Below are 72,089 nucleotides of genomic sequence, written 5' to 3'. Positions count from 1 at the left end.
TTTAAAGGGCTCAATATCGAATCCGGCTGAGTATCAGAAGCAAGGATTAGCACCTAAGTGCTGTGGAGATGCCACGTGGGAAGTATATTTCGGAGGAGGAAGATTTCGTAACTCCATTGTAATTACATTTTAGTAAAGTTTTGATACAGGGAGCTTCGATGTTGATTGACACTTCTGCATGGAGTCAAAAGAACCAAGGGCGTAGAACCTAAGTGTTATGAGGATTAGGGAAAATTTTGAGGACGAAAATTTGTCTTCAAGTTTAGAAACCTTGGCGAGCCTTACTAGTCCCCAAGTTGCAAATTATAAAATGTATGTTGATATCTTTGTAAAAACATGCAAATTTCTATTAGTTTTATATATAGTATTTATATAATTTTGGCAACTTTTAAAGAGAGAATCTTATAATATAAAATTTGGGTGAATTATTTTTAAGAAAAATCAGAATTGGTGATTTTTTTTTTAGAAAAACCATGGAAAATTAACCCACTTGCAAATATTAGCCCCTAAAATTTTCCATGATGAAGATGCCACGTGGGCATATTAGATGTTGGATATTTCATAACTCCTCCCTTATTGAATTTTGATAAAGTCAGGGATATCAGGGAACTCCAATGTTCATTGGTGTTTGGTCGTGGAGCCCAGAGAACCAAGGGCATAGAGAAAACACAAGGAGAAAGGACCCCAGTAGGATACTGAAGGTATTAGCACCTACTTTCTATGCCACCTATCGCAACACCTAGTCCTATGGTGAAAAAAAATTAGAGGCTAAAGGCCAATATCATAATTTCAGGATTTCATAATATCCTGCCTTAACAAGGTTACAATATGTGGGGCTCTCGTATTACAACATAGAGGTGTATCAAGGATGAATGAGTTGGAAGTTAAGTAAATTTGCATAGTAATATTGGTGTCACGGGAGTAATGGAAATTGTCGAGATTGCTGAGGAAAGGCAGTAAGGACTAGGATTGCACAAATTCTTTAATGGAGTAATGGAAACTAGAATGATCACTAAGTCAGGGAAGCAAGGACCATGATTGTGCGGGATGTTTTAAAGGAGTCTGTCATGAGTTGAGACAAGCCATCCCTGATTTTTCTTCCATGCTACGACAAACTGAATGAAGATTAGAGCCTCAGGTACATGATATTTTCTCTTAAAAAGACCAAGAGACTTGTTGGAGTGTGTACGATTGACTCAGGATTTATGTCTCAACATGGGAAACTCATGTGCCCATGCTCATGGTTAATGTAGCAACAATGAGTGATAGAACATATCCCATTCACAGTGGTTAATGAGTTTGCAGTGACCATGTATCAGACGTAATGGAAGGAAGGAGTGCTAATTTTAGAAGTACACTTAGGAAGCATGAATGGAAAAAGGATGGCTGACAAAGACAACATCAATCACTATGTTTCAGTCAAACAAAACCCAGGATTGTGGTTGAGAAATGTGGGGGAAATCAACACTGTTTCTAGTGACATCTGTGGAGAGGTCTGTGGGTGTGTGTGCATTGTTGAGGAGAGGCCAAGTCGACCAGTGTTGTAGAGAGAGGTTGAGAGTGCGTATGTAGAGGAAAGAGACCCTGAGAGAGCATGTGTTGTTGTGTGAGAGGATGAGAGAGAGCATGTGGAATACAAGGGGTCGAGTGTTGAATATATGTTGTTGAGAGAAGAGGGCTGAGAATAGTATGACATTGTGGTGTGGACAAATTGCTGAGAGAGTTGTCATGAATGACTATCTTTTGGCAGAATAGTGGGTTGTTGCATAGTGAGTGGAGGACAAAGTGCACTGTGGGATGAGTAGAGAAAAGGTTGATGAGGAGAACACAGATCATATCAGGCAGAGTAGCTACCATATATAGAGAACATTAGTTCCTTATTGAGTGTGGTTTTGAGCTTGCATACAGGAATTTGGTGCTTCGATCTCTGGTGGGTGTCTGAAGAAAGATTGGGGGTTGGTTCCTCCTGTAACTTTGTGCTTGCATAAATCCAAGGAGCTGCAAGTTGGTTCTTGCAACAAATATGTGAATTTGGTGCTTCACATGGTACTTCTGGTAAGAAAATCACATATCTACAAAAGGAGGGAGTTGGTGCTTCGTTCTAGTGGGTGCTTGCAAACAATCAAAGGGAGTTTATTCTTCATATGAGTGGTGGATCACAAAGAGAGTGATGTAATAGTGTAGGTGCTCTTATTTTTACATCAAGAACAAAAACAAGGTTTGGTGGTTTTTCTCCTGAAAGGTTTTCCACATTAAAACCTTTGTGTCATATATGTGTTGCTCATGATGTGTATTCTTGTGTTTATTCATATGGTTGTTTTTATGGATTGTTAATGATTTCTCTCATTTAAGGAATGCCAAGTTTGAATGAGTAAAGGAAAATATGCATAAAATTTTAAATTAGCCTTAATACTAATTCACTCCCCACCCCCCCGCCCAAGTATTATCATTGTTTACAACATTTTTAAATCAACATGTTTATCCACCACAACTACCAAAATTGCATGTTCAAGAAGATCCATACCACTATGAAAATGGTACATCTTCCACTAGTGAATCCACTAGTGATTCATCATCTTCAAAATACAATCAGAAAAAAAGAAGCATCAGTGAAATATATGAGCAGGAGCATGAGTTTGATCAACAAAATATGTTTTCATTTCTTTCATCTCGATCAACCCATTTTGAATAAGTAGTTAAATAAAAACATTGGTTTGATGAAATTAACCAATAAATTTTTGTTATATAGAAGAACTAAACTTAGGAATTAGTTGATCTCCTAAGAGACAAAACCAAAATTGGTGTAAAATGGGTATATAAGACTAATCTGAATGAAAAAGGAGAAATTAATAAACATAAGGCAATATTGGTTTCCAAAGGATTCTTATAACAGTGTGGTGTTGAATATGGTGAAGCCTTTGCTCGAGTAGCAAGGTTAGACACTATCAGAACTATTTTATCCACAACATCTCAACACAAATGGAAATTTTATCAACTTGATGTAAAATATGCTTTCTTAAATGGTATATGGAAAGAAGAATTTTATGTGGAGCGTCCTCTCGGTTTTGAAATTCTAGGACATGACCATAAGGTGTATAGGTTGAAGAAAGTTTTGTATGGCTTGAAACAAGATCCAAGAGCTTGGTACAGTCACATTGACACCTATCTTATCAAAAGTGTTTTTTACAGAAGCAACGATGAGCCAGTGTTGTATACCAAAAATCATGAAGGAAAAACATTCGTTGTATGCCTTTACATCGATGATCTTATTTATATAGGAAATATGATGCTAGAAAACTTCAAAGCAGAAATTTAAACAAAGTTCGATATGACTAGTCTAGGGGTCATTAAATACTTCTTAGGCATTGAAATTCAACAATATGCTAATGGAATTTTTGTTGGTCAACAAAAATATGCAATTGACCTCCTCCAAAAGTTCAGAATGACCAACTGAAAAATAGTTGATAACCAACTGATCAAGGCACCAAGTTGAGCAAACAGGATGTAGCACCGGCAAGAGATTCCACATTGTATAGAATTCTAGTTGGTAGTGTTACGAGAATAAGTACCCTAGGGCTTTGGGTTGAAACCCCAACAGAGCAAGAGAAAACTATAGTAAGAAACACTCATACAACTCAGGAAACATGCTTATATAAACAAACTATGTGATAGTGATCATACCCGAATGTCCTTCGTTTGGGTAGTTCTAGCAGGGTTCAGACCCTCTGCAACTCCTGATGATCTTTGAATCTGCAAACCAACCAATTCGAACATACATGGTAGTATATAGATCAAGCATTTTAATGAAATCAACTTTATATCATAAAATAAAAATGATTAGTTATACATCAAAATAACATTCATACATGAATTACAACAATATTTGATGCATAAACAAAGTTAATCTCAGGAACAAGACAACGTTTCTTTTTATTGTAGAAAGCTATAACTAACACGGAAATAATTCACCTGAGCTTTCTTCTTCCGACTCCAATTGGAATTGTCCTCCAGATCTGTCTAGTCCCAGTCTTCAACAACCTCCTTCCATAACGAATGCCATGATATCTCAAGCAAGTGGGAGAATATCAACACTCAAGGAAATAAGGGTTTCCTGAAACTTGGGGAAGTGATTGAGGCACAGGGATACTTCAGACTCAGTCAAGGATAATCTAGTATAGTAATTCTATCTCTTCTCCTCCTTAAGGCCTTCCCATACAAGTCTATTTATACTTCTCCCAATTGGTTTTTTAGCTGGGAAACAGTTGGGCCACAAGAACTAGGAGGTAATCAGTAGGTAAAACCCGTGAACTCCGCCCATAGTTAAGGAAATTTTTTTTTTAAAGTGTTTTAACACATATATGCAGGTTGGGTATTGACTAACCCATGTGTACACACTTTTATATTAGGGCAAAGTAGTGTACAGGGAATAAAACACTATTTTTAAAATATATGGACCAAGTCTGCAAGGAGGGGTTTCCCAAGGCCATAAACCAAGTATCACAAATACCAAGGGTGGTATTTGGAGCTATAACAGATGCCCCCTAATATATGAGGTCAGAAGGGGTACATGATGGCTGAAATGTATTAAGTATATGGAAGGGAATCTTGTTGAGACTAAGAAGGACTTCACCAGAATTTAGCCTGCCAAGCCATGAAAAAGAGATCAGAAAGAAACTGCTGTCTAAGGTGGGTATACCCATGCTTAGAGAAAGTAAAGCATGTCCACATATGAAGTACAAGAGGATCCACTATGTATACAAGTATAAAGAACTGAAAGTACATAATGGATCATCTGATCGTGATCGAAAAAGTACATGTCTGAATATCACATATAAGATTATCAATGAATATGAAAGATGAAGTTGATCCCAATAGTACCAAATGAATATGATGGAATAAGATGATGCTACACTGCAACTTAGATGCCAGCATATAAGATGTCGATGTGAAGGATTGCAACATATAAGGTGGATGGTGTAGACTAGCAGTAACAGAAGCAACTGACAAGTGAACCAAAACATGCTGATGCAAACCAAGGTCTTCATCGACCGTCGTGGTATATTTCTATACAGTGGGAATAAATGATCTAAGGTCAACCATGTGAGAAATCATTTGATTACCAGTCATTTATGTATGCCGTTAACAAACGCGAGACTACTCACTGCTAATGATAATGAGAGTCAAGGTACCCAGTACAATCTAACACGTGCGAATGAAGGAGTTGAAGTCGAACACTTGGAAGAATCTATCAATCAGGGGACAGTGATGGTTTCCCACTATCGATAGTGAAGGAAACTGCCAATGATGATTGCAAACCCCAAGGTATTGCCAAATGGACTCTAGATCTTTGTCCCAGAGCAATGAGTCATAGTCGACAGGAAAATATCCGCTAGAAGGAAGGCATTAAGGCAACCTTCATCAATAGAGCACGAGTGTAACCCTTAGGCCAATAACGTGGAAGGAATCAGAAAAAAAAAGATGTAGTAACCCAACCAAAGCACATTTCCAGCGTACACAAGATGTAGCTAGCGCATGATAGAAACCCTCTGAACCAACCAATAATGAAAGCTGACACAGAGGTGAGGAATCCACCAATAGGGTCAAATGGAAACCAAGGCATTGCACGAATCCCAATGTGTGATAATGAAAGTTGATGTCGAACACAAGGGAAACCACTCAGTCAAAGACCCATGATACTAATCAATGCTGAGCACAAGGTGACCTATCAATAATGAAAATAGGGCCAGGGTGCGGCTCTAGGCCTACCCTCAGAGCAATATGTCGTCGTCGATAAGGACAAGACCCGCTAGTAAGAAGTCAATGGAGACCTTCTCAAACCGGCATGAGAAAATGACTAATATAACTGATTTGATGACAAATATGACAGTGATGGCCGACTGAAAAATAGGTCAAGAGACGCCGTAGAGAGGCCGACTTAGGCTTACTTCCCTTGAACAAAAGCACGACTCAATGATGACTATATGATAGCATATGATAACTCTGTATAAGTCTGTCATGCAGGAGGCACGAGCAAACTCTCCATATGATTGGAAAAGGTAACCAATCGGAGGAGAACTGACTTAATAACAAGGTTAAGGCATACCTAAGTCAAACTAAATCCTCCCGAAAAATGGAGGAGAGACTTTTTTTTGAGTACTTTGTTCAAGGGTGACACAACTGACTCTAGCTGCCAAAAATATATGGAAATGTTGTCCCGTTCTTGCTCTTTTTGGAATATATAATTTTTTTTTGTCTTTTCTTTAAGCTAGAAAAAGAATAAAAGAATGCTATAGCACAATGGAAAGAACGAGTGTCAGAGAAACAGATGATCTAGTCCCTGGGATGGGAACAATCCTATGCTCAATGTAGGAAGGAGAAATTGGTCAAGGACACTTAAAGGGATGTTCCTTCCATGGGTCAAAGGATGTGTCAAGTTGTAGAAGCTAAATGATTGCATGCTTGATTTTGTCGAAGACATGGTCAAATAAGTGGCTTAAACACGAGTCCAAGTGAAGTTGACTCAAGGCCAAAAGGTGCAAATAGTCAAAATGCAATGCAGCAGTACAACTCAACACAAAAGAGCCTCTAGGGTATAAGGCCAGAAATAAGCGTAGAAGCAAGGAGAATGTGTCTTCAATGCACAAGTAATGACGGGACTAAAGAGGACTCTCGAGCCTACTCAATATAATAGCATGGGCAACCAATGTCAGTGAGGTTCTAACTATGATGCCCATGTAAAGGATGGCTCTACCATCGCATCATGATTTAAAAAATTGGTGAGTGAAAATGGTTTGCTAACCAAGACATGATGGGGTCAACCCTATGGCTAATGTATCATTGAACAGAGGCTAGTATGCAAGATGCAATGGAAAAAATGGTTTCCCTAACCTATATACCAGTAAGTGAACGATACCTGCCATGATGGGTCAGCGATCATGGGACCAAAATAGGATCTTGAAGAAGTGTCAAAAATATCATGAAGCAATAACCCATTCTCGACAATACAAGCCCACAAGTCAAAAAATTCATGAGATGAAAAATCAAGTTTTGAGATTTTTTTTTGAAATTTCAAAGCTATATATTGACTTTTAGACTCACAAATTTTTCATTTGCATTTGGAAAAAGGTTGTGGATCAAAAAAGGAGCAAACTTGCCTCCGAAGGATTCGACCATTCAAATCGCACCAAAGTTACCAGGTAACCCTCAAACCATACTTGCAATGTTTTGTGATACCTTTTAGAAGTTTTAATTAAGATTTGACCATGGGAATTCATGTCAAAAAATCCAACTCTGCGTACATGCGGGTTGGCTGTGACCAACCCGTGTATACAACAGCCCTACACGCGACTGTGTGTAAAGGGAACCTGCGTGTATGTGCATTGAAATTCAAACACAAAATCTAATGGTTGAAACTCGTTTCTTTTTAGGATGACCATCACATGGAGAGAGAGAGAGAGCATACCACAATTGACAATGAGGAATTGAATGACCAAACTGCACTAGATGCATTGAGAGGGTGCGGCTTGTTGAAATTATTCAAAATGTTGAACATGAAAGCCAGGACACGGAATAGTCTTTCAGTAGAAGACTATGTACATATATACTGTCCTTAGCATCTGGAAAAGATTGGAAGTCAGATCCCAATCAAACACGTGGAGAGTTTATCTCTGAGGATTCTACTGTTTACCATTACGAGGGTAAGTGGATCAACTTCACTACATCAGGCTTCACGGGTGTCCATGAGCCTAGCAGTGGAATGCCTAACCACTGTGTTCGATTGGTGCACACCTCTTCTAGCCAACATGAAGAGCCAGCTGACCTCTATTCAGAAGGGTCAAACAAAGAATTTTTGATATGGGACGATTTTATGCTCCTTCTTCTTCGAGAAGGCACCTGGGCTACGTCCCAAGGCATCAGTCTCTATCAGCAGCCTGCGAGATCCACAAATGGGTAGATGGGTCGACTTGATGAAACGCCTTGGAGGCGGGGGCATGCCGAGGATGACTTTCAATGATGAGTTTTTTGCCTGGTGGGACCAACAGATCATCGCAGTCGATGACTACCCATATGCTGGCATGGATTTCCAAGGAGATCCAGACTTGGTGTTGCCACCGAACGCAACATGGGGAGACATAGGTAACAATTTTTTAAGTTTTTATAAATTTTTAAGATTTTTTTCTTTTCTAAATATGAAATGGACTTAGAAATATTTTTGATGGGATAAAATACTGACAAAACGATCATGTTCCAGATGTGGGTCCAGTGGGACCATATGGATTCCCATCGCACAGGCATCGCAGAAGAGGCAGCAACTGAGATATAGAGGGTCCTATATGCAGTCCAAAGAAACTTGGTGAGATTGACTTACCAGGTGTTGGCTGATAAAAGGTGTCTTTTAAAACTCCTAATTACCCCACATTAATCATCAACCCGGGCAAGTCCTTTTATTCCAAGAGTGTACACAATATGTGCATGCTATGAATCCAGAGAGTAATGTTTCTTAAAATGAAGTATAAAACTTTGATACAAGAGTAAACAGATGCATTTATAAAACTCAACTTGCAATTATTAAAGGAAATATGACATCTACGCTTCAAGACTCAATCCTCTACTAAAATCGTAATCAAATCTCACATAAGCAATTCAATTAACAATAGCATCAGCCGAGAGCATAGTAGCAATAACCAATCACTTCTTAGCTGATTCAATCTAGATCATACTAAATCTCTACGAAGCAATCCAAATGGAAATGATATCAATCTGAGAGTTCAATAGCAATAATCAAACTCTTACAGCTGATTAAATCGATACGATTCACTATCTAAATAATTTAATCTGCAATAAATCGAATCAAGATACAGTGCTTTTAAATATATAGAGAAAATATACTACTTCAATACAGGAAAGCGGTAAATAGTGAATAGGATAAACTCACAGAAAACGGGAAAATTATCAAACCAATCAAGCTTGAGAGAATCAGAAATATATAACACAAGGAAGCAGTTTAATCCACCAGAGGTCGGGCCCTGAGCCACCAGCGAACACTGCTGAGCTACTTTAGAGAATACGAATGAACAACAACTTCAATTATATATTAATCATTGAACTTAAGTAGCATTACAACACAGTCGCGTTCTCCAACAGCATGAGTCTGTAAATTAAAATTACAATTTGAAATAACAGAGATTGATCCCCTTTCCTCCTATAATCATTTTCTTTTATAGTCAGAAAGAGGTAAAAGATAAATGTGATCCCTCAGGATCTCCCAATCCTGAGGGATTCGCAACTGAATTCTATCTTCAGACACCCTTCCTATTTCGCGCTGATCCTCCTGATTCGTCCTCTGACCTGTCCGCAACCGATGCGCTCCATTCTCCCTTTGTTGGGTTATGTTGTTCCGTCACTAGGGAACAACAATTGTTCCTTTCATCATTTTTCTACATAAAGAGGAGTAAAAGTTAGTTATGATAGCTAAATCTTAACTGCGAGTAGTTCATCCGTTTCTTATCATAATCCATTGATATGTTAGCGTATTAAGATATGAAAGAGATGAGAAAAGACAAAAAAGGTGATGGATTTAAGAGTAAATACATACTCATTTCGTAACTCAACATACTCCCCTGCTTACCCTCTTTCATGTTCTCATGAAAAGTAAGAAGTTCTTATGCAATGCCGTTAAAGAGTAGGCTGGAGAGGGAGCATCCAAAATTGGTCTAAAACCATGATGTTGAGCCAGGAGCACAAAGGCGATCCCTTGCTTTCCTTCAGGCAACTCGTAGATAGCCTGATAACCTTTAGGAGGATACCAAATGATGGGCTCTGAAACCGACATCCTAAGCAATAAGGTCCTTCTCTCAAAATAAGATTGTTATAAGTGACCAAACGGGCTACAACTGCTTTAAAATTTCTATAATTAAATGGCTCCCTATCCTGCACACTACTAGTGGAGACCGTCCACCTGAGCTTGGATGCAGCCAGAGAGCTTTCTTGAATGGAGAGGAAATATGATACTCCTTTCTATACAATCTTCTTATGAATGGGCCCTAAAATTTTGATCACTCCTTCGCGTGTCATCAGACTCTTATGCTGGGTAAACAATTGTAAGGGGTGCTTACGTTCACTTCTTACCCAAAGATCCAATCCATGTTCCTATGTTTGGAATTCATTATAAGCTTTAAACCATTTGAGTTGGTTAACTGCAAATGAAATAAAGGCTTTGAATTAAACATCCCCTACAAAAGGGTTCGGGTTCTTTTCCACCTCGTTTTCTAATACAAAATTGTGTAGGTAAAACTCATAAAGAAGCCTTTGGAACTTTACACCATGTTGCTTGCAGTAATTTATAAAATCCTCAATTGTTCTTAATTCAATTGGTTTACCATCTCTCATGGCTTTAATTTTCCACAACAGGTACCGTTCTAACAAAAACAAGGCATAAATGGTGGTCGGAGCCCTGCATGCTAGTACATCCGTATACAGTGAGCAGATGGTGTTTGTCTGAACTATGACTCTGTCTAGTTTGACCTTGATCTTCTCTATTTTTTTTTTTTCCTTTCTGCATCTGTCAAAAGTCTCGCTGTCTGTTGCATTCATTTCCTGAAGTTGTCTCTACTTCTTCTTCTTGGTCTATTTTTTTTTGGTCTAGAACTTCCTGGCTATTTTCCACTGGGAACGTGTCACGAGATTGGTTCTCTAATTCCTTAATGGCCTCTACTTCTATTTCCACTTCACAGCTTGCATCTTTTGAGGGAGATAGAATTCTGGTATAGCCAGAATTCCGAGGATATTGGGTTTCTCCTAAGTTAAGATTGAACAGTCCTTCAGGCTGCATGTAGACATTCATGTTGGCTAGGACCTGGGCCATCTTGAAATCGTGCAACAGATCGTCTTGGGGGTTCATATTTCATGTTGGGGAGGTCCCAATTCATTTCTTTGTTAATCTTCAGAATGCCCTGTTCCTTCCTCAGGTTCTCATTCAGGGTTATCTTGTCCTTCTAACTCTAGCTGCAAGTATTGTTCACTTACTGGGCTGGATAATTCTATGGGTTCACTATCACTGCCTTGAGGATTTTCAGACGCTCCCTGTTTTGAGCTCAACCTTGTGGATCGTCTACATTTGTGAGGTATGCTTCCTCAAAGGGAAGTCCTCTTTATTTTTGGAACAGGGTTAGGTGTTGGCAAGGCTACACCTCTTTTGAGGGCCAATATTAGATCATCCCAGGTTGATTGTTGTTGAGCAACGTTATAGCTAACTATTAACCTGATCAGACAATGGTGGCTAACTACTGTTTCTATGTGTTGGGACCATCTCAGCCTCTCGGAAGTGTCATGCAGTAATGAATTCAATAGTGCACACAAATTAACAGAGCATTTTCGTTTTAAAACTACTGAAAGTTTGAGTTGTCGCGGCCTTACCACGTCTTTATGCCCATTGCAGGTAATATAGTTCTGGATAATTCGTGCCAATTCTTCCCATGGCTCTAAGAGAAGATGGCCGAATTCCTTTTCCCTTCTTGATTAGCTCCTGTACTTCGTCCCTAAAAGCCTCCATAGCATCATGAAGCTTGAATCACTTGCCAGCCCATACTGGTCCTTCTGCCGACAACCCAGACACTTCTACTATCACAACATCTGTTACATTAATTTGTCTACCTCTTACCACAGATTGTTTATTCTGTAGATGCCATAAAAATTCGATGGTGATTTCCTCATTGGGGGGTTTAAATATTGTAAAATATGCTATCCATCCCGCCCGAGCTAGAATTTCCCTGGCTTCATTAGAGACGACCAATGTTAAAGGTTCTCAGTGCACTGTTCTTCCTCCCATAATGCTTGAATTTTGCAAATGATTAGTATAGCGGGGAAATCACAACAACGAATAGAGCTGAGTGATGGAACAACAATGGTGGTAATGGCTCTATCAAGTGATTCTTTATAAACATAAATACCGTTATCGAGGACTGTTATAATGCCACATCCTCTGTGATCATGGGATGTCGTATTGTTCTACAAAATCAAATAAAAATATGACAGCACATGCATAAGTATACTAGAGGTCCTCGCCCCCTCTCCAAATGATAGGTAGCCTACAACCAAATGAATGAAAGGATGACGTGATGGTGGTGAGGCACACAATTGATGGATTGGGTAATGAAAGTGGCAAGGTACGTATATTAATGAAAGGATCATAAAGGATATTGGAGTAATGAAAACAATACATGTAACGAGAATTATCAATAAGTGATAAGATGCCATGGGGTGATGCGATAAAGAAAAAGGATAGCATATGCAGGAAATAATAATTTATCGTCGTTATTCTAGTTAAAACTGTTGTGATTGATTTTAAAAGATTAACTCATGCATAAAGGTTCAAGGTAAGTTAGGGACATAATCTCTCCGTAGAAAAAATAAAAACATAAGAAGAAGGTATTATAATAATTATTGATGTAGAAAATAAAACTTCAATACCATCAGCAGAGCTTCTGTTGCCTACAGGTGTCCATAGTCTCGACAGAGTTGATTTCTAACCCTTGGGAACTATGGTCCTCTATGTATAATTGGGGAAGTGCACTATGATGTCCATTGTGGAGATCAATGTGCTAACATGGTAACCAAATGAACACATTTCCATTCACTGGGAAGTAGCAAAAGTGGTCAGGTCGGCTCGATGAGACCTCCTATTCCAAGTACTTTCTTTCTTGATGCATCCATTGGATCATATCCCTGGTGTGGTGTCCATAGTGGGAATGTCACTTCGCTCCTTTCTTATGATCATGGTAGGCTGGCTCGTGATGAGACCCCCTATCCTCCATCTGTGGAAAGCAATCATAAAATTGTTAGTGAATATATATATATATATATATATATATATATATATATATATATATATATATATATATATATATATATATATATACATTTTTTTTTAAACACTCCCCATTTTATATATAGACGGTGGCTCAACACACCTTAAGAGTAGGGATGGCGGAAGAAGTTTGAACATATCAATAGAAAAAAAAATATACCCATCATCTTATTGATAATAAACAGAGAGAGTTATACGGGACAGGGGAGAACCAACATGTTACATATAATCAATAAGTTTGATTTATAGTGCAAATGAGGACAATGAAGTGATATAGATAATGATGTCCTTTCTTTTTTGGTCATCACAAAGAAATCTTGTTAAAGATGATAATATTCAAGATATTTCCTTGTTCCAGTAGATTCCATACTTTTTGTCCTTAAATATGTATTGTACTTTTATGCCATGAAGAGGATCATAATAAGTGGACTGAGATGGTCTAGGGATGATCATGCAAGGGGGAGAAAGGGTGTTCTAAAAAATACTCACAAGGTGTTGTTCCCTGAAGGGAACAGCAAAAGAAAACCCACAAAAAAAGTGTTTTTCCCTATAGGTAAAAATAGGTGTTCCTTGTAGGGAGCAACAAAGAAAAACACACAAAAAAGGTTTTGTTCCTTATAGGGAACAAAAAAAAATTACACGCAAAAGTGTTGTTCCTTATAGGGAACAACAAAAAAAATACACGCAAAAAAGTGATGTTCCCTATAGGGAACAGTAGCTCTTCCCTGTAGGGAACAACAAAAAAATGTACGCAAAAAGTGTTGTTCCCTATAGGGAATAACAACAAATAAAAATGCACACAAAAAGCGTTGTTCCCTATAGGAAACAACAGTTGTTCCCCGTAGGGAACAACAAAGGAAATAAACACAAAAAAGTGTTGTTCCCTAGAGGGAATAGAAAAAATTCACACACAAAGTGTTGTTCCCTATAGGGAACGACAGTTGTTCCCCGTAGGGGACAACAAAGAAAGTTGTTGTTCCCTATAGGGAACAACAAATAAAAATAGGAAAAAAAAACTGACAAACAATCATCTCTACTGCTCTAAGCAAATACAATCAAATAGAAAGAAAACAAAAAAGAAATTTTATGTACAAGTTTCAAAAATAAATTCTTCATTGGACTGGTGCTGTCGAAGAGTTTCCCTCTTCAGCGAGAATTTGTATTGTGGAATCTTCACATATCTGTTGGCAAAAGGATTCCCTTGTAAGTGGTTTGTGGTAGAGGCGTACTCGATGCCCATTTGCTTTAAAAGAGTAGCCAGACCCATCAATGGTGGCTAATGTAAGGGTGCCATTATCGTGCACCTCCTTTATCTTGTAGGGACCTAACCATTTGGTCTGGAGTTTGCCCGGGAAATCCTGGAACCTAGAATCGTACAGAAGTGCCCAGTCACCTTCATGGAATATCTTTTTCTTGATGAGGGCATCATGCCATTTTTCTCTTTGTTGTTGAACCAGTGCAATATGTTGAAGAGCTGATAGCCAAATTTCATCCAATTCATTGATTTGATGTAGTCTGTTAACCTGTGCTTCTTTCAAATCCAGCCCTACTTCTTGGGCTATCCTCAATGTCAGAATTTCAAACTCTATGGGGAAGATAGGTTCCTTGCCAAACACTAGCTGATATGGGGAGTATCATGTGGTATTCCTCCAAGTCGTGCGATATGCCCACAAGGCTTTTGGCAATCGGGTAGCCCAATCATGTCTATGCGAGGTGATTGTCTTTGTTATAATGGCCTCGATTACTTTGTTGCTACTTTCTACCTAGCCGTTTTCCTGCGGGTGGTATGGATATGTGATTCTATGCATAATGTGATGATTTTTTAATCTAGCAACAATCTTATGACCTACAAATTGTGGCCCTCAATCCGTAATTATTTCTTCGGGCAAGCCATATCGCACAAAAATTGGGAAAAGAAAATGGATTACTGTGTCCTATGTTGCCCTTGGTAATGCTTCTGCCTCCACGCATTTAGTCACATATCTCGTTGCAGCCTGTATTTATGTCTTCTAATTAGATGATGGGCTTATTGGGCCAATGAAATCTAACGCCCAGTGTTCAAAAGGTTCGATGACTAACTATGGATGTAGGGGCATCTCATCAGACTGGCCAGGGCGGCCCATTCTTTGGTAGCTATCGCATGCCTGGACAAATTTCTTGGTGTCCTTAAAAATGGTGGGCCAATAATAGCCCATCTATAAAACTTTATGTCCAGTCATGTGGTTTGCAAAGTGTCCACCGCAAGGTCCATCGTGGCAGGCTTTTAGGATATCGTAGATTTCATCTTCCCTGACACACCTGCAGATATGCATATCAGCTCCTGTGTGAAAGAGGTATCCTCCAATCCAGGAGAACCGAGTGTTGTGTTGCACTATTAATTTTCTTTCTCTAGGCATCAGGTGCTTGGGTAATTTTCCCACTGCTAGGTAATTTGCGACATCCATGTACCACGGTGTTTTCACGGTCACAACAAATAGGTGCTCATCGGGGAACTGGTCTTCTACTGCCACTGCGTCCTCTGTTCTTCGCACACGTGAGAGGAAGTCTACCACTAGATTTTCCTTTCCTATTCAATCCTTGATTGTTATGTCAAATTCCTGCAAAAGGATTAGCCATCATGTCACTCTTCCATTCGTAATAGGTTTATTAGCTAAATATTTGATAGCAAAGTGATCAGTATACAAAACCATAGGGTATCCTATTATATAGTGTCTGAATTTGTTAATAGCATAGATTATAGCTAGAAACTCTTTCTCAGTCACGGTGTAATTCAACTTAGTAGGAGTTAAATTTTTGTTGATGTAGTATATTGCATAGGGTTTCCTATCTTCTTCTTGGCGGAGAACTGCTCCAATGGCCGTATCTGATGCATTAGATGAAATCTGGAATGGTAAATCTCAGTTCGAGCCCCGTAATACTGGATCTGTTGATACTAGTGGTTTCAATTCTTCAAAGGAAATGTCACATTTGTCAGTCCATATAAAATCAATATTTCCTGTCAAAGCATATAATGGTGCATCAATTTGGGATAAGTTCTTTATAAATCTTCGAAAATATCCAGAAAATCCAAAAAAACTACGTACCTCGGTTTGAGTGCAGGGGTAGCTTTTAAGAGGATTATCTGAATTTTTACTTGATCTACTTGAATTCCAGTTGTTGAGATGTAATGACCCAGGATCAAGCCTTCGGTCATCATCATGTGGCATTTCTCGTAGCTTAAGTAGAGCCTAGTAGCAATGCATCTTTCTAGGACTTTCTCCATTGTCTGTAATGCCGGCTTGAGGTCATCTCCATAGGGTGTAAAATCGTCCATGTACACCTTGAGTCCATCATTTATCAAGTCTGCAAGGATGCTGAGTATGGCTCTTTGGAATGTGGTAGGTGCATTGCACAGTCCGAAAGGTAATACCCTATAAGCAAATGTCCCCCAGGGGCAGGTGAAGGTAGTCTTATCTTTGTCTTTAGGGGCAATTTGTATTTGGTTGTAGCCACTGAAGAAATCTAGGAAAGAGAATACTTTTTTTCCTGCAAATGTGTCTAGAACCTGGTCGATGAACGGAAGGGGAAAATGATCTTTTTGCATTGCTTTATCAAGCTCTTTGTAATCGACACATATACACCACTTCCCATTCTTTTTAGGAACCACAACTAATGGAGAAACCCATTTGCTATCAGATATAGGATAGATGAAATTTACATCTAAACCAAGTGATAAATTGCTTACAAGAACAAAGCCATTGATACCATACAAACTGATTTGGTTCCAAATATAAAGTTGCCATACGTACCTTTTGTGTGTTTTGCACATTATTGAGATCGAAGAATTGCTCCATCTGTAATATCCATGTGGCGGGATCGTTGCCATCAAACTTCCTCATATTGATTTTTGGAATATGGTGGGTCTTCGATCCAACATTAGAGTCTATGGAATCATGATTAACATTTCTTTTGTTCACATCATAAGTTTCCTTTACAACCTTTTCACCATTAGTAAGTATTTCTTGTAGAAAATTTGTCAAATCTGTCTTCAAATCTGCCATGCCTGTCATCAAATCTGTCCTCAAATCTGTCTTCAGATCATCCATCTTAGCTTCCATGCCCTTTATCTTAGATTCCACGCCATTTATCTTAGCATCTGTTAGCTTTTGTGAGCGTGACATTTGTTGCACTTGTTCTTGTAATTTTGATATATCATGTAGCATTTCTTCCTCTTCTTCATGAGTCATGCTAGAGCTTTCAGGTTCCTTACTAGGTGTTTGCATTTTCTTTCCTCGGGGCATAAGTTACCGATAATAATGCTTTACTATGCCCTTTGAATTCCTTCAAACCAAGCTTATGCAAAAATTCAAAAAAAACTACACACCTTTTTTTTACTTTGTAGAAGCCTGATATTGAATCTGATGTATCTCTGTAATTTCGAATCATCCAGTTCTGAAATTGTGACCTGTAGTAGCTTTGTATGTCCTCTTTCCAATGCCACTAGTCTGATCCAAATTGGATTCTCCAAGAAAGAGTTATGCACAATCTCCCGCAGTGACCTGATTATAGACTATTCAGTAGAGCGAAGTTGTATAAAGTGCCACGTGTCACTTCTTCAACCTTTGACTCTGAAAAATATATAAACTAAAGCTACAGTCCGTCCTATTTCTGTACCTTCTTACAAAATTTCAATCCGATGCTCAGAAAGAAAGTTATGACGATTTTCCCCAGGTCACCTATTTTGAGTGTAATTCAGGAGTCTGCAAAAAGACCAACTTCCTCAGATCATATCTCCGAAAATATCACGCGAAAAGCCCTTAAATTCGGACCCAAGGTTCAGCGCGATTTCTTCTCAAATGGATTTTTTTTGCGACTTCTGAAACATCACAGAAAAAAGTTATAGCGAAAATGCCACGATGACCTGTTTGGAGCAGCGAAACCCTAGAATCCAAAGCTCTGATACCAAATGTTATGAAACCAACTCAAGAAAAGATAGAAAAGAAAGATCAACGCCTTAGAATTCAACCTCTTCGAGGGGGAAACCTCCTTTACATTACATAAATGAACAATTCTTGAATGATTCAAATGACAAAACCTCCTTTCTATATATAGAAGTCTAAGGAGTCACAATATAATCCAGCCGACCTAACAATAATAATATAAAGCCACAAAAATAACAATAGAGGGTTTCTATGGGGCACAGAAATAACAATATGGGGGTAATAGGGGCACAACAATATAAATAAGGGGTATAACTACAATAGTAATGGGGTTATCACTAGTATTATAGGGACCCAACACGTTCCCTGCCGGTATGTCGTGGCAGCTTCACTAATGAGGTATTCAACAGAATTCCTTCCACTATGTGGTTCCCAAGTGCTCAGACCTTTGGCCTTTGTGGGCTCCCTCCCACATCTACTGCGACCTCTTCCTCTTGCTGGGTGAGCCATCTCCGCTCTATTCCAAACATGTTCAAAGGAAAGAGGTGTTAACCTATGGCTTTGATTCTTATTGTTGGTGTTCTCCTTAATCCTTATCTTAGCCTAATTACTCTTGGAGCAGGTCATAGGTTGGGTGACAACCTAGTTAGAAGACAAGGCCAATCTCCTTATCCTGTTGTGCTTCTCCCTTCTCCCTTCCCAGTGCCGCTCATACCCTGAATGGTTGGCGGTCCCCTCTCTCGGCCATGCAAGAATCCTCGTGCTCAAGTAAGCCTTCCCATTCCCCTTTGCCCAGTCAACCTGCGCCGCTCCTCTGCTTTTATTATAATCTACCCATCCCCAGTACACAACCTCTCCCATTCTGCCCCAGTTAACATGCGAGGTCACAATGTAACTCTCAGGAGGGGCTTCACGGCCACTGGGCAGGTCAATACTCGGATGCCTTATAACCAAGACATAAAACAAGAAAAGAACCATGTAATGCCTACAACGTTTTCCCCAACAAGTCCCACAGTTCCCCTTCCCAAGTTTCTCCCGATCCCTCCAGCAAGAAACAAACCATGTCGCCATTGCAAGAGGGTTGCAGGGTCGAGATACATACCTGTTCTCGCTTCGCAAATGTTGTCGATGGTACCAGCGCCTTCCTGCTACAGCCCCAAACTCTGCAAACAACAATACAATTACCACTCCCCTATCTTACCTTAACTGATGCACCTCCCTCCTCTTCCTTGCCATGCCTACCACCTTTCCCACCACCCTTGCATGTATTCATGTGAAGGGCCACCGCACCCATTTTCTTGAGCATGTAGGGAGCGGTGGTTGGTACATTTCCTTTACTCCTCATAACTATTTTTTGTCCCTGCCATCCTCTAGCACACACCCCAATCGAGGTTATAAACATTGTATATTGATTTCTCTACATGTCTGTCATTTAATTGTGGAATTTAGAGATAAGTGAACATATGAGGAATTGAATTAGGATATTATTTTAGACTTTAGTGAGGGTGAATATATAAAGAAATGGATGATTAAATTGGTATAAAAATTAAATAAACAATTATATTTGATTGTAGTGTCATTCATTATAAATTGGTATGATAATTTAAAAAATATTTTTTTTTATTTAACTGTATTTATAAAGAATATTAAAATTATGTAAAAAATAAATTATTTTTAAAATCTATAAAATAATAAATAAATTATTTTATAATATAATTAGAATAATGATTTTAATTTTTAAATAAGTTTAATTTTTTTTTATGAATTAATACAAAATTAATTCACACGTTTGAAGGTTCATGTGTGAATCCGCCTTCGGAATATTTGCATGAAGCCCTTATTCACATAGACATGAACCAGTGCCTTAATTGGGATGTTTAAATATTCGTATCTTTCCATAAGAATTGACCTTTTACTTTATTTTAAAAGTCTCAAAGCTAAAGGAAAGGGGAAGTATGAAAATTAAAATATAATTCATATACAAACAAATCAGTACACTCTTTTAGGTTTATTTATTTATTTATGTAAATTTAAAATTAATAGAAAAATAAAACATGTATATTCGTGTCTTTCTATAAGGAAATCATTTTTTGTTTTTTTTTACTGTCTCAATAACAAGGAAAGAAAAGGGAGACGAATTATCAAAACCAAACTATAATTCATATACAAACAAATCAGTACTTACATTTACATTTATTATCTTTTTAAAATTTAAAATTAATAAAAAAATAAAACATGTAAATTTGTGACATCAAGATTTCTCCGTTCAATAATGCTGAATTTTTTAAAAGCAAATTGTATATTTTCTAAATCTGAAGGTGGCAAAACCTATCAAACTCAGGTGTCAAACCAACAGTGAGGACAGCCATCTCTGGCTGCTATCCGCGAATGTCGGTTTGACTCATCACCGTTATCAAGGAAAACCACGCCACCTGTAATAACCCGCTGGTGGTCCGTAAGGGAGCAGGCTTTCACTCCTGCCAGATGCCTCTGGGTCTTGGGCCGTTAACCTGTTTCCTTACGTCCGAGGAAGACGAGCTCTTAGCCAAGCAGAAGCAGTTTTACGGCATACTCCAGGCCGAACAAATTGTATATTTTCTACACAAACAAATCAGCACTTAGACTTACATTTATTGTCTTTTTAATGTTTAAAATTAGAAAAAAAAATAAAACATGTAAATTTGTGATATACAGATTTCTACATTCAATGATGCTGAATTTTCTAAAAGCAAATTGTGTAACTTCTACGCTCAATCAATCATCATGATAAATTTTCTAAAAGAAAATTATATAAAATGTTTTTATTATTTTATATTTTCATAAAGAAAGAAAAACAAGGTATTAACATTAAATTATTATTTATATGCGATAAATCAATGTTTAAGCCACATTCTTGAACATTTGTGTAGGTTTATGAGCAATTTATTTTTTTAAGTGAGTATCAAAAATAAATAAATAAAAATAAATTATAATTTTATTAATATTTTTAAAAATAAATTATATAAAATATTTTTAAATTATGTAGAATATTTTTGTTAGGAGTATTATTTCTTTTACAATAAAATATTTATAAAAAATAATCAACAACCAACTTTAATTCATATGCAAGCAAATAAGTATTTTAATTTAGACTTTTAAAAATTCTTATTTTTCCTATAGAATTCCTCATATACAAACAAATCAGCATCTTAATTTACATTTTAAAGATCCTTTACAAAATTCATCTTTTACTTTTCTAGATATTTTAATTTACACTTTTAAGGATTCGTATTTTTTTCTATAAAATTCATCATATACAAACAAATCAACATCTTAATTTACATTTTAAAGATCCTCTACAAAATTCATCAATTTTTTTCTATAAAATTCATCATATACAAACAAATCAACGTCTTCAAGATATATTCCTTGCATTCTTATCCTGTACCTTAATATAAAAGTAAATACGACTTAGCATGGTCCACAGCATGTATATACCACAATCTTACCACAATCTTCTCCGTTATATATTTGTAACATGTGACCTTGCAGTCATCCTTTATAGCGTAAACATACACTATAACATTCTTGTCAACGCACAATGTCTATACATCAAGCATTCACCTACTTTATAAATATATATGCCTTTGTTTCTATATCTCACTATTTGTATGACTCAACGATACACATATATTATATATGCAATACATTGTTAACACTATTCATGTGGTATTTTACAAATTTAACACGCCATATTTTTTATGATTGAATTATCAATTTATTTTAACCCCCTCGTCCTTTTCCCATGGTCCTGATCCTTTGATCCAATTGTCAGCAACTAAGATTCATTAGTCTTCATTTCTCTTTCCTACATGGAGCTAGCCTTGTTGGTATTATCAACACCGTTGATATCCTCTCAGTTTGGACAATGGTGATTGCACAGTAGGAGGTTCACGTAAACACCCCACCCAAACCCTGTCGTCACAACCTTATTTCCAATAGTAGAAAAGAGGCATGGCTCCTTCGGCCTATAACCCCTAGTGTAACTTCTTAAATACTAAAGGTCAATAGGCCATTCCTTTCCCAATAAATCTATTCCACTTCATCCCAAAGAAGTAATCATAGGTTTCACGCAATGATTATGAGGTATATTCACCACCTTGGTGTTTTCGAGTTCAATTTGGTTATTGCACACAAACATTGCTCCTCATTTTCTTTACATTCTTGCCTCCCATTCGGTACGTAACATACTCACCAAGGTTGACGTAGTGCCTTCAAACCACACAAGTAGTGTTCCATAATTACTCCTATAACCCTTTTGCAACTACCATGGTGGTTACTCGAGGGTTTTGCACGAGTTAAAGTGTGACTTCAAGGTCTCTTTCGTCCAGCTAGTTACTGAGCAATTCTTCTTTCTTTTTATGGTTTTCATTTTGTTTTAGACACAATATCCCTTGTTAACTTTTGACATTCTTTTGCAGGGAGTGCAACCACCCCATCCCACATTTACCTATTTTTACAAGATCTCTAGGGTAAAAATAAAGTGTTTGTTATTATGATATGACCCAACTTCTAAGTTCTAGTTATGGAAGTGGGGTATACTAACCAAAAACATACTGATACTCTTCAAGAACATAAGATCACCTAGGTGTTTGAAAACAACCACTAGTGATTAAAATTAAGTTGTAACTTTCTCTTTCTTGAATTTACAACCCAACTATAGGCTTGACACACTGTGCATGCAGTTGGAAGGCTCCAACTACATGCATGAGCCTTCCTCCACACGGTTTCAACCAAAATTCTCCAATTCAGATGGTGCAATTATGAGATGAGTGCCACTTTTTTAGGGTTGGCCTATAGGCCCCTATCCAGAACAACCCATAACTTCCCAAAACTGATTCTAAGATGTTAGAAAGTTTATACAAAAAATAATAAGGATAGTTATTTCCCAAACATGGTAGTCACATGATAAACATTTTTTCAAACATATGGTAAATATAGTAGCTACAAGTCATGAATGAATACCTGATCATGATCTTCTTAACTTCATTAGAGAATCACCAAGAAGGTTCAATGCACTCTCAAGATAACTACAACAACACTTTTTATCCCATGCATACATTAACCATTGCATAATTAATCAAATCATGAACGAGATCCATAACAAGAGCACTCATTCAACCATTCCTATAACCAGCATATAAGTAGAATAAATCCATGACAACTCAGCCATAAGATCAACACAATACCCAATACAAGTGTTGATTAATCACAATAGTAAATTAATCATATTAAAATATGCATATGCCAGTGAAGTGAGGGACTTCCATGTATCACTCAACCATAGATTTGGCTGAACCAAATTACTCTTTCATCTAATCACCCCCATGCCATATTCCAAGCATGGATGTGGGATCATGTGGGTTAAATGAAAATAGAACAAACTAGGGCTTCTAGAGGCCAAACCACCTCAACCCTCATCCATAGTGATTTCACCTAAACTAGTCGAGAAATCACTAATACCAAAACTAACTTGGATGCCGCTAACTTCCTTCACCAGCTCCAAAGGAATTTACCTATCTCCACCCATTCATCAATAGTTCTAGGAGAAAGCCCATCTCCATCCTTGACCCTTGTGAATTTTTCCAAGATCACCTCAAACAGGATCTAAGTCTACCAACCATCAAAAGCTTAATTAAAATAGAGAACCCACTACGTCATGGCTATCTAGGAAATGACAAGGAACGGTTGAAACCAATGTCAATCCCAAAAAATTCCATGCCAATGACAATAAAATAAACAAGTAACTACATGCATGTACCATGCATCCAAATCTAAACAATGAAATCATGCATGCAACTTATGATCTGCAATGTCTTCATACTATAGCTTCTCTTCCAACTTTTCCTTGTGGTCCCTTACTTTCCTTTTCTTTTAATTTTCTTGCTTCCTTTCTTGTGTCTAAGTGATCCCTCTCTCTTCTCCCAGAGCCTTGTTCTTGAAAATGATCAAAAGCTATCAACCTTTTCTCCAATGACTTTTTATCATTGATGTCTCATTTTTCTTTCATATTCCTTCATTTTCTCTCTAATTTCCCTTGCATTCATATTTGTGTCTCTTCACCTTCCTTTTCTCTTATTTTCCTTTATTTCCTTAATTAAATTCCATTTATTGCCTCTTTTCCCTTGCTAATGCCTTTTCAAATATCCATATCAATTAATAAACCATAAGTGATGCCCATTATAATGTTTTCCCACCATACAACTTGGAATACATGTCTCATGACCTTGGTCTTATTTGATTTAAATGGAAAATTAACTAGGGGTTGTTACAAGCCCACCCCCCTTGGGGGAACACCGTCCTTGGTGTTCTATGAAACTTATGACTAGCAAAACATACTGCTTATGGAGCTTCATAACACAACTCAATGCAGTATTTACAATATACCAAACTACTAAAAGCATGACCACCATACTTCTTATTGGAGATTTATAACACGACGCATTGTAGTATCTACAACATACACACACACATATATATAACCAAAAAACATATACCGAAAACATTTTCTCAACCAAAAAATAAGGAAGGATACAAATTCCACTTATGATTAGCCATATCCATGTAGCTTCATTGGGCTCAAAGTACTTCCACTGCACTTTAACTTACTCTATGGATTGGTTCTAGAGCATAAGTTGTTTCTGTTGTAGAATGCATTGTGGCTCTGGCTGGAACTCTCCCTATATTTCCACCTATAATATAGACCAATTAATTGCATGACCAACATCGTGGACATATATCTTAAGCAATGAAACATGGAAAAAATCATGGAATTTCACTGTTGGCGGCACTGCAAATTCGTACGCAACTAGTCCAATCATCTCAAGGATGTCAAAAGGCTCAGAACAATAAGGTTCCAACTTAGCACACGATCCAATCCTTAAGGAGTTCCTCTTAGGATTTATGTGGAGGTACATATGCTCCCCAATCTAAAACTCCTTGAATTCTCTATGTTGATTTGCATAACTATTTTGTTTGTCCTGCACTGCCTTTAAATTCCTTTTAATAACTTTCGTCTCCTACAACATCTTAGCCAACATATCTAGTCTAATCAACACCCTGTTCACTGGATCATTCTAGCTGATAGGAATATTACAACTCTTCCCATAAAGAGCCTCAAATGGACTCATCTTCAAGGATTCCTAATACAATTTTTATATGCAAACTCTACCAGTGGAATATACTCCTGCCACTTCCTCTAATGATGCATGAAATACATCCTCAACATATCCTCAAGAATCATGTTAACTCTCTTTGTTTATCCATATGTCTGTGGATGATAGGTTATATTGAAAGCTAATTTTGTCCCCAAGCCTGCAAACTATTCCTTCCAAAAAATGGAAGTGAACTTGGAATCTCTATCTGATACAATATTCTTGGGAACACCATGCAATATCACTATCTCCTTAATGAATATCTGAGCCACTTCACTAGATGAATTAGTATACTTCACTGTAATGAAGTGAGCTACCTTACTCAACCTATAAACCACAACGATGGAATCATGTTGCCTCGATGTCCTCAGAAATATTGTAATGAAGTCCATGGAAATGACCTCCTATTTCCATTATGGAATTAGAATAAGCTACAACAAACTAGTTGGATGCTTACATTCCACTTTCACCTGTTGACAGTGCAAACATCTTTCCAAAAGCTTAGCCACCTCTTTCTTCACATTCGACAAATAATAAAACTTCCTAACAATTTTAAAAGTCTTCTAGTATCTCGGGTGGCCTAAATATGGCTTAACATGAAAATCTCTCAAGATAAGCTTCTTCAACTCACTTCTATCTAGCACATAAAACATGTTCCTCAATATCACCTAGCCATCTTCCATGAGGTCATACTCCTCATCATGTTCACCTTCACCCTATTATTGCAATTTTTGCTTCATTTACTGTTGCCTCTCATCATGCTTCCCCGCATGCAAGATCCGCTCCTATAAATATGTCCCATATGAGCTCATAGCTAAAACATGATTTACCTACACCCTTCTACTAAGAGCATCCACAACTTTGTTATCCTTACCCTTAATATATCTAATCTCAAAATCAAACTCACTGAGGGTTGCCAACCATCTAGCTTGTCTGACATTCAAATTAGGTTGGTCAAAGAAGTATGTCAACCCACTATGATAACTCATTAGAACAAACCTCCTACCAATGAGATAATGTCTCCACATCTTCAATGCATGAATGATAGTTTCCAACTCAAGGTCATGAGTCACATAGTCTAGCTCATTCTCATTCAACTTCCTTTATTGATAGGAGACTACCTATCCTTATTGCATCAGGAATCCACCAAGTCCTTCCTTGCAAGAATCTATACAAACTACAAACTCCTTATCAGGATCTGCAATCTTCAAAATTGGAGCATTTGTAAGAAAATACTTCAATTGAACAAAACTATTTATACAATCCTCAATCCATTCAAACTTCTTTCCTATTATATACAATGATGTAATATGATAACCAATATTTGAGAAGTCCCTAATGAATATCCTGTAATAACCTACTAGTCCCAAGAATGATCATACCTCATCCATATTCCTTGGAGTTGGCCACTCCATGATAACATTAATATTTTCTAGGTCCACTATTATCCCTTCCTTGGAGACGACTTGTCCAAAGTAATGAATCTAATACTGAAAGAAAATGAACTTGCTAAGTACAATTGACACTCTCTCAACAATATCAACACTCCTACCAAGTTTTCTGCATGCTCCTCCTCATTCTTGGAATATATACATATATCATCAACAAAGACTATCCCAAACATTTTTATGTAAGGACACAACACATTTTTCATCAAACATGTGAAGGTCACTGGAGCATTAGTAAGCCCCAAACAAACCACCACAACTCATACTGCCCATACCTTGTGTAACAACCCTGGTTAAAAACTCTTGTAAAAATATATAAGACCACAGTTGATGGGACATGTATTCCAAGCTGAATGGTGGGAAAGACATCCTAGTGGGTGTTCATTTTGGTTATTATGGCTAAAGGAAATTGGAAAAGGCAATGGAAAGGATTTGGAAAGGCAAAATGGAATTTTTGGTACACCTATTTATGAAAATAATGGAAATTAGGAGAAAAGGAAGGTGAAAGGTCACATGTTTGAGAGAAAATAATGGAAAATGAAGAAAATAGAGGCCTCATTGATAAAAAGGCTTATGAGGATCAGTTGGTAACATTTTTTCAATTACTTTTTGGAGCTCTCTCATTATTCTCTCTCTCTCACTCTTGGAAACTTAAATTTTTCTTAGAGCACTTGGCATTGGAGCAAGAAAGGCAAAAGAAGGAAAGAAGAAGGAAGGAGCAAGCAAGGAATAACAGGATCAATAAGCTACAACATGATTCTTTCTAGGTATTGCTTTTCATGTGTGCTTTCCTTTCTAGATTTTGTATGCATGGTATTGCATGTGGTTCTTTTTTGTCATGGCATGGGTTTTTTTTAGGTGTGACAATGTTTTCAGCCTAACCTTTCCATTTTTGGAGATCCATGGTGTGATGGGGTTCTCATGTTTTGGTTGAGTTGCATTTCTAGACGGGTTCAAAGATAAGTGAGGTGGATCACTGAATGATAGAACACATGGCCTAGTGGTCCCTGAACTAGACTTTGGATCACAGTAAATCCACTAGCCTAGTAACCCCTCAGCCATAGTGGTTTGCAGTAAATCTAAGATTGTGTGCCTCGGTGGGCCTACGAATCCTTGCCAGTGAATGACGGGATATACAGTAAAAATAAGAGGTGGATTGCTCTCCATTGGGCCTAGTAAACCTGGGATGTGATATGCGGTAAAGCCTAGAGAGTGAGTCTCAGTTTAGGGCCTGGTGATCGGGTGTGGATTGCATTAAAGCTTGAGAGACTAGGAGGCACAAAAATTCCTCACGGTGTATGTGGAGAAATCCGATCACATCCATGCTTTTTTTCCTAGTGATATGGTGGAGATCATGGTAAAGCTTGTTATTACATGTTCATTGTGTTGTCCTAGTAATCCAGGATGGATTACAGTAAAGCGTAGTTTCTACTGCTGAGGGTGGGGTGGTTTAGCCTTGAGATGCCCTGGTTGGTTCTTTTGGTTTGGTTGTGTTAGGTCCCTATAATACTAGTGATTCCCCCATTAATATTGTCATTGTATCCCATATTGTTATTATTGTGCCCCTATTGTCCCCATATTGTTATTATTATGCCCCATAGAATCCCACTATTGTTGTTTTTGTGCCTTTATATTATTATTGTTAGGTCGACTTGGTTATATTGTGACCCCTTAGACTCCTATATATAGAAAGGAGGTTTTGTCATTTGAATCATCCAAGAATTGTTCATTTGTGTAATGTAAAGGAGTTATACCCCTTGAAGAGGCTGAATTCTAAGGCATTGATCTATCTTTTCTATATTTTTGTGAGCTGGTTTCATAACATTTGGTATTAGAGATTTGGATTCTAGGGTTTCGCTGCTCCAAACAGGTCATCGTGGAATGTTCACTATAAATTTTTTCTGTGACGTTTCAGAAAATAAAAAAAACCCATTTGAACTGGAATCTTGCGGAACCTTGGGTCTAAATTTCAGATCTTGTCTCGCTAAATTTTTGGAGATATGATCTGAGGACGTTATCTTTTTGCAAGCTCCAGAATTTCATCTAAAACAGGTCATCGTGGAATTTTTGCTATAAATATTTCGCTACGAAGTCTCATAAGCTAAAAAAAAAAACTCTTTTGGGAAGAAATCAGTCTGAACCTTGGCTCTGAATTTTAGATCCCATTGTGCTATATTTTTAGAGATATAGTCTGAGGAATTTAGGGTTTTTGCAGACCCCGAATTACATTCCAAAGTGGTCACCTTGGGAAAATTGTCATAAATTTCACCCTGAGCATCAGATTGAATGTTAGTAAGAAGTTATAGAAATAAGATGGACCGTAGTCTTTTGGGTATCATTTTCAAAACCTAAGGTGGAAACAGTGACCCGCGGCACGTCGTGCAATTTCTCTTTACTGAACCCATCTATACTCAGGTCATCGTGGGAGATTTGGCATAACTCTTCATTGGAGAATCCAATCTTGATAAGACTTATGGGTTAGAATGATTACTCAGAGGGTTATAGAAGGAAGAATTTTCAGACCTTAGAGGTCCAAAATTATAGAGATACATTAGATTCAATATTGAGCTCCTACAAAGTGAAAAAAGGTGTGTAGTTTTTTTTTAATTTTTGCATAAGCTTGGTTTGAAAAATTAGTTTGAAGGAATTCAAAGGGCATAGCGAAGCATTATTATCGGTAATTGATGCCCCGAATAAATAAAATGGAAACACCTAGTAAGCAACTTGAAAGCTCTAGCATGACTCAAGAAGAAGATGAATAAATGGAACATGATATATCAAAATTACGAGACGAAGTGCAACAAATTTCAGTCGCACAAAAAGTAACAGAAGCTAAGATGGATGGTTTAAAGAAAGGCATGGAAGCTAAGATGGATGGTTTAAAGAAAGGCGTAGAAGCTAAGATGGATGGCGTGGAAGCTAAGATGGATGACGTCGAAGCTAAGATGGATGGCGTGGAAGCTAAGATGGATGATTTAAAGAAAGCCATGGAAGATTTGAAGACATATTTGACAAAGTTTCTACAAGAAATGCTTACTAATGGCGAAAGGGTAGTAAAGGAATCTCATGATGAGAACAAAATATATGTTAATCATGATTTCATAGACTCTAACGTTGGATCGAAGAACCACCATGTTCCAAAGATTGATATGAGGAAGTTTGATGGCAAGGATCCCGAAACATGGATACTACAGATGGAGAAATTTTTCGATCTCCATAATGTGCAAAACACACAAAAGGTACGCATTGCAACTTTATATTTGGGACCAAATTAGTTTGTATGGTACCGATGGCTTTGCTCTCATAAACAAATTGTCACTTAGGCTATTTTTACGGATGAAATGATAGCACATTATGAGGATACAAAAAGAAACACTTTTTCTAGCCAATTGATAAATCTCAAACAAAAGGGTTCAATGATGGAGCACATTGAGGACTTCCAAAAATTGAATATAAGGGTAAAAGATATTCTAAAGGAGCATATGATTGATGTGTTCCTAGGGAATTTAAAATATAACATCCAACACGAGGTTCACCTTTGGGAACCAGATTCATTGGAGAAGGCATTAAGGTTGGCAAGAAAAATGGAAAGAAAAATTATGGAAACAAGGAAGCCTACCACTCACAATCATAAAGATGGAAGTGTTGCTGCCCCTAGCCATCCACAACCTACAAGGTTGACACCACAACAATTGGAAGAAAAAAGAGAAAAAGGGCTTTGTTTCAGTTGTGATAGAAAATACACTAAATGTCATAAGTGTGCCGAGAAGAAATTATTTTACATAGATTGTGAAGAGGAGGAAGAAAAGGAACAAGAAACATCAAAAGAAGAGGATATAAACCAGGAACAAACCCTAGAAAAAGAATAAATGAATTCAACCATATCGTTTGATGCATTGGCTAGAATTACCACTCCTCAAACTATCAAGATAGAAGGGCATATCGAGAAGAAAAAGGTAATGGTGTTTATTGATTCTAGAAGTACCCATAATTTTATTCATTGTAAGATAGCCAAGGAGTTGAATTGCTTCATAAATCTAGTTCCAGAGTGTCAAGTGATGGTTACAAGTGGAGGAACCATAAATTTCTCAGGAAAGTGCCATAATATCAAGCTATCCCTGGTATAATATCTATTGAATAGCCCAATGCTTTACATTCCAATGGGTGGTGTTGATGTTGTACTAGGAGTCCAATGGCTACAATCCTTGGGTACAATAGCTTTTAATTTTCAAGAACTTTTCATGGAATTCTCTTCGTAACCAAAGGAAGTTGAATTAAGGTGTATCGCAAGGAAACTGGGAAAGATAATAAGCTCTAACGGAATGAGAAAGCTTCTAAAGAATGAACAATGAGGCATAATTGCATAATTATGTTCACTAGAGGTTCCCACATCGAAATCATCCATTTCTCTAGATCTCCAAAAAGTCTTGGACAATCATTCCAAGGTATTTGAGACTCCCAAAGGCCTCCCACCTATTCATGATCATGATCATTCTATTAATTTGATTCCAGGAAGTGTTCCTCCAAACATTAGGCCTTACAGATATCCCTATGTCCAAAAGAGTGAAATTGAATGTATGGTTGCAGAAAGGCTAGAGGTTAGTCTAATTCAACCAAGTCAAAGTTCTTTTTCTGCTCTAGTAGTATCGGTTCACAAAAAGGATGGATCATGCCGCATGTGTTCAGACTATAGGAAGCTCAACAAGCTCACTATTAAAGATAAATTTCCCATTCCTTTCATTGATGAATTATTGGATGAGTTGCATGGATCAATTTACTTCACCAAGTTGGATCTTCATTCAGGATATCATCAAATCAGAATGAAGACTGAAAGAATTCCAAAAACAACATTTAGAATTCATGAGGGTCATTATGAATTTTTGGTCATGCCTTTTGGCCTTACTAATGCACCTTCTACATTTCAAGGTTTGATGAATTCCATTTTCAAACCCTTACAAAATTTGTGTTAGTATTTTTTGATGATATACTAATCTAAAACTAGTCCTGGAAGGATCATGTCCAACATGTTGACATGGTGCTCAAACTATTGGAGGAGAAATAATTATATGCAAAAATCTCGAAATGTTTCTTTGGAGTGCAAGAGGTGGAATATATGGGTTATATTGTATCTCATGAAGGTGTTAAGGTAGACCCTAGTAAAATTAAAACCATTAAGGAATGGATAGTCCCCACATTCATAACACATCTATGAGGATTTCTTAGGTTGACAGGGTATTATCTCAATTTTGTTAAGAATTATGGGACAATAGCAGCACCTCTAACAAAATTATTGAAGAAAGATGCATTTTCATGGACTCCAGAAGCAATAAAGGCCTTTGAAAATCTTAAAGAGGAAATGTGCCAATCACTAGTCTTAGCTACAGCGGACTTCACAAAAACATTTATTGTGGAATGTGATGCCTCAGGAAATGGAATTAGCGTTGTTTTAATGTAAGAATAAAGACCCATTGCTTTTGAAAGTCGTCCAATCAAAGGAAAGTATTTACACAAAGCTATTTATGAGAAGGAATTTTTGGCAATACTACATGCACTTAAGAAATGGTAACCATACCTAATGGGAAGACACTTGAAGGTAAAAATAGATCATGATATTCTTAAATACTTTTTAGAACAAAGATTATCTTCAGAAGAGCAGTAAAAATGGGTCACAAAGATGTTGGGTTATGACTTTGAAATCATCTAGAAAAAGGGAAGCAAAATGTTGTGGTAGATGCACTCTCAAGAAAGGATGAGGATGTGGAAGCATTTCTTTGCGCCATTTCGATTATCCAACCAGATTGGATAAACGAAGTAAGGGATGAATGGAAGAATGACGAGGAAGTGTGGGACCTCATTCAAAAGATACAACAAGATCCCAGTACATCTGATATATTTAGCTGGAAAAATGATTCATTATCGTACAAGGATCGGTTATACCTATGTAATAATTCCCTACTCAAACAAAAGATTCTTAGGGAATTGCACACCTCTCCCTTAGGAGGGCACTTAGGATTTCTAAAAGTCTACCACAGGGTTAATAATTTTTTTTTTTGGGATGGCCTTAAATCGGATATTCAAAAGTTTGAGGCGAAATGTTTGGTTTTCCAAGAAAATAAAGTTGAAACAATTAAAACCCCAAGACTATTACAACCTTTATCCATTCCAAGCCAACATTGGGAGGAGGTTTCAATGGATTTTATCACAGGTTTACCCAAGTCCGAAGGAAAGAGTGTTATCATGGTGGTAGTTGAGATACTTACCAAGTATGCAAACTTTTGTGCATTATCTAATCCATTTAAAGCAAGTACAGTTTCTACTGCATTTATGGAAACAACTCAAAAGCTACATGGAAACCCAAAGATTATTGTAAGCGACAGAGATCCCATTTTCACTGGAAATTTTTGGACAAAATTGTTTTCTTGTCTTGGTACTCGGTTAGCTCATAGCTCATCTTATCATCCTCAATCTGATGGAAAAACTTAGATAGTAAACAAATGTTTGGAAGGATATCTTCGTTGCTTTGTATCTAATAAATAGACACAATGGGTCAAATGGTTTCCTCTGGCTGAATGGTGGTATAACACTTCCTTCCATACTGCAACAAAAATGACCCCATTTACGGCACTTTATGGATATCATCCACCATCCATCACATCATATTTAATAGAAAATTCTAAGGTTCAAGCAGTGGAAGATCACATCGAGCATCAGCAACAAGTTCTCCAACTCTTAAAGGATAACCTCGCCTTGGCGCAGAATAGAATGAAACAACAGGCAGATCAACATTGCAACGAAAGAAGATGTATGTGATTGGGTATTCCTACGACTACAACCATATAAACAAATATCCCTCAAGCAAGTTAAGAAGGATAATAAATTATCACCAAAGTATTATGGTATGTACAAGGTGTTGCAAGAGTTAGGTACTATGGAATACAAATTGGAGCTTCTTGCAGCTTCCTGAGTGCACCTAGTTTTCCATGTTTCATGCTTAAAGAAGGTTATAGGTGAAAATATTCCAGTTCAAACAATATTTCTAGAACTTGATGAGGAAGGAAAAATCATATTGGAACCTGAACCAGTCAAATAAAAAATAACTCGACAGCTACGAAATCAATTAATTTCAGAGTATTTCATCAAGTGGAACAACTTACCCATTGAAGATTCCACGTTGGAGGATGAGAATTTTATACAGAAGCATCCATAACTACTCAGGCATTGAGGACAACACTTTTTTGAAGGAGAGGGGCATGTTAGGTCCATATAATACTAGTGATTCCCCCATTACTATTGTCTTTGTATCCCTTATTGTTATTGTTGTGCCCCTATTGTCCCCATATTGTAATTATTGTGCCCCATAGAATCCCGCTATTGTTATTTTTGTGCCTTTATATTATTATTTTTAGGTCAGATTGGTTATATTGTGACCCCTTAGACTCCTATATATAGAAAGGAGGTATTGTCATTTGAATCATCCAAGAATTGTTCATTTGTGTAATGTAAAGGATGTTTCCCCCTCGAAGACATTGAATTCTAAGGCATTGATCTATCTTTTCTCTATTTTTGTGAGTTGGTTTCATAACAGAGTCCCACTTTCATGCTTGGAATATGGCACAAGGGTGAATGGTTGAAGAGATATTTGGCTTAGCCATTCTATGTTTAGGTGGAACATGGTAGTCCCATCTCGAGTTTGGATTTTTCATCATCAATATGAGGTCATTTCTCCTTGTATTTCTATGAGTATTATATCGGTTTATATGTGGATCATATGGTTGTGATTTCCTTGGTATTTTTGCTACTATTATGCTGATTATGTATGTGTTTTATGATAGTGGCTATGCCTGGATCTCATCATGCTTTTACTTGTAAATGAATTAACAATGTATCGATGACCTAATGGATGAAACTGCAGCTAATGTGTTGAGGCATCAATGTCTCTTAGTGATTCTCGGATGAATATGAAAACCCTATGCTTAGAACTATTGTTTACACCTGTAGATTACATGTTTGTGATATGTTTGATGAAATGTCCGTCATGGATAGAAGGGGTCTGGTCAAGGGCCTATTCAAGTATTTGCATTTTCATCATTGTTTCATTGTTATCTTTCTATTGTGAAGGTGTCAATTCTGGGTAGTGACCTAGGCTTTGGGCTTGAAAAAGTGGCTCAAATCTTGAGCACAGTGGCACAATACTAGGAAAAATAGTTTGTAACATTGGCATGCCCTTGCATGAGAGCATCTAGAGGCTCCTTAACAATGTTAGGTCCATATCATGGGAGCGTCTGGGGTTCAAGTGGTCTAAAACCTCAGTAGGACCCAAGGGCTAGCTACCTGAGTGGTTGGGATGGTTCCTGGGAGTCCTGTAGCTAATATGGAGGGTTTGTATGCTTTGTTTCCATCTATTCCACTTCCTTAAGGTCACATAGGAGGTTGAGTCTAATCATAGTAGCCTCTCGTGACATGTTTACCCTAGTTGGCTAGTTACTTGGGTAGATGTGGGAGGATCATGTTATAGAGTGATATCGAAGCATGGTTCACCCCTCAGACTAGATGGGTTGTGTGTCAATAATGCATTCATGTCAATTGCATAGGTGTTCCTTATGCTTTTAGTCCACGTGGTTGTTGCATTTTCATGGTGTTGATCATGGGCGTAGTGTTTTCGCCATGTGAGGGTTGATGTTGTTGTTGTTGGGATGCATTAGTCATGAATGCATGTCGGTTGTTTATTCATTTGTTATGTATGCATTTTCATGGTGAAGAATGTTGTGCATGAGGTCATTTTATGAAATTGGGTCATCATGACTATATTGGTATGTTATGATAGTAATGTGTTGATTGAGGTGAAGTAGGAGATGCAGATTATTAGAGTGAGGTTGCAGCACTAGACTTTGGGGTAAGAGAAGATCATCATATAGGTATTCTATGTTTGGCATACATGTGTGTAGGTTAAGAATTGTTATATGTATGCCTTTCATTCTATTGATGTTATGGTTACATACATTAAAGATTCTAGTTTATTAGTGTAGTAATATACACGTGTCAGATAGTCATGAATGATAGTAAGATGTGGTTGTATGCATTGATATTGTTGTTTTAGGTTATATAACTTTATGATTATGTTATATGTTGTTGTTGAGTATGTTATAGGTTAACTTCTTGTTTTTATATGTTATTAACTTGATGATTAGGGTTATTACATTAATATATTGATTTTATATGTATCATACTAAGATGGATTGGTTTATGCAAATGGTTAGGGTTACGAAAGTTAGGTATGAGTTAATATAATGTGATATTATGTTGTACTAATCTAGACTGACTGTGCATAGGTGATTATTATGTATGAATGATAAATGTTTTGATGTGATTATGTTAGCTAGTGACTATTATGGATATCATGATCTCATTTGTGTTTGAGTTGATGTGTTGTGAAGTTATGTCATGCTAACTAGATTGATTTTGCAGACAAGATAGTCTCCCCTGAGATACATTAAGGTATGAACTTGCCTATGACATTTACTTTTTTCTTGAATATTTGATTATGTCATCTATTTGGTGTTTGTGATTCGATATCTATTATGCCATCTATATGTTGTTGAATGCTTGATTAATCACACGATATGAGTATGTGTATATAATATTGCATGAATACATGATCTTGTTTTAAGATGGTTTTACTCACTCATATGTGTTGAGATAAGGGATATATACTTGAGTGTAAGAAGCTGATAATTGTATCATTATGTCTAATGACTATGAGTTGACTATGGACTATGAAATAATTGTTAGTCTTGGTAAAGGTTGATTTCAAATTATTAGATATGTTTTCTTGATCTTTGGAACATGTGGATGGCATGCGTGTTCAGTTACAAGGCAGCGTGCTTGGAAAAAAAAGGTAAGATAATTTGGGTATTGTTACATTTATTTATGCACTGCAAGTTACGTGTTTGTGGTAGTATGATGCAGAGAGTTGTATGGCAAAGAAATTCCAATGGACTATTAAAGAAGGTTGAGGTTGAGATTCACCTTAGAAGCGTTGGGAACCATGGGGATTGAGTCATGGTGTTTTTTGCTAGTCTTATGATTATGGTCTTGTGATTTGTTGTGCTTGATTGTGGTTTAGTTTATGTCTAGTGCATGATCATAAACTTTGTTTGTGGTGTCGTATTGTTATTGATTTTCATGGTTTTATTCTTGTTTTTTCTTGTCTTCCCTTTTATGATTTGATTCTTAGGAATTGGTTGGGAAAGAGGAAACTTAATGGAGCTCAGGGAGAGCTGAATGAAACCTAGTAGGTAATGTAAGACCTAGTTGAAGATTGGTGCATGAGTAAGGGAAGTTGAAGGTAAGAATATGACAATCGGTTGGATTAATTTGGTCCATTGGTGTAAATGGACAATGGAAGTACAATCATGAGAAAGGTAATAGGAATTATGAAGTAAATAGATATGAGGTGTCAAATGCCTTGGCTATGTTGGGAATAACTGCTCTCAACATTGTGCATGGTGTGCACAGATAATGGGAGTTCTCTTAACCTTGACCTTATGCTATCTAGTAATTATGTTGTGATCATAATGGTGTTGATTTCTATATGTGTATACATGTATGTACGTATGCATATATGCATTTCATGTCTGACATGATCATCATGGACCATCATTGTTTTTATGCTAACGTTTATATGTATATATGTGTGTATGTATGTCATTGTTTGACAGGATCATGCTTTTTTTATGTCAATGTTTATGTATATGAATCTATGTATCTATGTGATTTTCCAACATGGTGGGATAATTCTTGTGGAGAAATGATTGCTTATGCAGGTGAATGCGATGAAGAGGTTCCTGGTTTATGAGGAATCAAGTGGGAAGAGTAGTCATGAAAAATATATGAGGTCGATATCATGTGGATCTGAATTGATATTGTAAGCTTTTATTATGCCTATGTTTATGTTATGGATAGGCTATGTTGAGAGATACATCAACGGAATGAAAGAAATGTGCTTTGGACATGCAGCAGAAGCATGGATGGTAGAGAGACAATGGAAGAAAGGTTGTTTGGTAGGGATAGTGTGGCTTTGGATGTGTGGTACTATTGTTGTGCATATGCTTTATATGTTGTACAAGTTGCATCTATGATGTTGTGCGCATGTGGTGTTCTGTATATATAGTGTGTGTACATGTTGTTTATGAAATGTTATGTACAGGGTGGTACAAATAGTGTTGTGTGAATATTGAATATGCAGTGATGGGTATAAATGGTGCTATGTACATGTTGGATTTGCAGTGCTGTGTAGATATTATATTGTGTGCATGATGGATATGCAGTGTTGTGTGCATATGGTGTTGTGCACATGTTGGATATGTAGTGTTGTGTACATATGGTGCTATCTACATGTTGTATATGTAGTGCTATGTACATATGGTGTTGTGTGCATGTTGTAAATGTGGTTCTATGTACATATGGTGTTGTGTGCATGATTGTACAAGTGGTGTTGTGTCCATGTGGTACTATGTTCAAGTGGTGTTGTGTATAGGCCATTCACGTGGCGTTTTGTACATGTGGTTTCGTGTACATGTCATGAATGGGGTGTTGTATACATGTGGTATTATGTACACACTACACAGGTGGTGTGGTGTACATGTGGAGTTGTGTACACGTTTTGCAAGTGGTGGAGTGTACATGTGATGTCGTGTATAGGTGGTAATAGTACATGTTGTACATGTGCTACTGGCATACATGTGGTATTACGTGCATGTCGTACATGCTTTATTGTGTACATGCGGTACTACGTATGTGCATTGTTTAGTCGTGGCATCATTACATGTGTACTCATTGTGTTGTACATTTGTATGTATATATATTGTGTTGTACATCGAGTATGGATGTATGCGTTGTGATGTACATCAGGTGTAGGTGCATGTATTTCATGGTGTTGAATGCCATGTGTGGTTGTATGCGTGTGATGCATATTATTTATTTATGCACATGGTTGAGGAGAAGGAACTAGGTGCTTTTCGAGCATGGCAATCGATCCAGTGTGTGTACAAAAAGAACAAAGGCAGAAGTAAGGACTGACGAAGGATAAGTATAAGTATTTTATTTCAGTTTTATTATGCATTTGATTTATGATTTTGTTCTATGATGATTGGATGTGATCTATGATTATGGTTTGTGATGGTTACATGTGATTTATGATTTGATCTATGATGGTTGTGTTTTGAGCTAACCTGATGTGATATATTTATACATGATGATTTTGTCAAAGATGTTATTTTGACTTGTTGTGAAAGGAATTAAATAGGATTGCAAGTGTAACTAATTGACGAGCTATCAATGAGGTATGATGTGAATTTATTTCAATTCATTTTAAATCTAATAGAAGTTATGTGCTCGGTATAGGAAGCATGGAAATCCCTAGTTGGGTGGTTGAAATTGACTACAAGAATTAGCGGCATCGATGAAGGGAATTGGAACATGCAAAAGTATGTTGGTAAAGCACTTTAGGAGCAGGACCATTATGGGATACTGGTACCCAATAGTGTCCATTGATTTCCATGAGCATGCTATGACTAGTATGATGTTTTGAGGTAGGTATATGCCTTGGTTGTTTGACTTTTTGATGCGACGAAACCTTGCCAAGGGATGGACTGCCTGGGATAGGGGATGCCATGGAACTTAGAAGATGAGTGACTGTAAAGAAGGGCTGAGAGAAGGGAAGGTTAGGGATATATTTGTTTTGGTCATTATCATTTCCAGATTGAATCAAATTCACATTGGGAGTGCGTCCTAGAACAATGAGCTAGTAACGTTTCACTAAGAGGACAAGTGGCACAGGGTTGTAGCACTGAACATTGGATGTAGCTTTTGCTTTGACAGTGGATTCTGGAATTACCTGGAAGGAGGTGAATCCTATTATAACTTTAAGGGTGGAGGTGTGAGCCTCTGGATTTCCTTGTTGCAGATGCAGACACCGTATCCTTTTATTTTCTGGCTGAGAAAATGTGTATATGTGTATATCATTGTAAATACTATATTAGACTCAATTTATAAGGCTCCATAGATAGTATAATTATTTGTTGGGTGAAGAAAACATGTATATTTAATATGTGATTGTTATTGTAAATACCATAATGAGCTATGTTATAAATCTCCAGTAAACAATACGTTTGTCGTGTTTTAGAAACTGGTAATTGTAAATATTGCAACGAGATGTGTTATAAAGCTCCATGGGCAGTCTGTTTTGTTTTTAGTAGTCTTGTTGGTTATAGGTTTCATTGAACACCTAGGACAGTGTTCCCAAAAGGGGGAGGGTTCTATAACAACATTGTTTAAAATATAATCTAAAAATATATAAGACCATGGTTGATGGGACACATATTCTAAGTTGAATAGTGGGAAAGACATCCTAGTGGGTGTTCATTTCGATTATTATGGTTAAAATAAATTGGCAAAGGCAATGGAAAAAGCTTTGGAAAGGCAAATTGTCATTTTTGGAAAATTTATTTATGAAAATAATGGAAATTAGTAGAAAATGAAGGTGAAAGGTCATAGGTTGAATGTGAGGAAGAAATTGAAGGAAAATAATGAAAAATGAAGAAAATAGAGGCCTCATTGATAACAAGGCTCATGAGGATCAATTTGTAACCTTTTGTCAGTTCATTTTTTGATCTCTCTCATTATTCTCTCTCTCACTCTTAGGAACTTAGAGTTTTCTTCAACCAATTGGCATTCGTTAAATAGAGGCAAAAGAAGGAAAGAAGAAAGAAGGATCAAGAATGGAAGAAAATGATCAAGCAGCTAAATTAGGATTCTTTGCAGATATTGATTTTCATGTGCCAATTCCTTGCTAGATTTAGCATGCATGGTATTGCACGTGGTTCCTTTTTGTCATGGCATGGGTTTTTTGAGGTGTGACAGTGTTTTTGGCCTAGCCTTTCCATTTCCAGATAGCCATGGTGTGATGGGGTTATCATGTTTTGGTTGAGATAGATTTCCAGATGGATTCAAAGCTGAGTGAGGTGGATTTCTGAATGATAGAACACATGGCCTAGTGGCACCTGAGCTAGACTATGGATAAAATTAAATTCACTGATCTAGTAACCGCTCAGTCGGGCTATGGGTTTGCAGTAAATCTAGGATTATGTGCCTCGGTGAGTCTAGGAATCCTTGTCGTTGAATGGTGGGATATACAGTAAATCCAAGAGGTGGATTTATCTCCATTGGGCCTAGTAATCCTAGGATGGGATATGCAATAAAGCCTGGAGAGTGGGTCTCGGTTTAGGGCCTAGTGATCGGGTGTGGATTGTGGTAAAGCCTAAGATACTAGGAGATAGGAAAGTTCCTCATGATGTAGGTAGAGAAACTGGTGGCATCCATGCTTATTTTGGCCTAGTGATTTAGTGGATATAATGGTAAAGACTGTTATTACATGTTCATTGTGTTGGCCTAGTGATTCAGGATGGATTATGGTAAAGCATTTTTTATTAATGAGGGTGAGGTGGTTTAACCTCAGGATGCCCTAGTTGGTTATTTTGGTTTGAGTCCCACAGTCATGCTTGGAATATGGCATGCAGGTGAATGTTTGAAGAGATATTTGTCTCAACCATTCTATGGTTGGGTGGAACATGGTAGTCCCATCCCAGGTTTGGATTTTGCATCATCAATTTGAGGTCATTTCTCCTTGTATTTCTATGAGTATTATATTAGTTTATATGTGGATCATATCTTTCTGATTTCCTTGGTATTTCTCTTGCTATTATGCTGGTTATGTATGTGTTTTATGATAGTGGCTGTGTATGTCTCTCATCATGTTTTTACTTGTAAATGAATGAACAATGTATCTATGACCTAATGGATGAAACTATAGCTAATGTATTGAGGCATCAATGTCTCTTAGCGATTCTTAGATGAGTATGAGACCCCTATGCTTAGAACTGTTGTTTACACCTGTAGATTACATATTTGTGATATGTTTGAAAAAATTCCTGTCATGGCTAGTAGGGGTCCAGTCAAGGGCTTGTTCAAGTATTTTCATTCTCATCATTGTTTCATTGTTATCTTTATGTTCTGAAGGTGTCAATAAATTATGGGAATTGGCATGGGCTCTGGGCTTTAAAAAGTGGCTCGAATCCCATGGAAATTGGCACAACATTGGGAAAAATAATCCTTGCACCTTGGCATGACTTGGCATGAGAGCGTCTAGAGCCTCCTGGACACTATCAGGTCCATATCATGGGAGCGTCTAAAGGTGAAGTGGTCTAAAACCTTAGTGCGACCCACGGGCTAGCTATTTGAGTGGTTGGGATGGTTCTTGTGAGTCCTGTAGCAGTTGTGGAGGGTATGTTTGTTGTGTTTCCATTGATTCCACTTCCTTAACATCACATAGGAGTTTGATTCTAATGATAGTAGCCTCTCATCACATTTTTACGCTAGTTTGGCTAGTTACTTGGGTATATGTGGGCAGAGGGTGTTACACCTTATGCGAAATGCAGCCTTGTAGATTTATTCTTCTTTGATGCACACCTAATGATATCCTAATCTTGGATCAACCTTTGAAAATATTGCTACTCTCTTCATCCAATCATCAATCTGCGGAAATGGATACATGTTCTTGATAGTCACCTCATTCAACTTCCTATGATAAATGCAAAGTCTGAGAGTACCATCCTTCTTCCTTAAAAACAACACTGGTGTACCTCAAGGCAACACACTTGACCTTATGTATCCCTTATCAAACATTTCTTTAAACTGCAACTTCAATTCCACCAACTTCGAAGTGCACATCCTATAAGGTGCCTTAAATGTTGGTGTTGCTCCTAGCACCAACTCAATAGATAGATACACTTCCCTATGAAGTGCTAGCTTTGGAATATCTACAAGAAACACATATTGAAACTAATCCAAAATAGGATACTTCTTTATGACTTCCTTTTCCTCAACATCCTTCCCTTTGTCATTGGAAACATGCATTGAAAAAAATAAACACACTTTCTTGTGGATTTTCTTTTCTTACATAATTGTAACCATTCTCACTGATGTAGGCTTCTTCTTTACTTGCAACAATCTCTTTTATCCATCATCATTCAGGAACTCAATAGCCTTGTCATATCAATCCACTTTAGTCATATGATTGAACAACTTGTCGATGCCCAAAAGCATGCTATATGAACACAAAGGAAGGACATTTATATGTGCTAATGTAGGCATACTATTAATCTCAAATGCGCAAGATCTCACCTAATGTTGAACTCTTCTCTTGGTCCTTGTAGCCAACTGCACAAACCAAAATTTGACATGCACTTCCTTATTCAAGAAACACTTATCCACTAGGTTAGGATTGATATAACTATAATTTGATCTAGGATCAAACAAAATAGAAATGAATTTATCATAAATTTTACCTTCTATCTCAATAATGGATGCCCGATGATCTTCCTCTTTATTATCCACTATTGCTTAAATATAAGGAATATGTCGACCAACATATCCAACTATTTATGCCTGGTGAGCATAGAAAATCTTAGGGTTGCCACCCTGGTGTGATGGAGAATCTCTCCTGTGATTTTCTCCACCACAATTTTGACACCTCAAAGGATTTTTTCCATTGTCCTTATTCTGCTCCTCAGGCTTAGGCCCATATCCTCTCTCAATGACATTGAACTTCTTGTAAGGTGACACATTTTCCTTGTCACCTTCATCCTCAGGTCTTCTTTGATTCTTAGGCCATTTTCCTTTAGTATTATCATTATATTTCAAGTCATGGTTGAAATCAAGCTTGTGCTTTGAATACTCATAACAATACTTCAGTTTCCTTATGGCTTCCTCCAATCACTAAGGCTCATCACTCAATATGGTCTTTGAATGCTATTGGGAATCCACTAATGAACCTTGGAATCTTTTCTTTATCATCCTTGAGATAAGTCACATACCTCAACAACTCTAGGAATCTACTTTTGTTCTCATCATCTCCCATTGAACCCATCCTCAGCTCATAGAACTCCTTGGCCCTTTCATCATAGTATATTTTAGATAGGTACTTCTTCTTAAAGAATATTTCAAACTCATCCTAAATTGACTCCACTTCTCTAATGCCTATAACATGCTTTACATATTCCCACCAGATATCTTCCTTTCCCTTGAAACTGAAGGTAGCTATCTTTCCTTTCATGTTCTCTTAATAATCATGAAATATGAAAACGTCTTCATCCCCAGAAACCATGATTTTTAATTCTCTGATTTCTTCATCTCTCTAACAAACGTAGTAGGCTTGGCATCCTTGAACTCTTCTAGAAAATACTTCTTACCACTCCTCCTATAAGGATGTTGGTGGTGATGGTGATGATGTCTCCTAGAAGAAGAACTAGAATAGAATCCATAAGTACTACCCCTCCTCTCAGGTGTATCCAAGGATTTTCCACCTCTGATTGTATCATATTTTTCCATCCTTTGTCTTCTCTAAGACATACTACCATATGCCCTATTAGTCTTCTCCTCCTTCCTATCTCCATGAATGATCCCTAGATATCCCTACTTCTGAAAATATCAAAGGCTTCTACTTGTTTGTCTTGAGCATGTGCAAGTCTTTCCTATGCCCCAATCAACATATTATTATCTGTCTTGCAACTTCTAATATCTACCCTCAAACTCCTCAATGTATTAGCTAGATCAGGAGAATATTCCTCTCCTCACTATTCAACTAACTTCTCCCATTTCATTGATTTCACATCAAGCCTCTTTGGGGAGTCATGTGAATTATAATCTACCATTCGGCTCTTCATATTTGGCCTTCTATTTCCTACAAACATACCTTATCATCCTCAAAAGGATATTGGTGTTTTTTGTTATCTCAAATTGGAGGTATATGTCTAACTTCAATCTAATATTGTAATTGAAAAGTATTTGGAACTACAAAAGTACTTATTGAAACTACTAAAGAATCAACAATTGGATTTTCTTCTCTTCGTATAGCTTATTTGTTGAATTCTTGAAAATAATTCCTAATACAATCTCATACATTATTTATGTAATGCTTCAATCTGGGATGCTTTGATTGGCCTGAATTTCTGAATTGTTTGACTATTGATTTTGAATCTCCATAAATAGATAATATTTGAATTTTCATCTTCTTAGCTACTTCAAGCCCATGAATTAATTCCTCATACTCTGCAACATTATTAGTCACTTTAAATTCCAATTTAAATTATTGACTAATAATCTCTTGTGTAGGTGAAATAAACATAATTCCATTGCCCAATCCATATATAGACGACACTCCATAAAATATAGTTCCCATATGTCATTTTCTAAAGAATCAGTGATATTTACAAAACACTTAGCTTTATTTTTCACACTATAATCATTATTAACAACTAGAATAAAACACCCTAATTCCATATCAACATCATAAATAGGGTGATTGACTGGAAGACTTGCATTACAAATAGTATTTATAAATATGGCTTCCCTATACAGTAACCAAGTTTCACCCCCCAAAAATGTAATGTTGGCATATGACATATGCATGTACAAAATACCTCCAATTTTAGCACACCAAGTTCTTGAAAATAACATGCCAATCCTATCAGGAATATCTATTACTGCAATATCGATCAATATTTTTTTTGCATAGATTTGAGCTAGAGATACTACTAAATCTTTGATTAACCCCAAACAATGTAAGTTTTTAGAGTCAAAGAGTAAATATCATGATAATTTCATGTTATCTATAATTGCAATTTATCCATTATTGACTTTGGCATTAAGTTGTGAGAGGCTCAAAAATTAAGCATGTAATTGTAAAGTAGAAAATCATGAACCTTCAAAGTCACAAATAAAGGTGGTATTTCCTCTTTAAGAACATCAATGTTTGGACCAAACAAGACTGGTATTTTCCCATGTTACAAGCTAATAACACCACCTTCTACATCTGTACTTGAATATTGAATCCACTTAGTTACTTGTTTGTATCCTGGACTTCTTGTTAACTTCGATAAAGGAATCTAAATCTTTATTTTTTCTAATTATTTTTCTAGAGTGAAAGAAGTAGTAATTTTCTACAATTTAGATTGTTATTATGATATAGAGTAATTTTTTTTTTGTGAATTTGAAGGATCTATACTTTTATCCTAAGGAACATCAAAAGTTACTTTATTTTCTTGTTTAGTTTGATTTTGTCTTGGCCTCAAAAAATATTTTACTAAGCTCATCAATTAAAAACTTAGAGAATGCTTGATACCTATATACTTGAGAAGAATTAACATTTTGAATTAAATGTTGACTTTGACTTGGAAGAATAATATCACTTTCAAAAGGTGGAACTGCGAGACTGGTGACATCATCTGAAATCTATGCTACCTCCTCAATCTCCTGATCATCAACCAATAAAGGTCGTTGAATATATTGATCAATATACCTCTTGTCTCCTTGTAGAATTTGAGGTTAGAGAGGTCTTATATATGGCACTGGTCACTTGTTGACATTTTCCTACACTTCCCTAGTTTGAGTTTCCATTGTAGACATTCTATTTGATAAATTCTTAAAATTTTTGGTGATTTCATCAATATTTTGATCTTCCTCTTTTGTTTCTTCTGAAGAACCTGTTTCTTGTGTCTCACTTTTCTTCTCTTCTTTTTTGGTTTTTTCTCTAAAATTTCCTGAAGCAACTCTATTATCTTCTATCTCAATAGCATCTTTTAGTATATCTACTAAAGTTGTTGATTTCATTTCTCTAAGCATAATTAAAAAATCATCATTAAAGGGTTTGGAAAATTTAACTTTAGCAATTGTGGCTGAAGATTTAATATCTACTGGAATTTTATTAAAGACCTTATTAAATCTCTTAATATAATATAATACTGATCCAACATGATTTCTTTTTGTGGATTCAAATTCAATAATGTAATAAACAAGATCTTTCTTAACTCCCCATTGATTGATAAAAATATTTGTTGAGTATGCCTAACTGTAAACATAATTTGCTTATAATTCTCTTAACCAAATTCTTAGATCTCCTTCCAAGGACTATACAAAGAATTTAATATAAACATCTCCATTTTCAATACTTAAATGGTTTGAAAAATCAAAGAAGGATGACAAATGATCTTTTTCATTGATTCTAATTTCTCCTTTATATCTTAGGATATATTTTCTGTATCCGTTAGGAAGTTCATGTTGTTGAGATTGAGTAGGTAGCCTTAGTAGTCCATACATACCAATTATAATTGTCCCAGTTCCAACCATTGTTTATTGTAAAGTAGATGCAATAGGTTGTTTAGGGGATGGAGGCTTTTTTGGAGATTATTGTTTGGGAGTTGGAGGTTTCTTTTGAAACTGAGGTGGAATACTTAGCTTTTGTATTCCAGGAAAATTGATCTATTAACCTTGAGGAAATATATGATTGATATAAATGTTAAAAGTTCCTCCAATTTGTAAACAAGAAAGGGGATCTTCAGACTTAATTCCAGGCTTATAAGTTTTAGGAATGGTAGACATACTTTCAAAAGAATTTGTATTTTTAGTTTTTGAATCAAGAATAAGAAAATATTCAAGCTGCTCAACTAATAAAGTAGTTTAAAGATCTACTCTTTTTCAATAAGATATGAGACTCTTGGGGATAAACCAATGGGCTTAGGCTGTTATTCAGAACTCTCTAGAGGATAGGATGGACCTTGAGGATCCTAAGATATAGATTCAAGCCTACAAGGATAGGAAATATATTAACTAATGGGTAATGATATCTTAGAAATAAAATATAGAAATCTAAGTTCAATAATGGAAGGGTAATGGTAGTTTGGAAAGGTGGTTTTTACATTGTTGAAGCAAGGCATTCCTTCTTATTACTACATATTAGTGGGATCATTATCTCTTTCCATCAATGTCTATGAAGAAATGAGGTAGAATGTTAGGTACCTGGAAATGCTTTATTGAATGAGAATGGTGGTCCAAAAGGGTGGCATAAATCAATATCTTGTTTATAGTTCCAACAAAGTCTAATAATTTATATCGGTAGGTACTTGACAACAAATTTTTGAATAGAAATGTGATCGTTAGTCAGAAAAAGTGTTAGGAATCATTATTTCTTTTATAGTCCCATAAGAGTCGATGGAAAATGGTGTATGGTGTAGATTGCTAGGTAATTGGCTATGTATTCGTGAGTGGGAATGAGATTAGTTGTCCAAGAAATAACATAACAAATCATTATTTCTTTCAAAATCCCACCAAAAATTATAAATAAATGGAGTATATTAGTAGGTATTTGGTAACACATTCTTGAATGACATTGTTGGTCCAAACAAGTGGTGGTAATTTTTGTATCTTATATCATTCCAATAGAATTGATAAAAAAGAGGAATTGATTAGAATCCATTGTCTGTAATGGACAAAATTATTCCATATTCAAGAGTCTAGTTGCGCTGAGAGGCACTCTACATCCCAATATAACAGTAGATTTGTAGGCATAAATGTTTAACATTTAACATAAATATTTAAAATTTATATGTCGGCTATATTAAAAATAACAAAAGGTTAAAAGTAATATATAACCGAGTATGGTCGAGATGTTGATGCTGTAGTGTAAGAATTTAAATATTTGCTCAATTAATAATAAAATGTTAAAAGTAATAAAAATAATAAAATTCAATTTGTTATATCGTAATTTTGATTTGCATGGAAGTTGGCCCCTCCAACTCAAGTTAGAAATTATTCTCTTGGAAAAATTGCATAAATAATTATAAGTTATTGAATAAATAATCATAAGTTACATTGGTCGACGCTAAATTAATAATGGTTGATAGGCAAATCATCATATAGTATTTCTTTGGAAGTAATTAATAAATTGATATGTGAAGTGAATAATTAAATTGCTTGCATAAGGAGAAGAACTTGTATAAATTTTGGTGGGTAGTAACCTCTACTAAGTCTACACATTTACAATTTTACTAAGGAGAAGAAATTGCATAAATTTTTGTGGGTAGTAGCCTCTACAAAGTCTGCAGATTTACAATTTGACTCCTACATAAGCGCTGAAGAAAACATAAATAATGGTGGGAAGTAACTCATGTTAGTATATTATTTACATCTCATTCCTATCTATTTTTTATGCAAATAGTTGCTTATATTATGGTCGGAACTAATTGATGGTAGAAATGTTTACTTGAGTATAAGTTATTTACAGATATTTTATTTTCGGATGGTTTTCCTATAAATGTTAACAATAAAAATTCTCTACACAAATATTAAAAATCATAATATTGCAACCATATCCATAAATTATTGCATAAAACATGTAAGGCAGTTATCCACATGACATTATATTGTGGAAATTCTAAAATAAGACCTTCAAGTTGTGGTCCAATCAAATGTTTGAAAATTATCCTTTTAATAAAAACAAATATTTATTTTTCAAAATTAATCATTATAATTTGCATTTGTCAATGCTAAACTAATAGTGATCAAACATACAAATTGATTGTTAGAGTTGTGTTTGGCAAGGACTAATAATGATTCTACAACCATATTTAAATTTAATTAGTAAGCACATAAAAACTTTATACTTACAATAAAATTACAATATAACAAGTTATTTAACCATGGATATCCACCTCTACTTTACCATGGATAATATCAACTTATAAATAGGTTTTGTTAAAACACCATGGGATAGTACCATGGCTTATCAATATTGCATGCCTAAAAACCATAACTTATTTTATAATAAAAAATTAAAATGTAAAATATTTTAGACATTACATATATACATAGAGAGTAGCGTGGGGGGACAAGAGAGAGAAGGAGAGAGGGAGGGAGATAGTGAGGGAAAGAGATATAGATTTGGAGGGGAAGAGAGAGGATGGGAAGACCAAAGGCATACAGAGATAGAGGTAAAGAGAGGGAGTGAGAAGGGAGAGAGGGAGTGAGAAGGGAGAGATGGAGAGAGAGGGAGAGGGGAGAGAAGGGAAGACAAAGACTTGTGGAAAGAGAGAGGGAGAGAAAGGGTAGAGAGAGAGGAAGAAGTAGAGATGTAGTGGGGAGAGATAGGGGAAGATAGTTACATAGTTGGATTGTAGAGAGAGAGATGGGGGAGAGACAGAGGGATTTGGTGGAGGAAAGAAAAGAGAGAGAAATTGTGAAAGAGGTGAGGGCGAGGGAGAGCGTAGATCAGGGGAGAAGAGAGAGATGGACAGGTGAATCCAACCTAGATGTGGTACGTGTGTATATAAAAACCAACGTAGATCCATATTAATCGTAGATATATCAAGTGCCAAGAGGGATAAAATGTATTTTCAATTTAAAAGAGGTTTGTATCTCAAGATATTTGATCCCTCTTAGCGCTTGACAGATCCCGGGTTAAGTTGAAATTACTGATATGCAATAAGCATGGAAATTGCTAGCGTAAATGGTTGTTTGAATATTTAATCGTCAATAACTGTGGAAATTGGTTGCATGATCACAACATTTGTGGTTTGACAAGAAAATGAAGAGGTGGAAACACACAGAGAAGGAAATTGAAAACTAGAGTGGAGATAACCACTCTTCTCATCATTCAAATATAAATAAATAAAACTACATAGGAGACAAGGAAACAAGCAAAAACAAATGACTCGAGAAGTTCAAACTAAAATTGACTAAACTCAACTAAACTCAAGAGAATCAAAACTGACTATGGCACCTAGTAGATAATGAAATAAAGATCATGACACCTAGAAGATAGTGAGATTAATATCTCAATGCCCCCTCCTAATCTCAATTTTTATAAGTAGTGGCAGCTACAATGCCTAATCTCTCTCAATGAAATTCAAATACATTTTTTCCCAAATGCTTTGTGAAAACATATCTAAGTTGATCTCTAGAACCGTAAAATGAAAGTGATATTTCTCCATCATTGACAAGCTCACGGGTGAAATGGAAACTTGTGTCAAAGTGCTTGATTTTTTGTGAAAGTCATGGGTTTTTAATAAAGAAATTACAAAATTGTTATCACAGTAAATTGGATTTGGCTCCTTCTAACATTTGAAAGATATTCCAATAGGCTTTTGAGCCACTTTTCTTGGCAAGCTGCTAAAGTGGTAGCTGCATACTCTACCTCTGTTGAAGATATTGAAATAATTGGTTGTTTCTTGGATGCCCATGAAATCACATTGGTTCGAGGATGAAAATCATACCTGGAGGTGATTTTCAGATAATCTAAATTGCTTGCATAATCACTATCTGTATAACTTGAAAGTGACTTATCTTCAGAATGTGTGTAGAGAAAACCGTATTCTAGGGTCCCTGCAATATATCTTAAGATCCTTTTTAAAACCTTCCAATGAGAAATCTTGGGTGATTGCACAAACCTGAAGGTAAAACTAGCTGCAAACATGATATTAGGTCTAGTTGCAGTGAGATATAACAAACTACCTGTTATAGCTCCAAATACCACCCTTGGTATTTGTGATGCTTGGTTTATGGCCTAGGGCAACCCCTCCTTCTAGACTTGGTCCAAATATTTTGAAAACAATGCTTTATTCCCTGTATGCTACTTTTCCCTGAGATAAAAGCATGTACACGTGGGTTAGTCAATACCCAACCCGCGTATATGTGTTAAAACACTTAAAAAAAAAAAAAAAATTCTTAACTATGGGCAGAGTTCATGGGTTTTACCTATTGATTACCTCCTAATGCCTGTGGCCCAACTATTTTCCAACTAAAAGACTAATTTGGACAAGTATAAATAAACTTCTATGCGAAGGCCTTAAGGAGGAGAAGAGATAGAATTACTATATTGAGATTATCCCTGACTGAGTCTGAAGTATCCCTATGCTTCAAGCACTTCCCCAAGTTTCAGGAAACCCTTGTTTCCTTGAGTGTTGATATTCTCCCACTTTCTTGAGATATCATGGTGTTGGTTATGGAAGGAGGTTGTTGAAGACTAGGATTGGACAGATCTGGAGGACGGTTCTACTTGGAGCAGGAAGAAGAAGACTTGGGTGAATTCTTTCCGTGTTAGTTATAGCTTTCTACAATAAAAAGAAACGTTGTCTTGTTCCTGATATTAACTTTTTTAATGCATCAAATATTGTTGTAATTCATGTATGAATGTTATTTTGATGTATAACTAATGATTTTGCTTATATGATATAAAGTTGATTTCATTAAAATGCTTTATCTATATGTTTCTATGTATGTTTGAATTGGTTGATTTGCAGATTTGAAGATCATCAGGAGTTGCAAAGGGTCTGAACCCTGTTGGAACTACCCAAATGAAGGACGTCTGGGTATGATCACTATCGCATAGTTTGTTTATATAAGCATGTTTCCTGAGTTGTATGAGTGTTTCTTACTGTAGTTTGCTCTTGCTCTATTGGGGTTTCAACCCAAAGCCCTAGGTACTTATTCATCAGAATACACCAACAAGTTTTAGGTTTATTTAGGGCCTTGGATTAGGCGAGAGGAGTGTAAACTCTCCAAGGCCACTCTTAATTGTAAAATATAGAAGTCTGATTAAAGAGTGAAATCCAATAGCATTAGGGAGAGCGGGAAAGCTCCGTGACTGTGAGTTAAGCACGAGGGTTCGTGAAGATAAGGACGAGAGATACCCCCTTTCTTACTTGTTGGATCCTGCCTAGTGACTATTCCGCACGGCTTCTGATACGCATTGGTGTCCATAGTTGCCTATCCTAGGGATCCACATAAGTGGCTACAGAGGGGAATCCAGTGGCACCTAATGTTGACGTTGCATCACGTTCAACAATACTTCTAGAGGGCACACTTGCAAAGCTTGGGGGCTTACACCCACAAAGGCTATTGTCTGGAGGTCAGTGTAACTACCTCTGATACCTTCACTAGTAGGCTTGGGGCGTAATTACCGCAGTCTATTTTCAGAAGGCCCTTATTATTAACTTTCTTGTATTTTGGTGTCCAGTCCTAATCACCTGGAGCAGAAATAGTTGGAAGTTGTTTGATTGCTGACATCTTTTAGGGACATTTCAGTGAGTGTTCTGTGCTCCTAGTCAGCCTAACTTTTAATTTTCTTGAGTCTTTAAGTAGATTTTATAAAAATAATTCAAAGTGGCTGACCGACCATCTCGACGGTCCCGAAGACTTTGTGGGCTTTCACCTAAGAGTCCAGAGCCTTCTCCTAGAGGGCGTATGAGCGATTCTGCCAGTGGTTTTCAACCAGTGGCAGTAGGCGCATAAGAGATTGATCCTCCGCTTGGCAGCATTTTTTCACAATATAGACCTGGTACTACTACAGAGTTAGAGAGGAACATGCCAGTTCTTTCTCGAGTACTCTTCCAGTCGGAAGATAGTATTGAAGTAGAAGAGCTTTTAGAGTCGGTTGCAGCTCTGAATTCTCCTCTCCCTCCTAATCATCCAGACGTTTTGTTATACGTTGCCTTCAAGCCCAGTTCCACATACATCTATCCCTTCGATGACCACTGCTGGAAGCATGGCATCCACCACGAGTGTTGCGAGCATGCAGACTCCCATATCTTTGCAAGGGGGAGGAACTATTTCCATCCCTTTTAACACTCCTACCACTTCCTTATTTGGGTCTACTTCCATTCTGTCGACGAGTAGAAGTTCTCAAGCCAATGGATCTAGTTTTGGATTTTTCCCTTTTGGAATGCCCTCTCAAGGTATTCCTTCAGTTCCGTTGAATATAACATCAACCGCCTCCACATCCATGATGAGTGGATCAGCTTCTTTTCAAGGTTTCCCATTTGGAAGTGGTCATATACTACATTCTAATCCGACAATAGGGTCTATGCCTTTTCCTTCTACAAGTCAAGGTAGTAACCCCTTTCAGAGTTGGAGAAACCCTGCAGTTAGTGGGATAGGGGCTGGGAATCAATTTTTCATCCAACAAGGTAATGTGTTGTATTCCTCAGATAATTCATTTCAAATTTTTTCACTCTTTTCTAATGCTTGGAACCCTTATCAGGGGCTGTCAGCTCCTTTCAATACTTCGTTAGTGGGTAACTTTACCGGTTACGGAGGATTTTCGGCAGGAGTTGGTCAAACTCCAAGTTTTGTTGGACCACAAGGATCACCCTTTGGTTCATTAGGTTCTACAAGTTACTTTGGGAAACCTGGTGCCTTTAAAAATCTAGGTCATTCTTTTCAGACCTATGGGAACCCCGCCTAGTCCAGATGGAATCCCCAAGGCCCTCCACGACTTCCTTTTCTGGCCATGCTTAATTTTGTAGACTTGACTAAATTGACAAATGATCCAATTAGGTAAAATCTGACTTGGCCTCTGGTCCCAACTAAAATTCCTTCAGATATTCCAAAATTCAATGGGAATAATGGTGAAGACCTGGGAGACCATGTGACCACATTCCACTTATGGTGCTCATCCAACTCCCTGATAGATGATTCAATCAGGTTGAGGTTATTTTAGCGCACCCTAATCTGGAATGTGGCCAAATGGTATATAGAGTTGCTAGTGGTCACCTTTACTCCTTTTGTTGATTTGGCTAATATTTTCTTAAACCATTTTCAGTTGTCTGTCTGCTATGAAGTCGGAACTGAGCTTCTGGCCAATTTTCATCAAGACACGGCAACGCACATTTCGGGTCATATTGAGGAATGGAGACGGAGAAAGAAGCTTATCAAAGCCGAAATTACACTAGAGTTTTATCTCGAATGGTTTCTAAAATCTTTACAACCTGAGATCTCCAAGGATGTTTCTCTTTCTGGTGTTTATTCAGAAGAGCAGGCTATTTTTCGAGCCCAGCAATTAGAACTGATATATTCTCAGTCTGGGACTCTTCAGAAAATCCTACCTGACGCTCCTAGATCCAAGGTTGATTTAGCCAAACCGAAGCCAAGCCCTCACGCCGATGGTATAGTTGGATCAATTGACGTAAATACGGTGAACCTTTTGAACCAATTGCAGCAGTTGTCTCTACAAACTACTTCTTCTAATCAGGCAGCACCATCTACACCTTCGCCCTCCCAACCTACCTCCATTAACGTCGTCCAAGCTTCTAACCCCAAAGGAAATCAACAATCCGATGGGAAGAAAAAGGGACGAGGTAAGAAGAAGAACAAGGAATTGAAGGATAATGCGAACAAGCCCGACAATGGTGCTAGTGAGGGTAGAAATGAGTCTAAGAAAAATGTTAAATTTGCGTGCAAGTTATGCGATGGAGATCATTTGACTCACCTTTACCCCAAGATTCATGATGCTCAGCGCGTGTTAGTGTAGCAAGGGTCCTCTAGCTCCCAAGTTGTCCCGACCAACCCTTTTCCTCAAGGGCAACAATTACTTGTTGGCGCGAACTCGAATGCTGGTACCTCCGCAGGGGGAAACTAGGAAGGGGGAAATTCCTCAAATGTGTAGGAATTTATAGGGTAAGTTCCTCAGAAAGAACACCAAAAGGACACCGCTCACAACCAGATCACAGATCAATACACCAGTATTTTTGACGTGGTTAAAACCCCCAAAGAGGGAAACAGTCCACGGCCTGAGCCAACGCGGCCACTTCAGGCAATTTATTAATCAAAGAATGAAAATTTACACAAGCTTCTCTCATGCACGGATTACCCTACAAATGACCCTCCATGCACTTTAAATAGAATTCATGGACCAATCGGGTGTCAAGCCACGGATCAAGTGTCGGTAATACCGAGGAGAGAATGAACCGTCGGATCACTACATATCGTGACCTTCGGATTGTAAGTTACAAAATGTACAACGGTAAAGAAACACACTTTACCTAACTCTATACCTAACTCTATACTAGACCAAGTTGTACTTAACTATTTCCTATGTGTCGGAATATCCTAACATCCGCCCTTAAGAACAACTTGGGATAGGATTGAAGGATTTACAAATATGACACAATAGGAGAAGGAAGGAGGCACTAGAGCCTATCCCCCCTTAGTGACAACTTCCTGAACTCCAACCATAAATCGAAGTTTAGTGAACTTCGCCTCTGTGAGAGCCTTTGTGAAGATGTCTGCAACTTGATCATCTGTTGAACAATATTGCACTCCAAGAACATGGTCGTGAATGAGCTTTCTGATGAAGTGCATGTGCAGTTCAATGTGTTTGCTGTGCTGATGTTGAACTGGATCTTTGCATAGCTGAATGGAACTTTGATTATCACACCAAAGTGTAGTCGAATGCTGCTGCTGAAAGCCAAATTCTGATAGGATCTGACGAAGCCACAAGGCTTCCTTACTAGCTTCTACGGCACCATGATACTCTGCTTCTGCTGATGAAAGAGAAATGGCACCCTATTTCTTGCAAGCCCATGTAATAGGTCTTGAACCAAGAGTGAACACATAACCGGCAGTAAACTTCCGATCATCAGGGTCACCAGCCCAATCAGAACCAGTGAAACCAACCAATAGAGGAGATGCTTTGGCACTGTAATGAATCCCAAACTGAATTGTACCTCGAACATAACGAAGTATTCTTTTAGCTGCTTTCCAATGACTTTCACGGGGGTTTTGCATGAACCGAGCAACAAGGCCAACAACAAAGGAAAGTTCAAGACGAGTATGGGTTAGATACAAACGTTTTCCTACAAGTTGACGGTATAAGGTAGCATCAACTTCAGGAGAAGTACAAGTGACTGAGAGTTTGACTCCAGACTGAAAGGGAGAAGGGGCTGGCTTACAGTCTTCCATGTGAAAATGACGTAGAATATCACAAGCATACTTGGACTGGGAAAGGGAAATACCCTCCTTGGATTTCAAGACTTGAAGACCGAGAAAATAGTGTAAGTGTCCTAAGTCTGTCATTTCAAATTTCCTTTTGAGGCTAGACTTCACATGGTTTATAAGGTTGGGATCACTACCAGTAAGGATAAGATCATCAACATAAAGAACAAGGATGATAAGAGAGTTGCCCACTTTCTTGGTGTAGACAGTATTGTCAGAATGACACCTAGAAAAGCCAGATTCTAAAAGAAAGCTATCCATTTTGGCATACCAAGCCCGAGGAGCTTGCTTGAGACCATAAAGGGATTTCTTAAGTCGAAAAACAAGGCTGGAGTCTATTTGTATGAAGCCAATGGGTTGTTCCATATAGATTTCTTCATGCAAGTCCCCATGCAAGAAGGCAGATTTAACATCCATCTGATGGAATTCCCATTTGAAAGAGGCAGCAAGGGAAAGAACAAGGCGGATAGAGTTCATTTTGGCAACAGGGGAGAAGGTTTCAGTGTAGTCAATGCCTTCAACCTATGAAAAGCCCTTAGAAACAAGACGAGCTTTATGTTTATCAATTTTTCCATCTGGTCCATACTTGGTTCTGTAAACTCATTTGCATCTAACAAGTTTTCGTCCCTTTGGTAAAGGAACAAGATCCCATGTATCATTTGCCAATAATGAATGATATTCTTCATTCATAGCTGCTTCCCAATCTGGATGGCCTGAAGCTTCTGCAAAGGTGTCAGGATCATAATTTACTGGAGCTTGAGCCAGTAAAGAAGAGGCTCTCTCGAACTGAGAACGTGTGCGTCGCTGATCTGTAGGATCACCGGCAAGATCACCTGCTGCATCTCGAGTAGCACGAACCCATTTTGGAATCTCAGGAGCTGAAGGAGGATCCTGAGATGGTGGGGGAGAATTGTCATCCTCACTTTCATCATTTGAAGAAAAAATGTTTTCAAAGGTAGAAGAGATAGGGAGAGGTGGCACATCCGCCGGACTAGGCTCGCAGGCCGATATATTTTCATCAAATTTTACGTCTCTTCTAATGATAACTTTTTTGGACTTAAATGGAATAAGTCTATAGCCTTTGACATCTTTAGAATATCGAAAAAAAGTACATTTTTCACTCTTAGGTTCTAAAGCTTTATTCTTTTCATCAGGAATATGGGCCCACGCTTCACTTCCAAAAACACGAAAGTGACTTACATCTGGTTTGATTGAGCTCCATGCTTCTTCTGGAGTGATATTCTTTAAAGCCTTAGTAGGAGTGTGATTTATTATGTAATTTTCATAGTTAATTGCTTCTGCCCAAAAACTAAGACCAAGTCCTTTAGATTGTAGCATACAATTAGCCATTTCCTTTAAGGTGCGATTCTTCCTTTCAGCTACACCATTTTGTTGTGGAGTATATGGAACAATATGTTGCATTTGAATTCCATTCTCAGTGCAATAGTTGATGAATGTGTTTTTAACATATTCTCCACCATTATCAGATCTTAGCTTAAGAATTTGATGTCCAGATTGTTTTTCAACAAAGGCCTTGAAGGCCAAAAATGTGTTAAATACTTCGCTCTTGGGTTTTAAGAAGTATACCCAAGTGCGTCTAGAGAAATCATCAATGAAAGTTAAGAAATACTTGCAGCCAGAGAATGAAGCAACTGGAAGTGGACCACATAAATCACTATGCACAAGCTGTAAAGGGGCTGAGGCGTGCCAAGAGGCACGTTTTTCAAAACTGTCCTGATGATGTTTTCCGAGTACACATCCGGAACAAACACCATCTCTGCAAGATACCATAGGAAGACTTGTCACCATATTTTCTTTACATAGATGCTGAAGGGAGCGATAGTTTAAGTGACCAAAATCGCTCATGCCAAAGTTTGCTCACTTCATCGTTATGAGCAACAAATACTGAGGGAAGATTTGATGACCCAAAGTTGTGAAACTTATACAACCTTGTAGAATCATCAGTAATGCTAGTAGCCAAAATCTGTTTAGGATATTTTAAGTCCTTGATTACAACATCATGAGGTGAAAATTGAACGATTTTACCTTCACCTGAATGAGTTATCTGATATACAGATAGAAGGTTGCAGGATAAGGTTGGAACACATAATACATCATTAAACTGACCATTGTCTAGATGAATAGTTCCAATCCCTACAACATTAAGATATCTATCATCACCAACATATATATTTTTGGTGTTACAATCATTTAAAGAAGAAAACATGGCTTTGTTTTTGGCCATGTGATAAGAAGCTCCAGAATCAATGAGCCACTCATGAGAATGAGAAGAAGAAGATACATTTAATGCATAGCCAGACTGAGATGCTTGACAACCACATGCAGAAAGTGCCATTCCTGAAGATGAAGTTGAAGTTGAAGATTGCCCCAAATGGATGTTATGCTTCTTCATTGCTGCTTCCAAGGCTTCCATCTTTTTAAAGCATTTTGATTCTAAGTGGCCATCTCGATTACAAAAATTGCAATGTATATCAGTCTTCTTCCCTTTGTTTTTATTTGTCTTATCATTTTGTTGAAATGATTTTTCATTTTGGGGCTGAAATTGCTTAGGACCCTTGTTTGGTTTTGGACCATTCTTTTTAGGATATGACTTCTTAGGATTTTTTGAATTTGGTTGCTGCTGGGCGGCTAACGCTTTCTTGGAAGAGTTTCCAAGATTAAGAAGACCAAGGTGTAAGAGTTTTTCTTGTTCTCTTATTAAAGAATCACAAAAAGAGTCAAAGGAAGGGGGCTTGTAGTCTTTTCCTTGAGAAATGAAGGCTTCTCTTGTAGAATGGAAGGTGGAAACAAATACAGAGTGGGCTGGTCCCAACTTAGTAAGGATGGAATAAATAAGGTTACTATCTTCTTTCTTAACCTTAACACTTTCCAAGAGATATCTAAGGGTCTTGAACTTGGACAAGAAATCTTCAATGCAAGAAAAATTATTAGGGTCTAATGTAAGCAACTCATTTTCAAGTTGATGGGCTCTAATTTCATTTTTAATCCCAAAAGCTTTAGTGATTTGTTCCAATGCTTCATTAGGAGTATCAAGTTCTGCAATATGGAATCTAAGATCAGGAGAGATAGACATCCCTATCAAACCACATTCTTGATATTGTATATTTTCCCATTTAGCAACCTTATCTTCATCCTTCGGTTTCTTCTCTTGGCCTGTGGCTATTCTGTAGAGACCTTTACTTCTAAGTAAATCCTCAATGTAGGACAACCATTGGAAGTAGTTGGTGCTGTCAAGGGTAACTTGGTATTGACTTTCCATTTCAATAAAAACTGAAGCTGAAGATGCTGAAAGTAAGCATTGCGATGGATAGATCTCAAAAAATTAGGCTGGTTTAAAAAAAACGGCTCTGAAAAAGGCTTCCGGATGAAGAAGTTATGGCTTTTTGAAAAAAAGTTGTTGAAGTTGCCGACGAAGTGCAGGAATGTGCGGAAATGAAAAAGTCCGCCCCCACAAAATGGAGACTTGAACCCAAGACCTCTACTCTCTTAAAATAGCTTTGAACCAATTGATCTATACAAAAAAATTGAGAGAGAGAGAGAGAGAGAGAGAGGGGGGGGGGGGTTTGGGTTGCGTGCTTGTTTTGAGAAAGCTCTTTTTCCCTACAAAACAAAAAACACAAAACCCAACACGGACATGCAAAGAAAACGAACCTTATGGCTCGAAGTTAGCTTTAGCCGAAAAACTAAATATTTTCAAAAATGAACCTTGCGGCTCAAAGTTAGCTTTGGCCGGAAACTAAATATTTTCCTCAATGTTTCTGATTTTCCGAGATCACCCTAAGGCGTAGGGAAAAGAGCATACGCATGAGAAAAATCCTTCCTTTCTGTTTCTGATTTGCCCAGATCGCACAGAGTCGTAGGGCAAAGAGAATACGCAGAAATGGAAGGTATAGATCCGGTAATAAAAAGGCTAAATAAACCGAAACCGAAATAAACAGAGAGAAAATAACAATAAACTGCAAATAAACATTGTATACCTCCAAATCTTAAAAATGACGCAGCTAGGGCTACCGGAAACCTTTTCTCGTGAAACGAAAGGGGTTCCTCACTGGAACAGATGCTCCGAACACAACAAAGCAGTACTCTCAGCCTGAAAGCAGTCAGAAACAACAGATCTAGGAAATGGTAGTCGGATGCAGTTCTACCGGCTTCAGATTTGGATCACCAACGGACGCGGCCCTCAAATAGCTCCGATACCATGTAGGAATTTAAAGGGTAAGTTCCTCAGAAAGAACACCAAAAGGACGCCACTCACAACCAGATCACAGATCAATACACTAGTATTTTTGACGTGGTTAAAACCCTCAAAGAGGGAAACAGTCCACAGCCTGAGCCAACGCGACCACTTCAGGCAATTTATTAATCAAAGAATGAAAATTTACATAAGCTTCTCTCATGCATGGATTACCCTACAAGTGACCCTCCATGCGCTTTAAATAGAATTCATGGACCAATAGGGTGTCAAGCCACGGATCAAGTGTTGGTAATACCGAGGAGAGAATGAACCGTCGGATCACTACATATCGTGACCGTCAGATTGTAAGTTACAAAATGTACAATGGTAAAGAAACACACTTTACCTAACTCTATACTAGACCAAGTTGTACTTAACTATTTCCTATGTGTCGGAATATCCTGACAAAATGTTTATATGATGAACTCTCATTTCGACGTTGCCACTCGAGCACGTGATTATGGTGAAACGAAAACATCTAAGGCAAAATTTGTTCCCAAAAACACAGACTCGATTCATATTGAGCGACCCTCTATTGAGTCTATACCTCGGATACCGAAAAGTTCCACTAAGCGCTCGACTATTAAACCTAATGCTAGGGCAGCCCAGAACTACTCAATTATAGAAGATCTAGCTCAAAGTCCTTGTGCTATGTCTACATTGGAGGTACTCCAGTTGTGTCCCGCTCAGAGAAGTGATTTGCTTTCGGCAATTGGGGCAGTAGATCCAAAAAATTATTTAGTACTCACTTTTGATATGCTGAATGTCAAAAAGGGAATTCCTCACCATATGGCTTTCCAGATAAAGTCTAATTATCGAAAAACCAATATTTTTTGGATAGTTATAGATGAGGGAGCTTCCACATGTGTAATGTCTATGTCATGTTGGAAGGCCATCAAATCACCTTCATCTATTCCTTCATTAACTCTCTTAACAACATTTGATAGTCATTCTCATAGGCCACACGTAATTATCCTGGCTTTTCCTATATGTGTTGGAGGAAAGGTCGTTAATATTGAGGTAGAAATTGTTGATGCCAACCTGGCTTACAACCTCCTCTTGGGAAGGAATTGGATTTATGAGATGGATGCCATATTTTCATCTATATTCTGCATCCTTTGTTTTCCTCATGAGGGGAGAATTGTTAAAATTGATAAATTAGATTAATCTCCAGGTGATTCACGTGCAACTTTGGATTCTACCATTCCATTGGTGGATAATCCTCATCAACCTATAGAGAATTTAGGAGTTCGGATGTACTCTTCCTTGATGGGTGTATTTGATCTTCCCCCTCCTACAGCTAGAATCAATACAATTTCATCCTCCAAGGGGCCTTCAGACCCTTGGACCTTACCTTCATCTACGACCACATTAGATGGAGGGCAGGTTGGTGGAATAGTATTTCCTATGTCCGCAGAAGAGCTTAGCTATCAATCTATCGTTGACTCTATAGACAACCATCACACTCCTTTTTCAAAGGAGGAGTTAGATGGTGATGTGGCTCCAGCTTGGACCCTTGACTCCACTTCTTCTCTGGATTGCTTAGATACAGTTTTACCATCGGAGGAAGTAATTTTAGAAGTAATGATGGATGTAGATCGACCCTGGGAAGATTTACATTGTCATTCATATTTTCTTCCTCCTTTGTAGGAAGTCGAATCCAGGTTCTCTAATCTGCTTAGTAGTGATGTTTGTACAGTGTCAAAGCCTTTGGCTCCAACACATTTATCTGTTGAAGGTCATATGTCAATTAGTTCAATAATTGTACCTATAAACATATCTAGGAACAAGCTGGCGAAGCCCACAGATGGGCTCTACCGTAAAGAGTATTTTGCTTAGGTTACGACCGAGAAATTGCTTCTTTGTATATTTTGTATTTTTGTACATATTTGTCGGGCATTTTGTGATATCAACATTTTTTTTGATCTGCTTTGGTAGGTGTTGATGGATGACTTGGTATATTTTGGATTCGCCGACGGTGCTAGTTGGCACACTCAGAATCTCGCTTCCGCAGCTTGCGTGATTTATTATCCATCTATTCAGTTGATGGTGTCAAGGGGAGTATGTATTGGTCCTGCTTCAAATAACATTGCCGAGTATATTGCTGTTATTAATTTACCATTTGAAGCTATTTCTTATGGAATTGATTTGTTGGTAGTGTAACTTGACTCACAGCTGGTAGTGTCACAATTAAATAACATTTATCGGGTTCGATATCCTTATTTATATCGCCAATTTTTTAGACTGAGGGTGTTGCAATGATCATTTGTTTATATTACATATGTGCACATTCCACAATATAAAAATTCATTAGCGGATTCTAGCGCTAATCAAGCATTAGATTGGAATATCAATCATTCATCAAATTAAAAACAAACATCAAAATTTCGAACTATATATATATATATATATATATATATATATATCATAAAACTGCCTGTGTATACATAAAGTGTCCAAAAAATAATATACAAAATCGGGACTAAATGCCCATAATCATGTCCAGTAAGTCTATCGACCTGGCTCAGGATGACCGGCTAAGAAGTTAACTACTGCATTGGCCACACACCGAAGTATGCGGACCCAGTCCCATGGTACTCCTACCACGCAGTGCTGCATATCCTCAGGTAGGTCCTCTATCGCTATCATCGGTACATGGTGTTGAGTTACGAAATGGGTATGTATTTACTCTTAATTCCATCACCTTCTTCCTCTTTTCTCATCTCTTTCATATCTTAATATGCTAACATACCGATGGATTATGATAAGAAACAGATGAACTACTTACAGTTAAGATTTAGCTATCATAACTAAATTTTACTCCTCTTTATGTAGAAAAACGACGAAAGGAACAGTTGTTGTTCCTTAGCGGCGGAACAACACAACCCAAAAAAGGGAGAATGGAGTGCGTCGGTTGCAGACAGGTTGGAGGACGAATCAGGAGGATCAATGCGAAATAGGAAGGGTGTCTGAAGATAGCATTCAGTTGCAAATCCCTCAAGATCTCCTGATCCTAAGGGATCACATTTATCTTTTACCTCTTTCTGACTATAAAAGAAAACAATTGTAGGAGGAAAGGGGATCAATCTTTGTTATTTCAAATTGTAATTTTAATTTACAGATTCATGCTGTTGGAGAACCTGACCGTGTCATAATGCTACTTAAGTTCAATTATTAATATATAATTGAAGTTGCATTCATTCATATTCTCTGAAGTAGCTCAGTAGTGTTCGTTGGTGGCTCGGGGCCCGGCCTCTGGTGGATTAAATTGCTTCCTTGTGTTATATATTTATGATTCTCGCAAGTTTGATTGGTTTGATAATTTTCTCATTTTTTTGTGAGTTTATCCTATTCGCTATTTACCGCTTTCCTGTATTGAAGTAGTATATTTTCTTTATATATTTTATAGCATTGTCACTTGATTCGATTTACGCTTATTGCAGATTAAATTATTTAGATAGTGAATCGTATCGATTTAATCAGCTGTAAGAGTTTGGTTATTGCTATTGAACTCTCAGATTGATATCATTTCCATTTGGATTGCTTCGTAGAGATTGAGTATGATCTAGATTGAATTAGCTAAGAAGAGATTGGTTATTGCTACTATGCTCTCGGCTGATGCTATTGTTAATTCAATTGCTTGTGTGAGATTTGATTAAAATTTCAGTAGAGGATTAAGTCTTGAAGCTTAGATGTCATATTTCCTTTAATAATTGCATGTTGAGTTTTATAAATGCATCCGTTTACTCTTGTATCAAAGGTTTATACTTCATTTTAAGAAACATTACTCTATGGATTCATAGCATGCACATATTGTGTACACTCTTGGAATAAAAGGAATCACCCAAGTTGATGATTAATGTTGGGTAATTAGGAGTTTTAAAAGACTCCTTTTATCAGCCAACAATTTGGTGCCATTGCTGGGGAGAGTGTCATCATTTTACAAAGAGTGATGTATATATGATAATTGTTGTTGGGAAAGAATTGGGCATTGAAAAAGAAAGGTAAGAACCTACATAACAATCAAGTAAAGTGATTGCTCCTCCGCCCGCTTTTTAACAAAATCACATAAAAGTGAAGTAGGTGTTTGATGTTTTTCTGTTGAGAGAGAACTTGGTATTAAAAATGGAAGGTAAGAACCTGCGTACGGGGCAAGTAAAATGCCTGCTCCCCCACCCGCTTTCCAACAGAATTGCTAGGAATTTAAGGTAGAAATAAACATTTGAATTTTTTGCATGAATGACTAATAAGAAAATACCAGAAAACAATACAATTCCACATCCCAAACCTGAAAAATCTAAGGGACCGATGACCCTTGGACGATCAACTTTTATCGACGAAATCTTAAGAAAAGATGAATCTTAGCCATCAGTAGGTCCCCAAACCGTTGCTTCCAGACAACCTACTGTCTCCCTTCAGGCCACAGGCTCACCATCTGTAGCCTACGCTGACATCCACAGTAAAAATGAAGGGACTGAGAAGAGTTCTCAAGACATTAAAAATTCACGACCAATTCCCTCACAAGAAGGGAATTCTTGCAACATTCATGAAGGAGGAGGAGAAACAGGGCAAACAGAGGAACCAAGATCTCCTCAAGTGGTAATTGAGCAGAGGACACCAAGTGTCCCAGATCAAGGGAGTGTTGTTAGGATCATTCCCACCTCTTCTATACATCCCAAGGATAACTCTCTAGCTCCAGAAATCCCGGAAGGGTACTGACATATCTTTGATCAAATGGTCAATAATCCACAAACACCCCAGACCTCTACATTACAGTATCCTATTGTTGACACAGTTTTCAATGCCCCCATGAAAGCTATCCCTCTACAAAATATTCCAACCTTTCATGGACTCACTTCAGAAGATCCATATGTGTTCCTGTTTGAATTCGACGTCCTATGTCGGGGTTATGATTACACCACCGATCCCCAGAAACTGAAGTTGTTTCCCTCCACTTTAAAGGTAGCAACCCTGCGTTGGTTTATGGTAATGGATGGGGGCACCATAAATGATTGGGACCAAATGAAAACTTCTTTCCTTAAAACATATCAATATTATTGTAGATCTAGAGAACTAAAAGATGAGATATTCCAAATGGTAGCAAGACCTAATGAAACTTTGGAAGAGTATGTGGAGCATTTCCAATATAACCTCCAAAGGTCTTCCTACGCAAATCTACCTCTGCCTGATAATGTGCTAAAAACCACATTCATTAAGGGGATGAAAGACTAGTGGATAGAGACAATAAATATTATGGGTAAAGGTGATATCTATCAAGAATACTATGCTAACATTATTGATTTGTGTATTAGGTGCTTGAGGGGTAGTACAAGACTAAAACCAGTTGAACGCGATATGATCACCAGGGACAACAAAATCTCTGGCAGAATCATTACTCGTACTGAAATTGGCAACCTGCTGGAAGATTTCAAAATGGATATCCTAGGAACCTTGACAACAAAATTAGACATCATGCAAGCCAAGCAGAACTAGCCCGAAGCAAAACAGAACCTGGTGATTTTTTGCCCTTGGTTCAGGAAGAAACATAGTCATAAAGAATGTCCACTAGATATGGTACAGATCTGTGTCATATGCACTAAAGAACATGCCACAGAAAATTTCTCATCGCTCCCAAGATTAAAAGCAGTGTTCAAAGAGGCAGAGGAAGAAACAGAACTAGTCTACGTATTAAATCACCATTGCCAATGGCAAGCATGACAAAAAGGTATGCATATCGACCCATATTCATTCTTTCAGCCCTCACAATATAATTCTCACCAATACATAGGAGCTACATGGTAGAACCAGCCACCTTTTCCTAATTGGTGACCACAAGAACTTTCTATGCCACCTTGGTCCAATCAATCAAATCCAAACAATAGTTGGCAAAATTCCTCTTACATTCCACCATTTTGGCAGAAAAATCCATATCCATCTCAATGGCCCCCCTCCACTTCACAAAACCAAAACTGGCAGTCAAGCTGGTAAAGACCTACAAACTAGCCAGCAAGAACAATCCCCCTGCCTCAACCTACGCTACCAGCACCTTACACATTGAATCAAAATCCTCAACCCAATCTACGACCACAACTCCCAGCCCAGCCCAAGCTGAATCCCAACAACAGACCAGTCCAGTTAATACAAATTATTGAAGGGTTGGATCCGGAAACTAAGTTGAGAGAGTGTAATGAACTCAAATTGAAGTCTGGATGGATAATCGAGTTAGAGGGTAATAAAAATATTTGTGTAAGAATAACCCTCCTCCAGGCTATTTAGGACATTCCAATCTATGCAAAAACCATTAAGGAATTGTGTACCAAAAAGCCTACGAGGAAAATAAAAGTAACACCGACTGTCCACGTAGTTGGAACCTTGTCTGATTTATTATAACGTAGAGAAAAACCAGTGAAATATGAGGACCCAGGAAACCCTATAGTCACAGTACAAATAAATGGATGTTCATTTCCCAATGCATTAGTCGATCTAGGGGCGACCATTAATATTCTCACAACAACAACCTGTAAGAGACTTGGCATCACAGCCTTAGATCCAACTACGACCTTGTTGGAACATGCTGACCAATCATTTTTCAAACCAGAAGGGACATTACAGGATGTAATGGTGTTTGTAGATTCTTGGGAATACCCAACATATATCTTGATTATTAATCCTAGAAACCGGCTAGATTGACATCCTCTAATATTAGGAAGACCTTGGCTAGTGACCACAGATGCTTATATAAGTTGTCGAATAGGCAGTATGACTATAGCTAGAGGAAACAATGTGAAGAACCCAGCTTTATATCCTCCAACTCGGCCAAACCTAACTATAATAAAAACTAGGAAACAACCTATAACATATTTAACTGAAAATATTCGATCACCACTAACTGTAGCAGATGCTCTTAAATTTAAGAATCAAACAGAAGATGACATTATTAACACTTACATTAACCACCCAGCTGCCGTATCTAATCTAAAATGTCACATGCTTGAAGCAGCCTTGGATAATGAAATTGAAAAATATTCGTTAAAAGATATTAATGACCAGACCAATCAGTTGTCAAACTAGAAGGGACATTAGAGGATGTAATGGTTTTTGTAGATTCTTGGGAATACCCAACAGATATCTTGATTATTAATCCTAGAAACCGGCTAGATGGAAATCCCTTGGCTAGTGACCACAGATGCTTATATAAGTTGTCGAATAGGCAGTATGACTATAGCCAGAGGAAACAATGTGAAGAACCCAACTTTATTTCCTCCAACTCAGCCAAGCCTAACTATAATAAAAACTAGGAAACAACCTATAACATATTTAACCGAAAATATTCGATCACCACTAACTGTAGCAGATGCTCTTGAATTTAAGAATCAAACAGAAGATGACATTATTAACACTTACATTAACCACCTAGCTGTCGTATCTAATCTAAATGTCACATGCTTGAAGCAACCTTGGATAATGAAATTGAAAAAGATCCCTTAAAATATATCAATGACCAAACAATACCAACAACAATTGTTTATAATAGCAAATCCATTGAAATTGAGCCAAGAAAAGTCCTAAACATTAACAAAAACCTGACTGATGACCAGCAGCAGAGGCTTATCCAACTCCTTAGAAAATATAAAGAGGCTTTCGCTTGGGATTACCCAGATATGAAAGGGATTGACCCCCAATTATGTATGCACCACATCTACACTAAAAAATATGCAAGACCCATTGGACAACCTCAATGAAGATTAAACCCTCACCTAAAGGATGTTCTTAAAGACGAACTACAGAAACTGTTAGATGTAAATTTCATCTATCCTATATCTGATAGCAAATGGGTTTCTCCATTAGTTGTGGTTCCTAAAAAGAATGGGAAGTGGTGTATATGTGTCGATTACAAAGAGCTTGATAAATCAATGCAAAAAGATCATTTTCCCCTTCCATTCATCGACTAGGTTCTAGACACATTGGCAGGAAAAAAATTATTCTCTTTCCTAGATTGCTTCAGTGGCTACAACCAAATACAAATTGCCCCTAAAGACCAAGATAAGACTACCTTCACCTGCCCCTGGGGGACATTTGCTTATAGGGTATTACCTTTTGGACTGTGCAATGCACCTACCACATTCCAGAGAGGCATACTCAGCATCCTTGCAGACTTGATAAATGATGGACTCCAGGTGTACATGGACAATTTTACACCCTATGGAGATTACCTCAAGCCGGCATTACAGACACTGGAGAAAACCCTAGAAAGATGCATTGCTACTAGGCTCTACTTAAGCCACGAGAAATGCCACATGATGATGACCGAAGGCTTGATCCTGGGTCATTACATCTCAGCAGCTGGAATTCAAGTAGATCAAGTAAAAATTCAGATAATCCTCTTAATAGCTACCCCTGCACTCAAACTAAGGTACGTAGTTTTTTTGGATTTTCTGGATATTATCAAAGATTTATAAAGAACTTCTCCCAAATTGATGCACCATTATATGCTTTGACAAGAAATATTGATTTTATATGGACTGACAAATGTGACATTTCCTTTGAAGAATTGAAACCGCTAGTATCAACAGATCTAGTATTATGGGGCTCGAACTGGGATTTACCATTCCAGATTTCATCTGATGCATCAGATACGGCCATTGGAGCAGTTCTCGGCCAAGAAGAAGATAAGAAACCCTATGCAATATACTACATCAACAAAAATTTAACTCCTACTAAGTTGAATTACACCGTGACCGAGAAAGAGTTTCTAGCTATAATCTATGCTATTAACAAATTCAGACACTATATAATAGGATACCCTGTGGTTTTGTATACTGATCACTTTGCTATCAAATATTTAGCTAATAAACCTATTAGAAATGGAAGAGTGACATGATGGCTAATCGTTTTGCAGGAATTTGACATAACAATCAAGGATTGACCAGGAAAGGAAAATCTAGTGGTAGACTTCCTCTCACGTGTGCGAAGAACAGACGACGTAGTGGCAGTAGAAGACCAGTTCCCCAATGAGCACCTATTTGTTGTGACTGTGAAAACATCGTGGTACACGGATGTCGCAAATTACCTAGCAGTGGAAAAATTACCCAAGCACCTGATGCCCATAGAAAGAAAATTAATAGTGAAACACAACACTCGGTTCTCATGGATTGGAGGATACCTCTTTCACACAGGAGCTGATATGCATATCTGCAGGTGTGTCAGGGAAGATGAAATCTACGATATCCTAAAAGCCTGCCACGATGGACCTTGCGGTGGACACTTTGCAAACCGCATGACTGGACATAAAGTTTTATAGATGGGCTATTATTGGTCCACCATTTTTAAGGACACCAAGAAATTTGTCCAGGCATGCGATAGCTACCAAAGAATGGGCCGCCCTGGCCAGTCTGATGAGATGCCCCTACATCCATAGTTAGTCATCGAACCTTTTGAACACTTGGCGTTAGATTTCATTGGCCCAATAAGCCCATCATCTAATTAGAAGACATAAATACAGGCTGCAACGGGATATGTGACTAAATGCGTGGAGGCAGAAGCATTACCAAGGGCAACATAGGACACATTAATCCATTTTCTTTTCCCAATTTTTGTGCGATATGGCTTGCCCGGAGAAATAATTATGGATGGAGGGCCACAATTTGTAGGCCATAAGATTGCTGCTAGATTAAAAAATCATAACATTATGCACAGAATCACATCTCCATACCACCCGCAGGAAAACGGCTAGGTAGAAAGTAGCAACAAAGTAATCGAGGCCATTATAACAAAGACAATCACCTCGCATAGACGTGATTGGGCTACCCGATTGCCAAAAGCCTTGTGGGCATATCGCACGACTTGGAGGAATACCACATGATACTCCCCATATCAGCTAGTGTTTGGCAAGGAACCTATCTTCCCCATAGAGTTTGAAATTCAGACATTGAGGATAGCCCAAGAAGTAGGGCTGGATTTGAATGAAGCACAGGTTAACAGACTACATCAAATCAATGAATTGGATGAAATCTGGCTATCAGCTCTTCAACATATTGCATTGGTTCAACAACAAAGAGAAAAATGGCATGATGCCCTCATCAAGAAAAAAATATTCCATGAAGGTGACTGGGCACTTCTGTACGATTCTAGGTTCAAGGATTTCCTGGGCAAACTCCAGACCAAATGGTTAGGTCCCTACAAGATAAAGGAGGTGCACGATAATGGCACCCTTACATTAGCCACCAATGATGGGTCTGGCTACTCTTTTAAAGAAAATGGGCATCGAGTACGCCTCTACAACAGACCACTTACAAGGGAATCCTTTTGCCAATAGATACGTGAAGATTCCACAATACAAATTCTCGCTGAAGATGGAAACTCTTCGACAACACCAGTCCAATGAAGAATTTATTTCTGAAACTTGTACATAAAATTGCTTTTTTGTTTTCTTTCTATTTGATTGTATTTGCTTAGAACAGTAGAGATGATTGTTTGTAAGTTTTTTTTTTCCTATTTTTATTTTTTGTTCTCTATAGGGAACAACAACTTTCTTTGCTGTCCCCTACGGGGAACAGCTGTTGTTCCCTATAGGGAACAACACTTTGTGTGAGAATTTTTGCTATTCCCTCTAGGGAACAACACTTTTTTGTGTGTATTTCCTTTGTTGTTCCCTACGGGGAACAACTGTTGTTTCCTATAGGGAAAAACACTTTTTGTGTGCATTTTTTATTTTGTTCCCTACAGGGAACAGGTGCTGTTCCCTATAGGGAACAACACCTTTTGCGTACATTTTTTTAATGTTCCCTACAGGGAACAACTACTGTTCGATATAGGGAACATCACTTTTTTGCATGTATTTTCTCTTTTTTTTCCCTACAGGGAACAGTTGTTGTTCCCTACAGGGAACAGTTGTTGTTCCCTATAGGGAACAACACTTTTTGTGTACATTTTTTTGATGTTCCCTACAGGAAACAACTGTTGTTCCCTGTAGGGAACATCACTTTTTTGCGTGTATTTTTTTTGCTGTTCCCTATAAGGAACAACACTTTTGCGTGTATTTTTTTGTTGTTCCCTATAAGGAACAAAACCTTTTTTGTGTGTTTTTCTTTGTTGCTCCCTACAAGGAACAAGTATTTTTACCTATAGGGAAAAACACTTTTTTTGTGGGTTTTCTTTTGCTGTTCCCTTCAGGGAACAACACCTTGTGAGTATTTTTTAGAACACCCTTTCTCCCCCTTACATGATCATCCCTAGACCATCTCAGTCCACTTATTATGATCCTCTTCATGGCATAAAAGTACAATACATATTTAAGGACAAAAAGTATGGAATCTACTGGAACAAGGAAATATCTTGAATATTATCATCTTTAACAAGATTTCTTTGTGATGACCAAAAAAGAAAGGACATCATTATCTATATCACTTCATTGTCCTCATTTGCACTATAAATCAAACTGATTGATTATATGTAACATGTTGGTTCTCCCCTGTCCCGTATAACTCTCTTTGTTTATTATCAATAAGATGATGGGTATATTTTTTTTTCTATTGATATGTTCAAACTTCTTCCGCCATCCCTACTCTTAAGGTGTGCTGAGCCACCATCTATATATGAAATGGGGAGTGTTTAAAAAAAATTGTATATATATATATATATATATATATATATATTCACTAACAATTTTATGATTGTTTTCCACAGATGGAGGATAGGGGGTCTCATCACGAGCCAACCTACCATGATCATAAGGAAGGAGCGAAGTGACAT

Source organism: Pinus tabuliformis, chromosome 3_2 (assembly GCF_031772625.1).
Source record: "Pinus tabuliformis cultivar Carrire ecotype Pingquan chromosome 3_2, CPIR1, whole genome shotgun sequence".
Taxonomy (NCBI): domain Eukaryota; kingdom Viridiplantae; phylum Streptophyta; class Pinopsida; order Pinales; family Pinaceae; genus Pinus; species Pinus tabuliformis.
The sequence above is the reverse complement of the archived record's forward strand: the minus strand, read 5'-3'. Positions refer to the sequence as shown.